This window comes from Pagrus pagrus (genome assembly GCF_965226575.1).
Source record: "Pagrus pagrus genome assembly, chromosome: 24".
In the NCBI taxonomy this organism is placed as follows: Eukaryota; Metazoa; Chordata; class Actinopteri; order Spariformes; family Sparidae; genus Pagrus; species Pagrus pagrus.
Genome location: NC_140206.1, coordinates 16,046,656 through 16,107,119, shown reverse-complemented (window position 1 = coordinate 16,107,119; position 60,464 = coordinate 16,046,656). Strand labels below are relative to the sequence as shown.

Sequence of the window (60,464 nt, the reverse complement as noted above, 5' to 3'; positions counted from 1 at the left end):
CTCTTCACCCATCATCCTCCCCCTACACAGCACCATGCTTTACCCATGGCAGGAGTTATGTCCTTGTCCTTGTTTTCTCCTCCTTTCATTACTTCACCCCTTACTGTGTTTTTGCTGAACAGCTGTCAGTGCTGGGTAAAGTTGTCTCTAGAGGGGCTGCCAGCAGCATATTGGTTTATAATTAATGAAATTAAGGCCACTGTCTGCCGAAAAGGTTTCAGTCCCAGTGTAGGGTATACTGCCTGCCAGGAAGACGGACGACTTGAGAGATTGAAGAGGACAGACATAGAGAGACGGATGTAGTTGGATCATTGTCAATCTACTGTAAGGCCATTGTGGATGACTGAATGCATTCAGGATTGTCATCTTCTTTACCATTTGTCCTTATGTAAGTGGGATCTGGTCCAGTTGTTCACAGGATCCCTTCTCGAGAAGCACCTTTGCCCTTGTCCACTAACCAGGAAATGCATTCTGATCCCATTGTTCGTGGAAATAAGTCATATTTGTGTATATTCTTTTGAATGCACTCTGTGCATCAGTATCATAGGTCACGTGTAGGTGACTAACATCGCATGTGACTAGTGGATGGCATCTTGAACAATAACTGTTGAAAACAGTGCAATAAATCAGAGTTAATCAGTGTTTATCCTGTCTGTCTTGTATTTGTAACCTTGAGTGTTTCAACCATACTTACATACAGTCTCAGGTATTTTTACACGCAGCTTGAACATGGTGTGTAGAGACCGCTGTATCAGGTGAGTACAGTGCACCCAGATAAACTTGTGATACAACATTTTACCATCAATCATCCCTAATAATCCACTCTCTTTCCAAACGGTCAATATTTGTTAATTTTATGTATATTGTATAGCTAAAATATATGTCCAATAATGCGAATCCAACAAGAAAAAGACGTAATTTAAACGTCTTGGTTAGATATAGCCTCATTACTCGACTGTCTGCAACCCACTTCTGGCCAAAAGGATCCTGAAATTGTCCAGTCAGTTTTTTCAACTGCAGCTTGCAATATGAATGACTTACATAAGAAAAGTCAACAGTGATTACAAGGTGAAATGCAGGCAAATAATGAACAGAAAAACGTCTTGGCTCTAGCCCTGATATGGACCGGCAGCAACCAGCTAAAATGGGTAAAACATATACATGTCACAAAACATACATTTGTGTCATTTTTATAATTTGTTCATTTGTAGGTTGAGAGACGTTAATGATTAGATTTAAGTGTTCCTCCAAAGTCACTGGTAAGTGAAATTTGATCTACACCATCAATTAATACAGTGTTTGTGAAGATCATGTCACGCGAGAGCTCAAGATGGCGAACCTGATCCTGTGGGAGATAACAGGCTGTCGAGTTGCAGACCAGGCAACTTTTTTCAGTGTGACTGTCCACGCACTGTTCTCTGTGTTGTCTTCCATACCGCTCTGCTAGCAGGATTCTGCTCAGTGCACTTCTGGACTCGAAGTCGCCGTTGTGTGTCGCACAGCTGGCACTTTGAAATCCGAGTTTAAGCAAGAATGTAAAGTTAAAGATATTAGAAACCACTGTTTGTGGTCTGAGCCTTGTCAGCTGCCTGATTGGTATTACCCATATACAACTCTCAACAGAGAAGGGAAAGAAGCAAGATGTCTCACTCCCTAACAACTTCCATTATCAGTACAGGAAAAAACAATCTGTCTATTTCAGAACATTGATTAAGACTCACTCACTAACAAGTTTAACTCCTTTCGGATGCAGTCTGATGAGGTATATGATTTGCTGCTTTCCACTGTTCTCTGTTTTTTTGGTGTGTTCATGATGGGGGATAAGGATAAGGAGAATAAGGAAACAAAAAACAGAAAGGTGAACTCGTCTCCTGTGAATGTGAAGAGTCAACCGCCTTTTTTTTTGTGGCAGTAGTAATGAGGTCATTTTTCATTCCTTGGTCACTCTTTGGTCATTTGCCATCCATATTTTTATAAGTTCAGTAGGTCAATTGGGATCATATTTGACCTTACAATACATGGCTTCCTCATCCAGTAGGCAGTGGTAGTGGGCTCTGGTCCAGGCTCTTGTCAATGTGCCTAAACTACTGAAACTAGCTCCAAGCTGGTTTGCCTGCTACCGGAACAATGCAGCAGCCTGGCTGCTCTTCAAGCTACGCAAGTTCTAACACACTACACTGGTCCTTTGCAATGGCTACCAGCTGGTGTCTGGTTGAATTCAGTTGAAATCAATGATACTTGCTACTGTGCTGCAAATGGCTCAGGCTCATCCAACATTCAGGGCATGGTCAAACCCAACAGGTTTGGTCCACTTGGTCAGTGGCCTTAAGCTTCAATCTTTGACGCTCAGTGCTCTATGTCTACTATACAACGTCCAGTTAGACTATCAAAATAAAACTTGCTGACAAACAATGAGGGCTGCCGCTACTGCTCAACCAAATCATGATTGTTTGCTCCACCATTGTGGAAGCAGCACAGCAGAACTGGCGTCTATACACATCTTCTGTTGCAGACTGAAAACTAATTTTCCAGACTTTGGTCTGTACCAAACTTCTTATTGTTTCGAAATAGAACAACACTTTCTAATAACTAAGTTCTTGGGTTCAATCTAAACCGCTTCATATTATGTTGAAGTGAAAATAAAGAGAGCACATGCAAATAATTAGTCTAACTTTGTATCATCTTTGTCTCTGCTATGCTAGCTAAAATAGGATAAATTGCTACAAACGTGTCAACAAGATGGCTTGTGTAGATAAAGATGTCAGTCATGAAATTGTGGAGTAAAATGTTGGCCAAAGCTACAGTCTCTAAAACATCACGCACACACACACATTGCAACGTGTTGGCTTCACTTATTACTGTGTGCCGTGTTCAATGGTGTGTAAAGTGCTGCCGCTGCGAATATTAGCCTGTTTATCAGAGTGTGTATTACGGTGCTGCACCGCAAAAGCTGGGGAACAGAGTATGTGTGTGGATGAGCGTGCTAGCAGGGGATCACAGGTGTGTTTGCAAGCTCCACAGAGAGGCTCCTTCCCCCCATAACCCTCATGATCCCACCCTGAGCGTCCTGGGTAATATCAACCCATAGAGCACCTGCGTCCTTATCCCACAACACACACACACCTCTAATGGCCCCATATCAGCGTGCCATACGGCTCTAATAGCCAGCTGTGTGAGCAGAAATCCAGTGGACCATACCAACACTCACTGATGCAGTTGTAATATTAATAGATGGGAATTAACTATGATGAACTCAGAAAAAACTAAAACACACTAAAAAAGGGCATTTCATGCTTTAGCTTTGATTTTCTGTAAACAGTCCCCCCAGCATCCTCATGTAAAATTCAGTTACTTTTCCATGCCTTTCCATGACAACGTCAACTGCTTCTCATCCTATTTTCCTCCCTGTGTTATGTCCATGAAATTAATCTCAGCTCACAGTTGATGTCTGTAAATGAGGAAAAAAGTATGAAGAGTATAAAAAACAAAGATAACACTACTGGCACCATATCGTGCACCTCAACACCTGCACAACTTGCTTTCTAGCCCACTCTGTTTTGGCATCTTGAAGAGAAACAGGAGACTGGTGTATACTGACAAGTCACACATCAACCTGCTACAGTATGACATGGCAATTCTACTGCTGTGTTTGGCAAGTTACTTTCAAAATGTAATGTATTACATATTACGATTTAGGCTGCTATCATTTGAAAGTAATAAGTTAATTGACAATATTACTGTCTGTGCAGAGTAATGCGTTATACTACTTTTGTGTAACGTTAACCAAAATAACTGCAGAAGTACAACTAAGCATTATAAAATGGAAGAACTCGGAAATGTTTCTCTATTGACTATAAAACCTTAACTGTCATTCTAAGTTAATGATCATAATATTTATTTTCTGCGTTCAGAAAATAACAGGAAGAAGATGTATTTCACTATAGCTTGGCTTTCATGCAACCCGACTACCCATCCATACACAGTTGGTAAAGGGGAAAATGACTGACTACAATTGTGGGTGATTGATTTGTTGATAGCCAATGTTAGGATGGCTGTGTGGCAGCTGGATATTTGAAGCAGGAGTCTGAGGCAGAGGTTCAATGCAGACCAAAAGCGGGTGTTTATTTTCACCAACATTTAACATCTATCAGAACACCATTATGACGAGCTAGAGTCCTGGCTGTGGCAGCGCTTGCTGGAAACTGGCTACCTTATATAGCCTGCCACTGCCATTAACTTCTACCCCTCCCACAGTATAGGGGAAATCTGCACCACACCTGACAGCAAACTAACACAACAAACACAAATACATCACAATACATCTAGATTATACTAAAATAAAGTATTCTACCTGATCTTATTTTATCTAACACCATACCAGTCAATCCTAGAAATCCTGACATACAAACTAAAGTCCCAGACACCCCTACACCAATCAACAGGTGGTATCTCCTGGAACCTTTAAATTTGTGCGTCGTTGCCCTTGGAACTCTTTTGCCCAGAACACCTTGAAGAGGAGACACAACAGGTGAGCGAACTTGCATTCAAACATTACACATAGTCAGCCACAAATCATTAAACTAACATGTTGTATGTAGTGCTTTATACCACTACTTCATCATGTTTAACTAACAGACAAACAATGTGTTTGTCTTTCAGGAAACTTTTCACCACTGAGGTATCTACTGAACAGCATCAGCAAAATGTAGTAATTTCAATAAAACAATTAAATCTTCTGGCTCAGTGTCTTCTATTAACTGTTAACATTGTGCTACACAAAGTGGTAATGAAAGGACCTTCAATACACCGTTGGTAAAGGGCAAAATGACTGACTACAATTGTGGGTGATTGATTTGTTGATAGCCAATAACAGCTTGTTCTACCATGGCAGCAAAGATGCATGAAAGAGCTGATTGGCCTTCCAACTGGGAGCGCTTGCTATGCTCCAGGGACTGTCCTGGGGTAAAAACCAAACAGAAAAAAGGTTGGGAAACTTTCATGTAGTCCGAAATATAATGAAAACAAACCTAACCAACAACATGGGGTAAGAAGAACAGAAAAGATGTTTCCTCTAAAAGAAGTAATTATTTTGTTTTACAAACAAAGTTGTCAGACCATAAGTAATGGACTTCACAGGACAATATTCACAACTTGGATTAAGTTTATGGAAAATTCTTTTTGATCCTTTTGATTAGTTGACCCTTACAAACAAAAGAAATATAATGTATTGAGGACTGGACATGGTTTATGTTAAATGAACTGAACCATGATTTGTGGAGAATCCTAGAGGTCTACCTGGGTATAACATACAAGGTAAATTTATTGTCATTTTTTTTTAAATCACAGGGGTTTAAAAAAAACGTACGAGTCCTTTGAGTCCTGCAACATCTATTTTGGAAAATGGTGTTGATGAAGAATTGAGGAGTCTCTCAGCCTGGGGAAAGAAGCTGCATTGTAATCTGGTGGTATGGCAGCAGATACTTCTGTAATCTTTTGCCAGATGGCAACAGGCTGAACAGAATGTGGTTGAGCAGGCGTTGTCTTTTAGTATCTTTTGGGCTCTGTGCAGACATCTCACTTCACCGATATCGCTGATGCTCTGTAGATGGTACTAGTGATGTTCTGGGTGGTTTTAATCACCCACTGTAGAGATTTCATGTCCGGGGACATGCACAAATCATGCCAGTTTGTGATGTCTCCAGTCAGGATGCTATTTATTGCTCCTCTGTGAAAGTTGACCAGAATCTAGCTCTGGGAGTTAACCTTGGTAAGTTTCCATCATAAGTAGAGCCTTTATCTGTGCTTTTTTAACAAGGGTAGTGATGTGTAGGTTCTCGTGATGGTAATTCCAAGGAACCTATAACTGTTCACCTGTAGGTTGTGTGTCTTTGCCTCCTTTGAGTAGTGTTGTACTCAAGCCAAGTGTTAAGTTGACCAATCAGTTTCATGGGTGAGATTGTGTTGAACGCTGAGCTAAAGTCAACAAACAGCATTCTGATGTAGCTGTTATTCTCCAGGTGCATGAAGACTGAGTGGAGGGCAGTAGATATGGCATTCTCTGTGGATGGTTTGTTCTGAAAGCATACTGGTGAGGGTCCAGGCTGGCAGGGATGCTGTCTTTTGCCGTTTTTTCCACCAGCACTTTTGGCCAGCAAATCTGCACAGCACACAATTCCTGTAGTGTTCCTTCATAATAAAAGCTTTGAAATGACTAAATGTGAGGCTTTTATTGTGAAGAAGTTATAGTAAATGAAACGTGTTTGTAACTGAATTAGTGGAGCCACTTTGTTAGTGATTTTTCGATAGTACTGTGGGGGATCAGGACAAGCACGTCAAGACACACCTTCAGGCAGGTAGCCCACTTGTGGTGGAAATTCAGGCAGTAGTCATTTATACTAGACGCAGCAGACTTTAAGTACAAGAACGATGATTGCTCATCATAATCAGTACTTTAAGTACACGGTCAGATATATTATCTTGACCAGCCGTCTTATTTATATTTGCTCTCAGTAGGATTTCTCACAGCTGCTGTGGTTACTGACAGTGGCTGGTCCTCTGGAGACGGAGTAGACTTCACAGCTGAGTCTTTGTTGAGGAGATCAAAGTGAGCATAAAATGCATTCAGCTTATCCGGCAACATGGTCTCACACATGATGCTCCTGCTTATATAGCCAGTGTCATTTTTAATCACCTGCCACGCATCTTTGGTGCTGTTGGTGTTGAGGTCCCTCTCCAGTCTCCGCTGCTACTCTCTGCCTCCTTGAATCCAGCTTTCAGTCTTGCTCTGGCAGTGCTCTATGCTTCCTTGCCACCTGACTGAAAAGCCAGTTGTAGCTACCAGGAATATTTGTATACACATGGTACAGGATATTTGGTGGAGATCTGAACATACTGGTGTAATTTAGGTAAGCGATTGTGAGGTACAGTTGCAATTTGTGCAGCGCATTTCTTGGGTTTGCATCTGGTGGAACCCACAAGGCAAAAAATAAAAAGACCAGTGAATTCTTTGGGCAGAAATATGGTTGACATCAGAAGAACATCTGGTGAACACTGTCCATCCAATTTAAAAGCCCTCCTTTCCAAGCTTGATCTGGTATGTTAGGGGTTGACCACATCTCTGTGAAGATGTGTGCACAATAGTCTCTGATTTGTTGTTGCTGAGTGAGCCTGAGTCGCACCTCATCCACTTTATTCTCCTGCGACCAGACAATAGCCAAAAGGCTTTGTAGAAGAACGGCTATTGGTCTAAGTCTGATCAGCTGATCATGTCGCCTCTCTCTTGTCTCTTCCTGGGGTGGTTGCAATTGCGATTTCTCTGATGATCTGTCCCCGCTGGTCTCTCGGCAGAGGCTGCTGGTGCAAATCCTCTTGCAGTCTACGGTGCTTAATCTGAACCACACATGTCCTTTTCTGATGTTGATAAGTGCATCACTATTGTAGGCAAATTGTGCTCTAGTAGAAGGGGCCATATACAGTATACCTCCTTGTATGTTTTCCCCTTTTATAAATGGAATCATGGTCAATAGAATTTGGCTTTTTTGGCAATCATAAGAGTAACACTGAGTGATCAAGGAGTTACATGCGTTCCTGGGTGAAGCATACAAATTGATTTACTTACAATTTATTAAAAGGTTACAGCACATAGCCGACAAACTAGCCCCCAGGAACTAAACTGTCAATGCCCAAACATGGGCTAAAAGTGGGTAAAAGTTCAATAAAAGTGAAGAGGAAAAGCTAAAACTCCACAATATAAAAGGCATAAGGCTGAAATTCATGGCTAAAAAGGAGAATCGAATGACTAGCACCAGCCTCCTGTGGCTGCAGGCTGTGCTGATCACAGTCCCATGTGGTTTACTGGAGCCTTTTCCCTTGTGACAGTGTGACGGTACAGTCACACACACACAACAAGAGCAGAACAATGCCAATGCCAGGTACAACACTTCAACACAAACTGCTGTCTCATGCCCAAAGGGTAATTCACACCGCCTGGCAGAGTGTCTCGCTCTGCTGCTGTGTGTATGCCACGTCTTAACACTGATTTCTTCTGCCGCTGGCTGGCGTCTCGTTATTGGGCTGCCACTGCTGTCTCTCGAGTCGTGAATGTTCCCCCCTTCCTCCCAGTCCTGTCTTCTATCAATCTGTTTCCTCTTGACTAAACATGCAGTTCCTCTTAACTATGTCTTGTGTCTCCAGCTCCTTCCATTCCTTGTGTGAACAGTTCAGGGGTCTCATTTATAAATATTGCATAGGATCAATACTACAAGTGTACGTGTGCCCAAAAGGCCCCAAAAAATGGCGTGTGCCAAAAAATATTCAGATTGAATAAATCTGGCATAAGCCTTACGGTCTGCAATTTCCTTTTACAAATCCCAAATCCACCTGGAAATGTGCGCACCTGGCTCCGCCTCCTATACCGCCCTCTCCACACCCACATTCATAAATGGTCAATGCAAAATGCCTCATTTTCTTATGAAACCAGCTCTGTTAAGAGAACCCAAGACACTCGGTTAAATTTGTGGCAGCAGTGTTTCTATTCCTGGGGGCCGCTGTTTCCCTCTTCCATTTCATGCCATTCAGATTATAAATATCAAGTGAGTAATACATCGTAATAGGAGGGTAGTATTGGAGATGATTTACTGCCAGTAAAGGCTAGTTTTACATAAAGCTCAGCTGATGCAAGGGTCCTCTTGAACGTATTTTTATATTACAGAAATTGATAGTAAAACAGACTTCAGTTTTGATGAAGTTTGGGTTGAAGTTACTGCCCTGAATACCTGTGTTTCCCAGGTGAATGCCATCCTCATGAAGTACTACTGCGAATTGGAATACAGTTTATCCTTGGTACCAATATAATTCCATCTCACCTTAACATTTCACCTCTGCTTAAATGAAGTTCCTTTCTGGCAGCAGCTCATCAATATGTTTGAATGTATTTATAATATTTGAGCAGAAAATTATGTGTGGTTTGGACAAAGTTTATTAATAAGCTTTAGCTGAATGAGTTTGCAGGGTAGGCAATAGACTGCAAACTGTAGTCTGGCATTTGTCCTCTCTGGCTTCATCCACATGTACAGGGGTGTTTTATGAAACACAACGTTTTAAAATGAAAACAATCTCTGCCCAGACAAGTGTTTTAGCACCGTTTATCACACCTGAAATTGCATACCACATGATCGTAAATGTACATTTGGAATGTATGTGCTGGTGTAAACAGGAAGCAGATTGTACACTCTTTGGTTTGTTGCCTGGTTACAAAAAATACTACAGTAAGACTGCTCTTCACAGAATCCTCCGAAACAGTGTTACTTTTATTAAAACATTGTCAGCAGTCGTTTTTGTCTCTCTTTCTATGACTGTATTATCATGGTCTGTTGTGTCTCTTTAAATATAGACAACTAACATCCATTCTTTCAATGTGCAAACTCAAAAACTCCAATTTGACATAACACAACCCCAGAGTTCATATTTGCCAGTGATGCTACATACACTGATGTGGCCAAATGAGAAGCAAATGTGGGTGTCTGCATCATCACCTGGAAGAATTTTCCAATTGGTCCATGTTAATGACATAAAACACAAAGGTCAAAATACATAGAAAAAGATATGTTTGAAGAAATACCCGTGTACGTGTCGACAGGTGTGAGCAACTCCACCAAATTTACAAATGTGTTTACACGTCTTGGGGAGTTCTACTCCAGTGGTGTCACAGAGTGGCTAAGTTGCATTGTGGGTAATGGAGGCGCCAGGTTTTGAAAAGAAAGAAGAATACAAGGTATGAAAACAGCAATATCTATGTTGCTGTATCGATTCTGGTCATTTGCTTTTAAACTGTCCATAATGAGTCCAACAATGTTAAAGAAGTGTTATGCTAGACCTGATGCCTAAACTACACACAAAGCCACTGAGGGACATGACTGGTTGCGGTTTATCACATTGCATGCATCTTCTTCTGGAGCCTTTAGTCTTGAGACTACTTTTCCCACATTTGTAGTAATTCTCTTCAAGACCTGTAAACACACTTCAACGTGGAAAACAGGTAGAGTTACGCTTTAATTGTTCCTCAAAAGTTTATGTTCTGTCTCTAAAAAAACAGAAACAAAAAAAACAAAGACACCCTGAAGCCAAAAGGCCTTACTGGAAGTATTTCTGTTCACAAACTCATCATTTTACATGTCAAATTCAACTAGAGTATTTGCATGTGTGATTGCGGCCATCCACTGCCGTTGCTCGATAATCGATGTCCTGTAAGTGGTAAATTTGTTTTGGGCTCATAGGTGAATGACATCACCTTTCACAGCAGTGTTGGTGATACATGACTGATGGTATCACCCAAAACTGGTGTTAATTGAGTCACCTGTAAAAAAAAAGAGATATAGCGGAAAATTTAATGGCTGCAAGGTGGCGATGTTGGTGCTACATTTTAACCTGTTGCACACTTGCTCATGCAGAACCCACGTGCTTATAAAGGACTTGTGTGGCAAGTTTTATTTTCTTAAAGAAAAGATATTTGCAGAAATATCATGTAATATTGTTTCTGTTGCATCCCCTCAGGGTAGAATTGTACATAATTTTACAGACTCATGTAGTGTGGCTCCCACATTTGGTCCTCATCAGATCAAGCATATAAAAGCGATGGCCTGTCAAGTGCATCAGGCCACACCCTCAAACTTTTGATAACCAATTACGGACAAACAGTGAGTCAAACCAAAATACGGGCACATACATTTTTTTTCTAGCTCATCTGTTATGGTATGGTATGCACCAAATTTGGTAAAGATTGGATAACATGTGTGCCATAGAGGCCATGAACAGGTTTACCACAAAATCGAACATTGTCGAAAATGTTGCCAGGTCCAAATGGGTGTGGCCTATATAAATTGACTTAGGCTCATCCAACTCTAAAATAATGTTTCTTTTACTCCAAATGGTTCATGAGTTATTAGCCAAAACACTTCTGGCTGCCCGCAATCACACAATTACATTTGGATTATATTGCCATCTTAACACCAGCCTACCTTAAAGGAAAACTGCCGAACACATTTGAATATCAAACACATGTAAAAATGTACACAAACAAACATAAACCCCTTGTTAGCTTAAAAAATGGCTGTGGTACCAAAAAAGCTGATTAAAATTTCTCAAAGCACTCCTGCAGCAGACTGACTTCCCCTCCATCCATGCATATGATCAGTATCTACTTGTCAAAATACTTTATAGCTTTTGGCTTATTATTTAGATGATGCCTGTGTAGGAAGTTGTGTTCTTGGTAATGCAGGACTGCAAAAGAATTGGATGGTGCTGCTAGAGTAGTTTAAGAACAACAGCAACCTGTAAAGCCTACAGAGGTAATTGTTTTGGAAAATTAAAAAATAGGAAACTCAACTTAAAGAATTTCGTGTTTCAGAATAGTATAGTGATGATCATCAGAAAATCTGAAAAAAAACCCAACAATAATCGAAATAATAGAAATAGAAATAATCTAATACAATGTTTTTTTTTCTTCAAGTAGTAATAAAAAGCTTCCCAGAGATTGTCTAAGGGCAGAGTCAAACCAATAACACTGGTAGTATCTAAAATTAATGGTAGTGCCTTTGGATGCATTTTCAGTCAAGCCTTACATAATGAAAATAATGATGATGTAAATGTCTGTTTCTTCACAGGTTATCTGTGTGTGGGCTTCTGTGTCTGATGGTGCCCTTTGCTTCCCTTGCATGTTTCCCTAGGATCTCTTTCTTTGCTGTTATCTCTGTTGCTCTGCAGAGTGGGGGCTGTCCACACTGCTGTTAGGGGACAGGGAAGAAGTTTCTTGTCCTGAGGCTTTCCCATCATCCCCTTCGTCTTTCTCTATCTCCATTTCCACACCTTCCTCTCCATCTCTTCCCTCTGTTCTGATCACCTCCACTGATCCTCTCCCATCCTCACTCCACTCCTCAGATGCAGAGAGACCCTCCTCCCCTCGACTCTCCACCATGCCGATGCATCCCTCACTGGGACAGGAGCTCTCTTGGTCGTCCTCCATGGGGACAGGCTCTCTGGCATTGCTGTGGTGCTTGACGTTGTAGCGCTGGTTCTGGAAGAACTTTACGATGGTGGGCTTTGGTAGATCCAGCTGGGCTGACAGAGTGTGGATGGCCTCTTGGTCTGGGTAAAGCCCCACATCACCAATGAAGCTCTGCAGTATTCCCATGGCCTCATGGGAAATCCGCGTCCGCGATCGGGCCTTCTTTGGTCCTCCCCCTCCAAGGCCAGGGCTCATCCCACGCTGTTGCCGATCTTCTGAGCCATGCACTGGGATAGGCTGTGGGTCTTCATGAATCAGAGATGGAGTTGTCAGAGGTGGCAGGGGCTGTCTGTGGATTGCCTGATGAGAAGGGGAAAGTAAAGAATTAAAGAAAAGTATGTGTAAAGATGTTACTTACATCATTTAAAACATCAATGAGTGTGAAATCCAAAATTAAAGCTGCATTGAGCAGGCCATAGCACTTTGGTGCAGAGTAGCTATTATGCCATTGTTTCTTTACTACTGTTTTATTTCTAGAATAAAGGAACTCAACATAAGGTAATGCTGTTTCTGTGTATATGAACATGAGTGGTGTGCAATAGCAATTGTCTAAGATGCAAGGCACCAAATGGGTTAGGGCTGGCTCAATTTGAAAAGTGACACGAGATGACTTTTGCTGTGAATTGGCACCATACAAATAACGTTTGATTGATTGATGGATTGATTGATTGATTGATTGATTGATTGATGGATACAGTTTATCTTTACTTGGGAATGCTTAAAGGTTATTGAGTGGACCCTCTTGTGACAAGTATACTCCGTGACATATTTTAAAAATGTTAATTGGTTTTATCTGATAGTAAACAACTTCCTCATCACCACAGGAATGGGTGAACCATTCAGCTTCTCTGCGTGCCCCTCTGCAGTGTCATGTAGACAAATGTAGTACAAGCAGAAGCGTAACCGACCAGCCTCCATCACCGCCTACATGCATGCTAAACTCTCAAACTACACACAGCTACAGTTTATTAACAGGGCGGGGTGGTCAGCACACCCAAACACAGCAATCCAACACCCTAAATCTGTGGCCCATCAAAATTGAAGGACCTAAGTAAGGATAATGACAATTCCTTTTTCTCGGCTTCAATAATTACAGGGTATGTTCTGAATAATTTTGAGGTTAGGGCCAGACTTGGGAACATTGTGGTTGTGGGGAAAGGGTGGGATGGAGGAGTTTTTAGCAGGAAATGTGTGGGCTAGTCATTTGCCACTTCTATTTTCAATTACTTATGGGACACATTTATGACGGAGGGGGGGTTGAGGAGCAGGTGGTGGATAAGACAGACGGGGGGAGACAAAAAACTTTACTAAACAGCAAACTAAGCAATCGCATTCTGTTTTCCACATTTTCTCACTCATAAAAACACTTTGATTTGTGTCTCTTGCTTGCTCATGGTTGCACTGTGGTTGAGTGGTTGTTTAAAAATCTAAAAATAATGATCCGTGACTACGTTTACCATTGTAGTGGGAGGAAAAACCCTGCCTGCTGGCTGCATGTTTGTACCTGCTGGTCTGAGATGTGCATGACGGTGTGAAGCCTTTCACTATGCTGCTGCCTCGACTCTTCTTCATAGACCTGGTCTCTGTTGGCCTGCGGTAGCCCCAGGAACCTCCTGATGGTGCACAGGTTCTCCCACAGTGTGCGGTTCTCAGGGCTCGGGCTCTCTTTCCACCTGAGTAGCTCACATAGCCAACCCTGGAGGAGAGACAGGGAGGAAAGAGTCGATTCTCTTCTCCAATGAGACACAGCTTTGACCTACTGTGCTGAAAAGACTTGGGTCCTATTAGCACCAGCAGCAGCACAGAAAGGTAGTCACACAGTACCAAAACTACTGTGTGACATTTCAAAGCCTTTAGGAGGTCATATGTTGGCTATCCCTGATTATATAGGATGGAACCTCTGTGAATGTGAGATGATTCGACTTTGAAACAGACTTGTGGATATGCCAGAACAGAAGCTTGCTTGCTTGGCTCAATATACAGATAGTGTTTCACAATTTACAACTTTTCTGAACTAATGTCTGAGATCATCATCTAGTAGCATTAGAACTAAGTGTACTAGGTGAATTAACATAAATATTTTGTCCAGACACAGGGAACAAGATGACATCATCAACAAACCAAGCCATTTCAAGCTGTAACTGGCAACTTTTCCTGAACCCAATGATAAACAGACTCTTTAGGTATCACAGATTGAACAGCTTGTATTCAACACAGTACAAATATCTACGAAAAAGTGAAAAATCGGAAAAAATAGCTTTAAAAATAACAATTCAAAATTAGGAATATGGGGTTATATATTTTGCCCAACAGTATATTTGTTGCTTCAGTAGTTTTGCTCATGGAGTCATGTGTATCTGAGTTATGAAAAACGGTTTTAATGAGTGTTTAATGAGTTTGATAATGAGTGAGTGTCCACTGTGGCCATTTGAAATAGTCATGGTCAACCGTCTTAAAGTGACTGAGCAGAAGCGCAACCTGGTTTTGGCCTGCATCCATGTAATTGATTTTGCTAATGAACTGAGGTGTCTCAGAGTGTCATTAGCAGACTGGTCTCTCGACTGGTCTCCCACCCAGCAGTGGTTGTAAGTGAGGTTGACTGATGAGAGCAGGATCAACCTGTATCGGAATGACGGGCAGCAACGCATTTTGAGGCGTAGGGGTGAACGCTACGCAGCCGTCAACATGGTGCAAAATCCTAGAGCTGGAGGAGGTGGTGCACAGTGTAGGCAGGAATGTCGATGGACAGAAAAACTTATCTGGTGTTTGTCAATGGAATAGTCAAGGTCACACCTGCAGGACATCATTCAGCCCATCATCATCTTCCCAGTGGCACCAGTATGCCCCAAATTTCATGTTCATGGCTGACAACATACCCCCACACGTGCTTGTGTGGTCAACACGCGTCTCAACACGCAGGTTGGTGTCCCTCACATGGAATGGTCAGCCACGTCACCCAACCTGAACCCCATAGAGCATCGTTGGGACTAGTGGAAGTGTCGCGTCTATGCCCGTGACCCACCACCTCTTTGCCCATTTTTGATTAGCAAAGTCAGGTACTACCAAGATGGTGACGGCCGGTTCCACCCACTTTGTGCTTCATTTTGCTCTTCAGAAGGCTATGAGTGACATCATGATGGCTCAGTCCACCATTTTTACAGTCAATGGATGGAACCTATGCCCTTGGGCAAGAGGCCACTCATGTTACATATGGTGCTCACTAATATCAAGTGCCAAGAGGAAGAGAAGGAGGGCATGGCAAACAATTTTTGACAAGTGATATCTCTAGTTCTGCTGTATTTATTTTAATTATTTGTTTATTTGTTACTGTTCAGCTGTCCATAATGAGCCCAGTAGTGTCATAGGAGTGTAATGCTGGACCAGTAAACAATGCCACTTGAGTGACACTGAGTGATATCAATAGAGGTAATATATCAGATTGCGTGCAACTTCCTCTAGAGCCACAAAAGGCTTTATACTACTTTTTTCACAGATGCAGGAGTACTCCCCAAGACCTGTGATCACACTGTGATAATGTATAAATTGGTGAAGTTACCCTTTAATATCAGTCAGCTTGTCCTAAAGATTTGTGTGTGTGCTACCTTTTCACCCTTGGGTATTGAGCAGTTGGCAGTTATGAATGTGATTTAGCACCACAAAACAAAAGTTCTGGGAAGGTGCATCTTTTGATTTTGATTAGCAAAGGGTTAAACAGATGGACAAACTGCCTTCATTCGGCCCTGCCGCCATGACAAAAAACAGTGGAGTAACATCATTAAGTTGGTTCTCATTGTATTGCGTTTGACTTGGATGATGTTAGTTCATGATTGTAGCCGTCGCTGGTTGTAGATTTGTTGCCCTGTAAGCAGTGAGTATTTAAACAGCTCGGACTTGACTTGATGCATGTGATTGTTGTGTACAGGTTTGGAGCGGCTGCCAGGCTGTGTTTGGCTGTGCTTTCCATCATGCAGGGCTTATAGCACTAATTACTGACAATATGTTCTAGGATCACCAAAATGTTGCTGATAAAGTTGGTTGGTTGATAAACAATGACTCAAATCATGCTCCTCTCAGCTGTTTGCAAAGGGTTAATGTGAAATATTAAATGAATTGGAGTTAACTGCTGTGTTCACCTATACCACATACTCAAATTCTAAAATTAGCATGCTATTTATTCCGGGAGTATTGAGGGTCTGCAATTGTGTGTGTGTGCGTGTATGTGTGAAGATTGGGTTATCTCTGCTAGGCTGCCACCAGCTGTTGTTTTTTTTAACCTATGTTTTTGAACTGTAGGACCTCTCAGTGGGAACTTTTTGCATTTTTTTTTGATCTCACCTGAAGAAAACTCAGATTTCTCCGCAGAATTACTATTAAATTGGCCTCGAACTCCTGTAGTCTTGAGCCCAGATGTAGCTTTTGCAAACTTATATTTCTTGTATCAAGAGGTCTGGTTCTTGTTTGTTTATGGGACCATAAAAATCTTGCCTAATGCAACTTTAATAGTGGTAAAAGCGTGATCATCTCATCTATCTTTTCCTCCGTCTGGAGTCCTTCTGTTCCTCCATTATCCACTGTGTTACCCGCTTTCTGTCTACGCTGGCAATTAATTAGTTTAGCATAAAGTTTGTAAGGCATTTAAAGTGGTTTTGAAACCATCGTTTTCCTCTTTGTCTCCCCATCTCGGGCAGGTTCTGATTTGATCTTGCCTTCAGTCACCCACATTGTTTATCTAAGAATAGAGACATGATGGTATGCCACAGCTATGCAACAGTATGCCTCGTTCAAAACATCATCAACTCAGCTCCAAGCTGAGTACACATCTACAATTATGTCTTACTATAGTGACCAACCTGACTTTTGTTGGCAGCCACCTTGGCAAACAGAGCCTGGGAGACCTTTGCCCTCTTCATCTCCTGTTGAATCTCCTCATAGATCCCTGATGTGATGTTCACCAGCAAGTCCATCTTCAGCGGCAGCTCCGCACCGGACACAATGCACTTTGTCTTCGCAGAGCAGGACACGGAGACACAGATAAAATAGTACATTTGTAAATTTTTTTGTCAAAAAAGCCAAATTATATTTGAAGGGCATGTCACACACATCATGTTTTGAATTAATATAGATTAATAATTTGTGAGCTCAGAACTTGTTTCTTGTTACTTGGTTGTCTTTAGGCAGGAGGGAACAGTCTTGTTTGAGAGTGAGATGTTAAAAATGTCAGTAATGACACGAGCTGCCTGATTGGCTCATGTTTTTAGTACACGGCCAGGTATATTATCTTATATACTTATACTTATATTCACTTTCAGTAATCACCGTGGATGTGAGAACATCCTGCTGACAGTGGTTGGTCCTCTGTATGCCGAGTAGACTTCACAGCTGAGTCTTTGTTGAGGAAATCAAAGCAGGCATGTGTTCAGCTCATGCAGCAGCGTGGCCTCACACATGATAGGAGCACTCCTTCTTTTCTAGCCAGTGACATTTTAAATCGCCCACCACATATCTTTAGTGCTTTCGGTGTTGTGGTTCCTCTCAAGTTTCTGCTGATGTCTCCTCTTTGCCTCCTTGATGCCAGCTTTCAGCAATTTGTTTGCTAAATTGCTTATTGTTTTAGCAATTGTCCACTTTAATATTTGAGGACATATACATGTTAAGATTTCTAATAAAGACCCAGAAAAAAATACAGAGGACACGCCCTTGGTACCCACAGGCCTGCTTGGACTTGTTTTTCAAGGGATGCCTTGGAGCCATTCTTTGTGACGGGGTACTGTCGTGGTTTTAAAATGTGTTTTTTGGTTATTTCCTGTTTTGTTTTTTAGTTTAGATCCTCATGGTTCATGTTTCACTTCCCACTTCCCTTTCTTTGTCTGTTTTCCTGCCTTTTTTCTGTGTACACCTGTATCTCATTAGTTAACCTCTCCCATGTATTAAAGCCTGTGTCGTTCCCTCACTCTTTGTTGGTTCATTTGTTTGGGGTAAGGTTAGAAACACGTTTTTCTTTTATTTGTATCTAATTTGCATGTACAATATGCTGTTTTTTTGGGAGAGCTTGGGTGGGAGATGGTGGACACTTATTTCATACCTCATGAAATAAAACTCATTTTTATGCTATTTTCTATACTCCAAAGACAGTTCTTATTTATACGTCTATCTGTGATTGTGTTAATGTTTGTGTCAGTGAAACTTTGTGCATTGCACTATAAAAGAATCTCCGTTTCTTGTTTATATTCATCTCAATGTCCACTTGCAGAGCTGATATTAAACGGTATAATTGTGTATGTGTGTGTGTACCTGTGTGTGCCTGTGTGTGTTAGTGTTGGAGATGAGGTTGTGGTTGGTGATAGAGCTCCTCTCTCTCTCCTCCTGGTAGATATGGTCTCGCTTGGCCTCTGACAGGTTGAGGAAGTTTTGCATGGCCTTCAGGTTAACCAGCAGTGACTGGGAGGCCGAGTGTGGATCCTCCTCCTTACGGAGGATCTCTGACAGCAACCCCTGCAACCACACAAACACACACACACACGATTACTCACAAGGGGTGAATATTATTGCATCATATCTGGTAAACTGTCAGATTCTTGTATTTTAGTTACCTGTGTGCGATTAAAAGCCACACGGGCAAACACGGCCTGGGAAATGCTGGCCCTCTTCAGCTCGTTCCTGACCTGCTGGTAAATGTCGAAGGAGACTTCGGCCCCTGAGCAGTTGAGGCTGGGCTCGGAAGTGGCCCTGGAGCCCTTGAAGGTCAGTGAGGTGGGCAGGTGGTTGAGGAACTGGTGGTTGATTCCCTGTGGGTGCTGGTGGGCGAGGAGGCGGCCGACGGCTAGCTGCTGGTTAATGAGGTGGGCCATGGCGAGCTGGTGATGCACAAGCTGAGGGGAGAGCCCGCTGTGGCCCTGGAGAGGTGGAGCCTGGGGACGAAGTGGAGGGCTTGGATGGTGCTGGCCGGCAGGGTGAGGCTGGGTTGAGGTCTCCATGTCCCCGAGGGCACTCTTGACAGACAGAGCTCGAGGGCTGCCTAAGGAGCCCAAATGGGTAGGAGAGGATAAGAAAGAGGGAGGAGGCTGGCTGAGGACGCTCTTGTCCAAATCCCTCTCCACTGTGTCAACACACACATGCATGCACACAAAGGTTTGTGTTAATAAAGATCTCCATTGTCTACATTTGTTTCCAAACCCAAATCTGAATCCTAGACCTCAACACAAATTAAACTAAAGCTAACCTTAATATTAACGCTTCAGTTATTTTTAAAGGACCAGTGTGTATGATTTAGTGGCATCCAGCAGTGAGGTTGTAGACTGCAACCAACTCAGCAACCCACGTATCACGCTCTCCTACCACGGCTGCCTTAAAAAACACAAAAATGCACAGGACCCCTTCCAAGGGCCAGTGTTGTATACAGTATAGAGGGCACAAAACATGTTGTTTTTGTAAGAAGACAGAAGCCTTAACATTGAGGTGTACAGAAAACCTACACACACAGATCAATGCTTGCTGTTCGACTCATAACCCACTGGAGCACAAGCTGGGGGTCATCAGAACCCTAAACCATCAGGCTGAGACCGTGCCCACAAAGACAGACGGGAAAAAGAAGGAACAGGAGCACATCAGGGGAGCACTTAAAACCTGTGGCTAACCAAACTGGACCTTTGTCAAAGCCTCTAAAAGATCCAGAGCAGACAGAGAGGAGGAGACAAGAAAACTTAACAATATCGTAATTCCCTACGTCGCTGGAACATCTGAGAAACTCAGGAGGATCTTCAATAAACATCACATCCCGGTTCACTTCAAAACTAGCAACACGCTGAGGCAGAAACGTTTCCATCTTAAGGACAGAACACCCAGGCATAAACAGAGTAATGTAGTATATGCTGTTCAATGCAGCCAGGACTGCACAGATCTGTACATTATACATTCAGACAAAACAACCTCTCCATAAATGAATGGCACAACACAGCAGGGCCAACTCCTCAGGTCAAGACTCTGCTGTCCACTTACATCTGAAGGAGACAAAACTTTCCTTTGAGGACAACAATGTACACATCTTGGCCAAAGAAGAAAGATGGCCCGAAAGAGGAGTAAAAGAATCCATCAATGTCAAACTGGAACGACCGTCTTTGAACAGAAGAGGTGGCCTATGACATTACTTATGAAGTCCGGTTGGGTCAACGACCCACAAGTGGCCCTAAGGACTCTAAACTCAGAGCTCACACGTGAACATCTCTGTAAGGACACGGAGTTTAAAAACCTGCGACTCCCCTCCAGTTAGTTAGAACTGAAGAAGCCTCTTGGATGAGAGGTGAAACGTCTTCAAGAAACTGAGACACGTCCAGTTGCCTACGATACAGCACTTAGAGTGACCATGACCTGGATGACTGAGAACCTTCATCAACATTTATCAATGTCTATGAGTTAGAAACTGAGCATCTCTAAGGATGTGTAGAAAAATTAGGAAACATGTTCTGATTGTTTCCTCATTATCACTGCATTTAACAACCTGCCTCTCTCCAGTCTCCACAGAAATCTGCTCCTTATTGTGCTTCTACTGGGTTTGGTTGAGAATCACATGCCTTGCCAGTGTGTGTCTGATTAGAGTAAGAAGAGCCCTCATTTCTGGATTTGGTGGTTTGTGAGTGTGTGTTGGGGGTTTGCTGCTGTTTTCCATTAGGAGTTAAGAGCATTTAGTTTTGCCATGTGTATTAAGGGTGACATTAATGCAAACCATGTGTGACAGTTCTTTCCTACTGAGAGCTGTCACAGACAGACGTCTCATGCAGCAGATTAGACACGTACAGGCGGACACGTGTGCGTACAGGGGGGGAACAGAAGAATGGAAAAACTTAGTCACAAAATCAAAAGGCAGCCAGGCAGGTTAGACACGTTAAGTAGAGTTGTGGTTAGCAGGACATGTCTGACAGCCCTGACAGCAGTCACCTTTAAGAGTTCTGAAAGCAACATGTGGTAAATAATGTATAAACAGATGAACAGCTGACAGTCGAGGAGCAGGAGAGTTGATCACTAAAAGTGTAAACTTTTAAGGTAGGAGAATTTAATAAATAAAGCTGCAAGCAGCACTGAGCATTGGAGACTGACTATGAATGAATCTTGTCCGCCAGATGTCCTCAGACTGGGACTTTTGTCATACATGCAAAGTTTGGGGCAGATTGGGTAATGTATATCTGACTTACAACAACTTCCTGTTTCATGAGGAAGCATCCAAATTAACGGCAGCGCAATGACGATGACCGCTTATTGGCATGCACATGGCCTCAGGTTTGGACTCGGCCTCGGGCAGACTGGACAATGTATAGTTGAGTTACAAACATTTACTTCTTTATAGTTGAACACAAAACGCGTCAAGGGGTTTAGCCACACGCTAATGACAAAAACTCAAAAGCTTTGCACTTTAGCATAGCATAGCTTTGCTCTTTAGCATAGCATAGCTTTGCACTTTAGCAAAGGTCTTTAGATCGCACTCACCAAGCTTGAGGTCAATCACGTTAATCCCTTAGGAAAAGGTTGTTAAAGTACGGGACGTGGAAATTTCACCAAATTTCAGAAGAAATTCAAAATGGACCCATGAAACACTTTTGTTACATATGCCTGCCAAATTTCATAGTAGAAAGCTTGCCTCACCTGTGCCTGACACCTATATCAGATGTAAATTCACACAAAGTTTAACAAGTATCATGAGAAAAAGAATATAAAAAAAATAATATTCCTTTGGAATACAATAGGGTCCTCACACCAATTTGGTGCTTGGGCCCTAATGAAATGCATTTCAGCAAACTGCATCAACTCACAGACACTGAACAACATAAAGCAACCACTAACGTGAAGTAGCACCTGTGACAAAGCTGTGTTTACGTGACAGATTTCTGTGATTAATGGGGTTTACATGCGGCACAAAAGTCTGATTACATCAAACAGTTTATCGTCCCTGAGTGCATGTGTCTGAGATACGGTCATCAATTATTTTTCGACTTCTCACTCTAAGCCAGAAACAAATAGTTTAGCTCTAGACAGCCTTGAGGTTTTGAGATATCAGTCACGTTTAGATATTTTTGTTTCCAGCTGAATACAATGGAGGTGACTGTTAGGGCCATCACTGAGCATCTGTGGCCCCAGTTTTTGCAATGAGTCCCTCACCAGTGGCACTAGTCAGCCCTTGTCAGCAGCTTTTTTGCCGACTGAGCATGCTGACTCGGCGGCGGAGCACATCGGTGAGAGAAATCACTTCAATTTGGCTGTTGAGGTGAACCAACAAGATCACCAGACGGGAGATGAGAAAAGAAAGGGAATGCCCCATGACCCCGAATCTGTGGTATCCATGGCTTCACCCAATACGGTTTCTCCTTTTTTCCGCCTCTGCAACTTCTCATCAGATATGTTCTCAGTTAGAGGCAGCTGTATAAGCGCGAGTAGTGTTTAAAAACACTGCTTTATCATTACAACGGTTTGTCTATCTGCAGTCCTGAGTCTTGCGGTTTGTTTGCATGGTGTGTCTGGGCCCTTCTGATCACACAACCTGCAGATACTGAGTCAAACTGTTGTCTGATTAATCTGTGCATACTACTTTATTCTCGATTTATCTGTCCAGGCAGAGGGTGACCAACCAATCCGTGAATACATGCTCAATGGTAGTCTTCAGAAAAGGGAAAGTATTACTGATTCAGTTCAGGAAAATGTGCGAGTGAGGTGTAAGAGTTACCTTTGATGCGCTTGTACCTCTTGTACCAGCGTCCAAACTCCTGGCATTTTAAGACGGAAACGTTGGCGTAGTTGGAACTATTCACTATCGATGAGATCGTACTCTGACAGAAAAAAAAGAGAAAAAGTTTGAGAAATTATACATTAAAAAAGAGAACAGGGCAAAAAATACAATCGGACAAAAGCGATGTTGTAGCTAACATAAAGATCTATGAACCATCTTATTGTATTAATAATTAGATAGTTTAAGAATGAAGTCAACATTTTTATTCTCAGAATTCTGACTTTAGATTTTAATCTTAAAAACTCAACTTTCAAACGATTGACCCTGTTTAGTCGTGGGACTTTCCCAACGTGTGCTATGGCCACCTCTAAAGAGCAGGAGGTGGACAGACTCTAAATAAGCGGTGATAACTCAACATGGGAAAAACTCACATGAGTCAGGCTGCAAACACACACCACCCACACACTCCCCCAATCACTAATTACATCTTGACTAAGTCCTGTGTGTAAATCACAAGTCCAAATGACACACTCAAGTCTAATGACTGCAGGGTGTGTGTGAGCAGGATAATTGTGGTGTGCGTGTCTGCATCATTTCCCATGAGATGGTATCCATACTTTTGAGTGTGTGTGTGAGTGAGTGAGCTAAAGAGGTATTACAAGTGCACTAAGTGTGTGGCGAACTGATAGTGAAACCACATGTGTTTAGAGAAAATACTTTGCAGGATCTTTGCTAACTGTGTAAGTTTATCATCAATCTCTAGAAAGGAGCAACATCTTCTTACCTGCCACCTGCACACATACTTAATAGAAAAGAGGTCATCCATTGCCTGAATTGAATGAACTAGAGGCAGGAGGTCATATTTAAAAAGACAGCAGTGATATGACGCTATATGGTGTGTTGCCGTGCTATTGGATAGATGTGTCTAGCTGATGTGAGCAACTGATATCAAATGACGGCCCCAAATAATGACAGGCAATTATGAGTGAGAGGAATGAATGAAAGGATGGTATGAAAAACACCAGGACTGAGGATGCTAAAGAGTAGTCTTCCTGTCTGAACTTTTGCTAGAGCTTCATTTGTATATAAATAACTGTGTATGCTCTGTAATTTATGCAGCATGAAGGACTTGCATTTCATTCTGCAACCTTGTGTTGTCACTGTTAATTATGACTGGTGGAGTCTCATGTTTCTTATTCTTTTGTTTGAAGGATCAGTGCAATACTGTGAAACAATTAGTGTAAATTTGCTGTTTGTTGAAGTGTCATGTTTTTATCCTGTTTTGTTTTTTCAGGCCAGATAAATGAATTCCACCAGAAAGAGTTTCCTTTTCGGGATAACATAGCAACCTAACATGATTGCTCTTTGCAGCCTTTTTCAGAAAGCTTAAAAGTCTCCAAAATAATTTAGAAACAAAACCTGACACACTGACTGGTGGCAGGATGCTTCCAGTAGAGGACCCTTCAGAAAGGTAAGATGTATGGAGTGGAAACTCTGTGCTGTAGTGCTGTAATTACCTGGGAGAGAGGACAGTCCTTGGCCAACATGCTCTGGTTGGTCTCTCGTAGCAGCTCTTTGAGGGCGTCCCTCACTGTGCTGTGGGTCCACCGCTTTGACGGCAGCTCCTCAAGCTGCGCAAAGCTGCACATGTGAAAAAACACAGTCATTAGACACTGAATCACACTTTAATTCACTTGAGCAGAGTTGTAGGAGGCTGCATATTGAAAATGAAAAGTCCCTGACAAATCTTCAAGAATAAAAATAGCAAAACCATGCATTCACCAAACCAGGGGCTTTTGGGGTTTAGCATGGAGAAATGATCATAACTCTAAATGATATTAAAAGTAACAAGTAGAAGCTTGGCTGAGCCCATATCATTTGAACTTATTAAATGTCAAATGAAGCTAATAAACGTGCAACACACACACACGGGTGACCTGTGCAGCAGGATCCGCAGTGTAACCATGTGGTAAACGTCCAGTAGCATGTCAGCCACTGTTGCCTCCGGAGCGTCTGTTAGGTAATGGATTGGCATCGGGTTCCACCGGCCCACTTTAATGATTCCTGGTATAAAAACAACCAGAGGACAACAAATACACAATTGAAGCGTTCATTCACTTTCTGTTTAAAGGTCTTGACTTAAAAGTGAAAATATTGCATTAGTTGATAGAAATCGATTTTTCATGTTCTTGTTTTTTGTTATTCAAATCCATGTCAACCGAACATGTTCCTGTTGTGTTGTATGTGTTGTGTGTTGGAGAGCTCTCCTGGTCTTGGAGCATCATCCTGACCCTCCTGGGGTACACCCCATTTCCGTTATTTTACATTTCCTTGCACCTGGATCCTCGCTTGAACCGAACGCTGTTCTTGTATGCCATCTCGCAGGCCATCCAAAAGCTCTTATTCGTTAGTTAGTTCAAATAAATTAGGATTTCCTTGCTTTAACTTTTTGTGTCATCTCCCATTATGTGTCATGGTTTTGAGCCGGCCGCAACGATAGTCTTATACCAGAGTGAAGACAGATAACATCAAGTTTTATATTTATTTTTTATGTTTGTTTTCTGATTCCCCATCGAGTTAAAATGTGTAACCAGTAACACTTTACATTACATAGATTACGGTGTAATCTTTTGTACTATCGGTGACAGTAGTACCAATACACATACTAGATACTGTAGATACTGAGGGACAAGATGTAAAAATAAACAGGTAACTTTTCAGGATTTTACAAATAATTACTCTGAGGAAATAGATGTGAAAATAAGATTTTACTAGGTACACATTCTATTATTACAAGATATGTATGTCTAGTGAGCAATAATCTGGATGTTTGGGATGAATTTAAAGAGAATTTACTCTGTAGTTAGTTTTTAACTGGAGTATCTGGACATTTCAAGGAAGAACTTAGACACTCACTTTGGCAAACTTCATTACTGGATGCTCATTTATGGCCACCCACCCCGCGAGTGACACCCCATATGTCACTCGTGTTTCAGTGTCTCCACATGTTGACAGTTCTGAAGTTTCATGTAAGTCTTCTCACTGGCAATCTTGTTCGACAAGCAGGACAGCAAAAAGAGCAAGTAAGTCCCCCCTTGTTACATTTAGTTACATGGTAACTACAGGATATGCAGGCCATAATCTAAATCACTGTTACTAAAGTTATTTAAGAATGTGGTCATTGATGTTATGGTCATGCTTTACCCTGCAATAATAACATAGAAACCAGTGGTAACACTTTACAATAAGGTACACAAAAATGTGAACTGGGTTATCACCAACCTTAAATGTCATCAAAGTTCTGGGTAACCTGATGTAGCAGGGAGGACTATAATTCATGACAGTCAAAAGACGCATGAGCTGTGTAGCTGCAAAATCAGACAGCTTTTGTGCAGGTGGGGGTGCTGTGATGCTTCTCTTGGTAAAGCTAGTCCGTTAAAAAGTAATTTAATCTGTTTTAAAACGAAAATGTAAGAACAGATCGGTGCCAACATGCTCATGTGGTTTTTGGTTCTGGTTGCCAAAAACAGCTGTTACTTTGGTTAAATCTGTTGGAGATTTCCCTCATTTACATATTTAATAACCCGCTGCAGCTGACTAGGAGAGACCCCTGCTCCTCTGAAGGGTGAGTGAAAGGGTGAGACATGTAGTGAAAACATACAGTTTTGCTTCATTGGAAATACATTTTACTCACTGATTTTTTTAGTTCTTGCTTTTACTCTAACTACTGATTTCAAATATTTAGATTTATAAGCACTGTAGAGGCATACATTATTTTGATGTGCACACAGTTTATTAATTTAACTGTAGCCTTTTTTGTTATACAGGAGCAGGCGATGGTCCAAATCAATGTAAGCAGGATGGTCAGTCCAGTATGGTAGCCCAGCCAACCTCTTAGCGAAGTGTTACGACTGATTCCTATGCCTTTATTACAGAGTACAGAATGATGATAACATAAATTACCACATTCTTAAATAACTTTGGTAATGGTGCTTTAGATTGTAGCCAGCATATCCATTAGTTACCATGTAACTAAACCTAACAAGGGGAGAACCAAGAGTACTTTAGATTACAGCCTGAATATCCTGTAGGTACAATGTAACTAAATGTAACAAGGGGAGAAATAAGCGGCCTCTTTCTCTGTAACTGCAGAGAACAGTATGGGAACATTTTATTTTGATTTGACATGCCCCAAAACATGGAGAACAAACTAAATTAAATGCACAGATGGCTGTCAGAAGAATATGATAACCATACATAAGAGTTGTCATTCATATCTAGAGTTTTGTCTTGTGCTGTATTTGTATTTACTTCCTTGGAGGAACAGAGGCCAGGTGAAATGTCCAGAATATGAAATCGGTACCTAGCAGTTAAAAAATAACTACAGTGTAAATTCTCTGTACATTAATACAAACCATACAAACGTTCAGGTTATTGCTCAGTTGACATACATACCCTGTATTAATTGAATATGTATCCAGTAGTTACAAAAAGTAGTTAGAAAACTATAGTATATAGTATAAATCTTTTGTAAAATCCCAAATTGTTACTCCCTTATTTTCACATCTTATTACCCAGTACTCAGTACCTTAGTACTTAGTAATTATTATTATTATTATTATTTTCTTTAACCTTTATTTATTCAAGGACTTCACTGAGAGCGATGCTGTCTTTTTCTTTCACATTCACACCTGGAAGCTGCCCAGTTAAACCACAGTAAACCACAGTCTAATCTGCTGGCTACTGAGCAGCTCCACTGGAGCAGTCTAGGTTAAATGCCTTGCTCAAGGGCACCTCAGTGGTGGTATTTAAGATGGAGCGCTGCCTTTCTCTTTCCCCTGCAGGTGAACAAAAGGCCCACAAACAACTTTCGTCTGTTCTACACATGTGATGTTGATCATTCCTTTATGGGTTATCCAATGATTATTTCACAATCAGAATATCAATCAATAGCTTGTTCTTCATGTGCAAGTGCTTGTTAAACGGGTAACAGGGGGAAAATCACAGGAACAGTTTAAGGTTGTAGGTTCACGGAAATTAATACTCAGGGTGTCAGCAGGTGCATCATATCCTGACATATATGTCCAATGAGTGATTCAAATTGCGAGAATGAAATAGGAACAGAACTCGCACAAACCGCAAAACCAGTCAGAAAAGCTGATGCAGATCACAGCTTTTACAGTTTCTCCAGAGATAAGCTTTTGAAATAAAAAGTTATCATCCAGTAAAACTGTTTGCCATCTGCTTTAAATATATTTCAAGTGCTAAAAAGCACAGGATTGTTTATAATCACGGGCACAGACAGCAGGTGAAATATTGCAGAGTCGTGAGGATATCTGCAAAAGAAATATCTTTATTTTCAATCCAAGTTAATTATAGTCTAATTTCCAATTGTAGGCCTTAACTTTGTTTCCCATAACTTTAATCATGTAAATGTCACACGTTTGTTTCTACCATGGTAGCAGATCAAAATTAAATTCCTGGACACTGCAGAAAGTCCATGGATGGGAATACCAGGTCATAAAAATAAACATTGTGATTAATATCAGATAGGTTGCTAGTAGGTGAAATTATACATCTCAATAATTAGGAAAACATTACCTCACCTGCACTACCAGCAGCAGAAACAATATAAGGGCATCTCTCTATTAACAGACCTGTTTGCAGTTAAGCATGAGGTACATCAATTTAACTTTATTGATTATTTAAATCACTAAGTCTTAGTTCTATGTTATTATTATTATTATATATAGATAATGTTATATTCCCTACATGCATTTTTGGCAAGGGGCTGCATGCAGTCTAAATTCATCAAAAGTCTCTCCAGCTGTTAAAGCCAAATTGACAGCTGATTCAACTGTGATCAGCTGTCAGGCGTCATCAGAACCAGACATTGCGGCGACCTGTTAGCTCAGTTGGTAGAGTGCACGTCCCATGTACGGAGGCTTTGTCCTCGCCGCAGCAGCCTATGGTTTGAGTCTGACCTGTGGTCCTTTGCTGTATGTCATTCCCCCTTTCTCTCATCCTATTTCCTGTCACCTGTCTGAACCATCCTGTCAATAAAGCTATAAAAGGCACTTCAGAGGAGAGTATGTCTCATTTTTCTTAAACATGTTTCCTTGTTTCCTCTTCACTATCATGGTTTCCTTGTGCCTCTCCACAAATCCTCGGTGGGAGGGACAAAGACAAAGACGCAACTGAGGAAAACATGGATGCAATTTAGGTGAAATGGGATGTATCCCTGGCATTCCTGCAACCATGACTGGAAGTGCAAATCTAAACAGGCTTGATCACATTAGGATCTGCCAAATCAAACACAGGTCCAGCCTAGCCTTGGCTGCCAGCCTCAATCGTGTGTGTTCATTGCACGAGGATAGTGGTGATAGGGGCAAAATAATAAAAGCTGTTCTCTTGGGACTCTGCAGTTGATAAATGTATGTAAGGAATGTAAAATCAGCCCCGAAGTTAAAGAGCAAAGCAGGCTGTGAACTAGAGCAGCATTCAATTTGATGTACTGAGTAAACACTGGGAGGTCAATGTTCTCCTGTTTGACAGAACAATATTTATCCTAATTTAGTAACATTAGGTATTGTGCACCCTGCTGCTTTATACGATGGTTAATACTTCTTTCTTTAATACTTTGTATCTTTGGGTCATTCAATTTTCTTTTCAGAAACGGGTATTAAGAAACAAAAAAAAAGTGTTTTTGCTTTTCATTTTAAAATACAAAAATCAAAAATGTAGAACAACGTATTTTTCTTTTTCATGGTCAAAAGGGATAAGTGAAATTATAAAAATGGTTTCGTTTAATTTTTGTTCTCTATTTCCCTCAAATAGCGGCAGAGCCAGTGAAGTGGATAATGAGCCAGTTTCTCTGCCACAGCAGTCAACAGGCCAGATGGCGGAGGTGGGCTGCCCTGCCGCTGCACAGCCATCCGGCTTGTCTGCTCTGCCTCATGAGCCCAGAGACACTACAGTTGCAGTGAAGAGCGGTTATCAAGGATGATTGATCCTGAGAGGAGCAGCAGAAGTCTGGGAGAAGGGCTAAAAAGCCAAGCTACAGCTCATAAACTGCTGGAACAGAGCAGTTTATGAGCCAGACCTGCTGTGTGAGTAACTAAAGCCATAATAAATAACTTCTGGGGCTTTACGTGTAATATTTTGTATCACTCCAACAGTGGATTGGATCAAATTACTAAGTAAGATCCGACTCGGTGGTAGAGCAGGGTATCAATCATTCACAGCTAGTTAACAAACTCAAACCTTGATCTGTTTCAGGTTTAAACTTTATCTGTCAGTCTCTTACAGACACATGCACCTTTCTGTCTGTCTCACACTTTGTCCTATTCCCTGATTTTCCTCCCCCTCCTCCCACTGCCAGCTGACTTCCAGCTGGTTCCCAGTCAATTTCCCCCAGAGAGAGATATACATACATACACACACATATAAATGCAAGTTTCAGAAAAAAAAAGGCCATAAGTAAAAAATGTACTTTGCAAAAATGCAAAGTAAAATGCAATTCACCTCAGCCGGAGCAGTAACCATACTCTAAATAAGATATCACCGTTTTTCATGAGCCATAATGTGCAAGTTAATTAAAGAAAAATCCCTATGCCAGTTAAGGGTTAAAAGTACTCGTCCAGCAGAGTTATACAAGATGCAATTCAAACGCTGAAGAAAATAGAAGAGTCTCTGTATAATTTTGGTTGTGACCACACTGGGAGAAAAAATGCATGACTCCAGCCAAAAATTATTTATTTGAAAAGAAAAGGCTTATTTCTCAGAACAAAACCTAGCCATTTGGGAGAGGCGAGGGGGGTCGCAGGGCGTCGGCTACATGGTTACATTGCCCTGTGTTTACGGGATACACCAGGAATGTCAAACTGCCCTAGTCTCTCTCTCTCTCTCTCTCTCTCTCTCAGTGTGTGTGTGTGTGTGTGTGTGAATGCTTTTGTTTCATGGTTGACTGAACGTTCTCCGCATACTTGTTTTGATCCCAAAATTATGAGAAAAAATGTTATTGCCGGTCTAAGACACACAGATATAGACTTAGTGTTTGGTTTAACCTCCATGCTGCCAGGTGGGTGTAACGAGTCACATCATGAGATGAGTATTGGAGAAAGCAGAGGGATTTATCTTTAAAATACCTCCTTGGTAAATACCTTTAATGTGATCGTCTTGAACTTTTTGGTACTCATTGTATCCATGTGGCAAACCCAGCCCATCTGAAACCAGTTATGCTTTATTCATCTACTGCTGGAAATCAATTACTAAACAGTAAGTGGTAAGAGCGATTTAAAGATTTTCCCATTAGCCTGTAATAATGGAAAATATTTCCCAGAAGTGAAAAACTGATGTTTTTTCCCCAACAACTGAGGATAAATAATAATATTCTTAATTTGTGTTTAATTTGTGGTTGTTGGTGAAGGTTCTCAGTCATCCAGGTCATGGTAATTTTAAGTGCTGTATCGTAGGGAACTGGACTTGAAGACATTTCACCTCTCGTCCAAAATGTTTCTTCAGTTCTAACTAACTGGAGGGGAGTTGCAGGCTTTTAGTTCCAGTTAGTTAGAACTGAAGAAACCTCTTGGATGAGAGGTGAACGCCTTCAAGAAACTAAAACACGTCCAGTTGCCTACGATACAGCACTTAGAATACATTTGTAGTTCAATATCTGTGACCTCTGGGAAAGTTGAAGTTTGTAGTCCACGAAACATTTCTGGAGCCTCACAGCAAAACAGTGTAGCAGTATTCTCCCGCACAAGACTTAGGAGTATATGGCCAAGGTGTGGCGATGTGGCCAAGTTTGCCAAAAACCTAAGCCACTATGTTGTAATGCTGGTCCTACTTGTAATCGTTTGTCCTCATCGACAGATTAAATATAACAGTAAATAACCAGGATACCAGGCAGATCATTACTGTGTGTTTTAAATTGGGGCACAAGACCAAACCCAGTGATCACAAGTGATCATCACGATCATCAAGCATTACGCTATATAGAGAAATGTCTGTTGCGTTCCCTCTGCAGCATTTAACCATGCTAAATAACATGCCCAGCTGCTGTCCCGTTCTGCTCTGCCGCTGAGCTTCAGGAATATGGTTAACATAGTTACAATAAGGAGTACTTGTGCATATGCACTATTTTTTCACTTTATTTCAGTCAACTGTGTTCACTGCTCAGACAATGAACATATGATGTTTACAGTGTGTTCAGGGTCACGATAAGAATACTTAATGCACTTTATTTTCATGTTTTAAGTTTCAGTGTGTCCAGTTAAAGTGAATATGAATATTGAATTAAATAGTTTTGACTCAATTTGACCACTGAATTATCAATATAATGTGATGTGATGTACATGTATTAAGATATAATCGTGATATAATCGTATCGTGCCCCATGTATCTTGATGCGTATCATATTGTGAAGTCCTTGCAAATACCCAGTCCTAATGTGCAGGATGTTAAGCTGTGCCTGGTGATGTTCTAGAGAAGACAATTTATGCTAATAAATAATAATGATAAAAGTGAATAATCATAACGTGGATCTATGATAAACGTTTGATATTAAGTGGATTAAATATGTGAGGCATCATTTTACAATTTGGCTACATTCACCACCTCCCCGTCTGTGTTGTCAATTCCCCTTGCCTCCAAAATGTTCGTATGCATGGGTCAGACTGTACTTACAGGTGCGCACATTCTGCCGTCAAGTTTGTTTTTATAGATCACAACTTTTGCATGGGAAGTGGAGTACACACATTTCAAGCCCTTTTTGTGCACACACAAACTTTATAAATGAGGCCCCTGGGGTCATAACAGGACTAAATCGTACTGTTTCCTGCAGATCCAGACATTAACCATCTAATTAAATTTCATTTCATTTTTGGGTACAGTCCACTTGGTTGCAAAGGTTTCAATCAAAAAGAATCTTAGATGAACAAAAAAGTGATAAAGACTTGTGTGAACACACACCTGCACACACCAGAGCCTACTTACCACTTGCCTGTACAGCTGAGCTGTGGGAGTATCCCAGAGCAACCAGCGCCGTCTCTACCAGCTGTGTGAAGAGGACATCTTTACGAACCAACACAAACTCAGCATGACGGTTGCCGTGGCCCTCACAGTCAGCAATTGTGCCAAAATCTTCATGCTCCACCACACAGTAGACCGGGATCATCAAACCTGGTGGACAAACACAGAGAGATTTATAGGAAAGGAGAGTTGAGCCCCATTGGAAGTAGCGTCTTTCCAGGTCCTTGGAGTATAGAGTCATGTCATGTTACCGTCGGCATTTGGTAGAAAATGCTCACCATATTGGATGGTGATCAAACCTACACTATTAGGATGCTCTACATAGCCTCTCCTAACTGCAGCCTTTATTATTTATGTCGGATATCACAGACAGCAAATATTTCACAGTCCATGACCGAATATAACATGCATAAGCACATGCGAATACAAGGAGGAAATGATAAACAATATGCTTGACAAGTAAAAAGAGCTACCTGATTTTGTGTGTGGTTATAATGAAGAGACACAATTCCAGTTGTTGACAAGAAGAGGCACACAACAGAACAACATACGCTGGAAGCAGTAGAGGCTGAGTGAGGCAGCACACAGTCCGGACAGTCTCCAAGAGGGAGAAAACAACATCATGCTTTCAGAGAGACCAGTAAAATGAGGCTCAACCATCACTTTTTACATCACCTTAACTTTATCTTTAAACAGGATGAAAGATTTTAGTCACCAGACATCTGGATATTAAGTTATGGTTTGGCAACTCACAGATGAAGCATCTGTTTCCTGTTCTGGTCCATAAAAGTCAGAAAAAGTCCAACTCAAACGGTGTTCTATTCCCAAAGGCCCAGTAGATCAAAACCCGTAAAATATTTAGTCCAAAACAAAGTAATGCATCAGTAATTCCCAAAGTGTGGGCCGCGAAGATACTGCAGGTGGGCCGCAGAGCTCATCTACAATAAATACATAAAATATAGGAATATAGGAATATAGGAAATAAAGCATTATAGTATGTTAATGCATTTTTGCTTGCTGCTAATTCCTGGAAACTACTCTGCAAGAGAGGCCAAGGTCACATCGTACTTCTCTGCAGAGGCAGCTGTGCCATGGCAAGACAACATGTACTGTAGTGCACAAACACACCCACACACTTCTATTGAGCAATCTTCCTGTAATTTTAGAATACACTGAGTGCATGCCAGTTCATCAAGTCATATTTATGTTACTGAACACATTGTGTCTGCTTTCATTTGTATCCATGGTGGTATCATGAGGTAATGCAACCTTAATTTGGCACATCTACACGGCATCACAGCACAAAAATAATAAGAGCAGACCTTATGAAGCAGGTCTTTTACATTAAACAGCAATGTACATAAATGTAAAATGGTGCTATCTGGTATCACTGATATCAGAAACATGATGCTTTTCAAGACCTTTTTAAGATCAATTTTATCCAAATTGAAGACGGATCTTTTTGGGCAAAACATAAAACATCTTTTTGCTTATTCAAGCACTGAAGGTTAGTTATCAAGTAAGTAGCATGTGGTCATGTGCAAGGCTAAGTTTTATGTGGGAATATGGTGCTCGGTTAACGTACATTTTGGTACAACAGGTAAAAACGAGTACAAAGTAAAAAGCACACATTTCAGTTTCACCGTGTATTTGAGTGTCGATTCTCTCTGAGTTGAGATCCCCATAATAGGACCTTCCCTTTTTGAAGGAAAAACTGAACAGCAGAGTGGTGAGAAGTTTACAGGAAACCAATCTATATGTGGATGGTGTCATTTTTACAGCCATTACACTGTGTAATCAGTATTTACTTGAGAGGGATAAGTACAAGCAAAAAAGTTGTTTATTGGCCATTTTATTTTCGTTTTCTTTCAGTGTATGTATCTTAGGGGACTGCAAACAGAAAAAGGCATAATAAAATCTTGTATTGCTTAATGAATATTACATGAATTCTTAATTTTTACAACAAATCTTGGAGAAGGAACTTTGTTGGAGGATTTTTTTGGCCTCCTTCTTTTCATCCATGTTTCAGCATTGTGAATAGGATCTGTGTTACAGGGACTCCAGTGTTTCAGTGTTGCTACAGCTTTCTTGGTGGTCTCCCTGCAACATTTTGGGCAGCTGTCAGTGTAAATGGAAGTCCATGTAAGATTGCACAATTGAATTTGTGTTTGCACCACATATTAAAACCCACAAGGATTAAGACTTCCAGAGCTCTTTGGGGCTTTTAGCCGCTGTTGGACATAATATCTATATCATTTCACACTCAGGAGCAATGCCATAATTCCAGCAGCTTGCTGTTTGTTGGTCTACACTCATATTGGGCAAGAACCTCCTCCAAGCCTGGAACCATTCACACCCATCTAGTCCACTGCTTAGTCCCACGGGAACTGTTAATGAACAAGCTATCAATTCTACTGAAGCGACAGATCAGCCAGAGCCAAACCGCAGCAGCATCAGGCACGCTATCAGCCAATAAGCCAACCACTCAGTGCAGGGGTGGAGGGAGGCAACCCAGCCAAATAACTGTGTTAGTGTGTGTGTGTGTACTCTTACAATGTTTGTGTGATGATGCATGATGATGTTTTCAACTGCATGAGAGAATAATAGGCATCTGTGCGTGAGTGGTCGGTTGTTAGTGTACATGCTACTCTGTGATACTGTACCAATGCAAAATGTGTGGTGTATGAGTGTGTGTGTGTTTGTGTGTGTGACATCAACATTACCCATTTGGCCTAGGTTGACTTTATTTTGGTGCCCTATGCTAACACGTTATGCTAACATTTTATCAGATTTTGTGTGTAAAATTTTAGTGTATTTTGGCATTTCCATGATATTTCATATAGTCCTTTAGCCACACTGTTAGCCAAACATTATTTGACAAACAAATAGATTTTGTTCCTAAGCTAAGCTAAAGTTTTTTCTGAAATTGAACAATGACATATTACTATAGTCGAATTTGCAAGTTATCGGTTATCCTCCAAGCTTGGTTGATGGGTTAAAAGCGTATGGCTTTGATGCTTCTTATTTGGCATGGGATTTGAGAGATTGGCTTGAGGTAGATGAGAGTGTGTTGTACCCTGTATCACATTAATATATAACCAAAAATGTAAAATTATATTAATATTGCCTTACTATGTCATACTATTCCAGTATTAAGGTACAATTACATTCATAATATTCCACAGACATGCTAACCTAAAAACATGTTGTTGGGAATATTGAAGATATGCATGAATGGGAAAAAAAGACTGTAAAATACATTTGTGGATATTTCTTACATTTCCCCTGTTGATCTGAATGACTCGCAGTGCACTGTGCTGCTCTGTCTTGTCTGTCTGTGCACTGTCAGTGACCTAGTCACACCGTGACAGAAAATAGACGTGTGGCTTGTCAAAGTACTAGTTGCATGAGTCTCATGGCCAATCCATGAGAGTTGGCAGCCTTGAAAGTTGTCATTTCCTTTCATTTAACCTAGCTAAACAGTGATATGTTGTGTGTTGTTTGTTCATTGTGCATGTTGTTCAGATTAATTATGTTTTGAAACGTGACAATGCATGAGTGTGTGTAAGATCTGGCTATGTTTTGGGACAATAAAACAAAAAACCCACATCTGGAGTTCGCTTCTTGACAACCGCTATACAGCCAAGGAACACAAGGTGTAATATAAGCTTAACTCACTATAACTCACTTGTGTCAGCACTCATATTTAACAATGTCACAGTAGGTTTAGCCTTTTGTAAAATTAAGTCGCATTGTCACCAAAATGGTCATCAAAAAACGTCCCAAAATGAGACTAAATGGTCACAGTCTGGAGCCCTGTTTTATCAATCATAAACAGGTGTGAGCCTTTTATGCTTTTATAATGTAATTGTGACCCAGAGTGACCCAGAAAAACAATGGCGCATAGTCATGTGAGTAATTGTATGGAGAAAAGAGTGACTGGGAGAGAATGTACTGTTCCTCTCAAGCTCAAGGGGCTTTATGATCTGTACATTATATGACAAAACACAAACATGTTCTTTTTACTCTGCATGAAGTCTATGGCCTACTGTCATTCACATATATATGTAACTACATGCCAAATCTTATGGAGAATGTACCAACAGCAAAAAAGTTTATTCAGCTTGGAGAACATTGGTACACTATGATTCTCCTCTCCTCTCCCCAACAACAAGTTTAATAACCAATTATGGTAAGTCCCTAATCAAGCCTGAATGCCAACCATTTTCTCCTTCTACCTTCTCAGCATGAAGCTGACAATTTTCTCTGTTACATGTCACTGTTGGTCAGACAAGTATGAAATATGAAGACTCACTCTGGGCTCAAGGAAATTGTGATGGTACATTTTTTTAACAAGACAGAAAAAACAACGTTTGTGTCATCTCATGAACTTGCACATGAATATATTGATTTGATTTGTTGGAGCTAAAAAATTTTTTTTTATCAGTTTCACTGCTAGTTAGTAGAATTTTTGTACTGTTGTGACAATGTTGAATAAAGTGGATTATTTTGCAACTGTTCTTGGCACAGATATCCACTAAAATTGCATATCTAATGTATTAGTTAAAGGTCCTATTTGAAAGAAAAGTAGATTTTTGAGTGTCATTCCCAACTTGTCAAATACTGGCATTTCGGGATGGTGGACAGCCCGATATACAATCCCAAAGCATCAGTATTCAATGGGTTGGGAACCCGAAGCATCAGTATTTCACTTCTGTATCAAGCAGTACTTGTGTGTGCTAATGGCCCACCTCCAACTCGTGTGCCATTCTGCCTGGTTCGCAGAGCCGCTGGGCTGCCATTGACTTCCATGCGGCTTAACTTGCAAGGTGGCGGGCCACTGGAGGCGGGACTCTCCCCTCTCTTCTCTGGACTGGCACTGTCCCAGAGGCTGGGGCTCTCTCTTCCCCCGCCTGCACCTCTGCACTGCTCCATACCCCCGAAAACTCCAGGAAGAGCACCCAGCACGGTGGGTGAAGCTGGGAGAACACAGAAGAACTCGCATTAGTGCTTAAGAAACACAGCCAGGTCACATCAAGCAACTGAAAATAGATGATCACCTGTATTTTAAAAGGTGTTATTGCCTACAATCAGCTTCTGTATGTGGCACTTCATCTTCCCCCTTCCATTGCATTCATCAACATTAATTTAACATTATCAGTGGTAATCCTAGGATGGAGACGGAGCAGATGGCTTCCCACCCGCTAAGCTGACGTCCTGTTGCATTTCTATAGGGTGCATCATCAGGGAATCAAAAATCTGCGATGCCAAATGTCTGGGCCAGGAGCTGGCAGGCAGGAAAAGGAAAGCAAAAGTATGAGACAAAAAGAATCACCCCAAGTGTATCAAAGATTTCATTCTTTTACAAATTTCAGTTCCTTTAAGGACTTTTTGTAGTTGTAGCCATCCACAGGCTTCTGGCGGGATTTTTAACCACTCCTCTTGACAGAATTGGTGAAGGTCAACTAAATTTGTTGGCTTCCTGGCACAGACTTGTTTCTGCAGTACAGTCCACATGTTCTTGATGGGGTTCAAGTCAGGACTTTGGCATTCCAGACTTGCTTTTTGGTGGTTTTTGGTTGACTCTTGACCATCCTGACCAGTTTTCTCTCAGCAACAGCTGATAATTTGTGTTTCCTTCCTGATGTGGCACAACTGTGCCATGCACTTTATACTAACAGTTGTTTGTACAGTTGATCTTGGGACCTGTAATTGCTTTAAAATGGCTCCAAGTGACTTTGACAAGTGAAAGATTTGGCACTGTTTGATTTAACGATAACTCAGTAGTAACGACATAATTCGGTTGGTTCCCTGGAAAGTAAAAAGTCAAGTTCAGGGCCAAATCTACCTGACTGTAGCGTCATATTAAGTGCACAGATATGAGACTGGTATCAGTTCTGTGCTTAGCAAGAAAGGGAATAAGTCTATTTCCCAAGATGTCACACTATTCCTCTAAAAGAAGATATTATTACACAAGATAACTTGACAGTGATCACTATGTCACTAGAAGCAATGCAAGAAGGCACACAAAACACCTGACTCTAAGAGGATATTAATTTATAGTGGCTTAAACTGTATACAACTTCTGAGTTTCTCATCGTACACACAAGACTCATATCCTGTAAACTAATACAGCTCATGAGCCCAAAGTATAGGCATTTAAACATTTTATAAGTGAACACTGCTGAGTTAAATGTTTACATCTCAGCTCTCCATCAGTTCTAAAGAAAAAAAACACTTCACTTTACAGTAAAAATAGAAAAAAAAACAATTAAAAACAACATTGGTTTGGTTTATTTCCAATGGCTACTGATAGGGAAAGTTTCAAAACTACATTTGTTCTACATTTTAAAGTCCACAAAGCTTTGCTTTGTGTTTTTCCCTGACACTGTGTATGACTAGTATGACTATAAAGCAGTCAGGGACACATGATTATAATAAAATACACAGGCAAAATTAGAAGCTACTGGGACATAATATTCCAACTTACCCAAAATCCTGAACTTTTCCTAGTTTATGTCATGTTGTCAGTTTGGCTCTCTGAGCTTTTTCAGCATTTCAGTGATTCTTTGTGTGTGTATCTGAAGCCTCACCAATCGCTTATTTTTTCTGGACTGGGTTGACTTCAAGGTTTTCTATCTGTCTGATACCTATTGAGCCTGTTTTTCATTGGGCTCTGGAAATTGTTAAGTTACAGCTTGTAATGGCCTAGTTAGTTGCATACTGGATGATGTCATCTTGTTCTTTGTTACTTGACAAAATAATGATAATTTTAGCTCCCTATTGCAATACACATACAGTACACCATTACAAAAAAGAACAGTGGGGCTCCATGATCTCACTATCATATCAAAATGCTTGACAATTAAATAAATTGTGATTGCACTTTAAATAATTCTGGTTTTATTGCAATCCATGTTGCAGTAATCCACCCAAACCAAACCATTACAAGCTGTAACCTGCAAATTTCCATAACATTGTGGGACTCATTATGGACAGTTAAAAACAAATAATCAAAAGTGGCTGAAATCTCCCAATGGGACAATCCTTCAATACCCTCACAAGCTACTGAGACATCAGCAAACTAGTAGCACATTTTTTACATTTTTATACTCATAAAAAAAGTTCCATAACACATTGAAACAGCAGAGAGTTCTTATAAACTCCGGTTTGAAGTTTGCCTCTAAAAATCTCCTTTTAGAGGGCCATGCAGCCCTAACACTTTGCCCTACCCCTCTATCCCAAAAAGAAACTGTGTTATTGGTGGTCACACACATTTCTGTTTGTGTCAAATGACAAAATCACAACTAATGTTCCAGTTATTTCAGGTTTTGTTCTTACTTTGGTTACATTCAGGAAGCAGAGCCACATAAATATAAATTCTAATTTACATTTTTTCAGGAAACAGCTATTTCCAAAGTGTGGACCATGTAGGTACTTGCAGATGGGCTGCACATGTCATTTACAATAAATAAATTAAAATGAATTTAAAGTTTTTCATTTTAATTTGTCATGAAGTTTGAAGTTTAAAATATTTATGATTAAATAATTACAATTAAGAAATAAATCAGAACTGATAAAACAAGGGAGTTAAATTACATGTTATTCTTCATTTATCTGACACGTTTTTTTGGTGTTGTGTTGAAGTCTGTTGATATGTGGGCCATCTACCAACCTTAACCTGCACCACTCGGTGGCAACGCAGGAGGGCCACATTAATTGACCCGGGAACAGACTCTGACAACATCAGAACGTATCTTATACCGTGTCAATGATAGAGAATTACACCTGCATGTGTTTGCATGTGTTGAAAGATATGCAAGTTTACAAATTGTTATGTGTATGTGGATGGGTTATTAATTTGCACTCCATTGCCTTAGGCGCATGTTCACATAGAATTGTTCTTGTTGTTTATGAAATACAATTTCTTTTAGGCAAATATTTCATTGTATTGTAAAATTTTGGGAGAGCCACAGAAGATTTTCCAATTAAAAATGTGTCATGTCATTCTTAAATTTGTGAATGGTTGATCTAAAAAAGATATCTGCTGTGTCATGTGTGAGACAACAGCTTTTTGAACGTCTGTTTCTGTCCATGATAACAAAACAGTATGATTCTTGCCTCAAAACTTTTAGATTTCAGATAATGATCTTTTAAAAAAACAGGTTTTTATTATGATTCAATCAGGAAATTGTCAACTCTGAAAACTGGTCTCATATCACAAGAGCAAAGTTTTTGTATTCTACTTTCAAAATGTCCTTTTACATGAAAAATTTGTGCACACAGACAAATGTACATTTCTGCTCTAGTGTATATTCAGATGCATTCTGTGTTTTCATGTCTTACTGTACAGTAACAAAAGAGACTGAAAAAATGTCATCTGAATCATTCTAGGCTACCATTTTTATAGTAAATGCTATTTTATGTATAGTTTTATTTAAACTAGCCTGAATGTAATTTAAAAAGAGCACATTCCATATCATATTAGGCCTATCACAACTTTTTTTTTGTAGCTGAAACCTATTTAACCCATTTTTTGATGTTATATTTTTATGTTATAGTTTATCATTGAATGGCTTCACTGCTGAGCTTTACAACTTGTTTCAACAGAGATGTAGTCCACACTTGGTCTTGCAGGAAAACAGAACCACCCAAATAATCATGTGTCCATTATGTATCCCTCATTAACATCATGTGCTCATCTTAAATAATGACTTAATCTTTAGGACATTATGGTGTCATGTTAGGAGAACCAACTTGGAGGCTAATGGCTGCTGGAAGCTTAATTCAGCTCAACTCCTTTTTTTCAACTTCACACCGAGTTCTTATGCTTGGGGACCTTTTTCAAATGGTCTGGTTTCATCATAATTTCAAATGTTTCTGACAAGAGGATTAGCTGTAATTGATTAAAGTGCCCAAGACGTTCCCAATCTGCCGTCCTCCTGTGTATGCTGTCAAAGGCCTCTTCAGACCAATTAGTTAAAAAAATTTATGACACTTTTTTGCTCTTATCATAGTCTATGAATTACCTTTAGGGAGAATGTTTCTTTATATGTTTAAAATAGTTTTGTATCTTATTAAAAGAGCTTTGTAGGCTATCTTCAATACATCTTTAATATACACACATACACATATATATACATATATATATTATTTCCATTCCAGCTTTTTTATTTTTCACTCACTTTTTATATTTTCTACATCACACGTAGACCTACAGTACATTTAGCATCAGTTATCAGGCTTTAGTAGCCTAGTAATCAGTGGCTGTGAACATCTGTCTGAACATGAAAGACTTACTTTCCATTGCAAAATTCAGAAGCTAATTAGAAAATTATATTCCCTTCCCCTTCCCTTCCCTTCCCTATCACTTCCAGTCCCAGGACTGTTTCAACGGAAAGGATGAACAGATTGTTCACAAGTTAAAATTAAGCCTCCATCACACAAGGAAAAAAGTAAGCAACATAACATAAAAACTGTTTTTATTAAATCAAAAAAAGACACTTTAAGAGCTGCAATGCGAAACAAAGTCAAAGTCTGACTTCCTAAAGATTAGATAAGCTACATATCTGTTCTATAAAGCTGTTAACTAGCATATTTGATTAAATAAAAAAATCAATTCAAACATAAATCAGAATAATAAAAAAAAATTCCAAAGCATCACCTTTAGATGAAGCAACCATGTAGCTTTACTCAGATCCTCTACATTATGTGCACTAAGTTGAGTTTTCAGTGAATGATCACTCACTTTTTAAGAAGTCACTGTGCTTGATGGGGAATAAACTCCATCCGCCGGCAAAAAAACAAGTAAATCCAACCTGAATGCTCCGACGTATCCCTTTGTGACAAAAAAACAGGAGGCCAGTAGAACGAGCGAGGAGATATAAAGACAAGGAGAGTGATGAGGGCAGATTGCTGCTGCCTGCTGGGTAAAGAGCAGTAACATGTCTGTGGAGAGAGGGGGAGGAGGGAGGAGGGAGGGAGGGAACCCAGAGTCAGACTGACATATGTTGAAATATAGATACATGTATTACTATCTTCTAAATACTCATCTTTAACATAAAAGCTGAGTACATTGAGCTCTGTATTCTAGAAAGCTCTACTAAATGAATAATGTGATCACAGGTTTAGAAAGGATAATTAATTTCCCATATGGTGTGACTAAATATGCTCCAAGATCCTTCCTCCCTCCCTGCATTTTAACTATAGCATGTATGTAAATATATGTAACATGTTGTGGGTAAGACGAAACCAGTTTACTGTTTTGCTTAGACTGCAGCAGGATTTCAAATTGGATCTGTGGATGATTAAGTCTTTATATCGGTCCCAGTGGTGAGATATGAGTGAGTGTACCTTTCATTTTTAAGGTTAACCCTACCTTTATCTCATATTCTTGTATACATTCTGGTTTGATGTCTTTCTTTATGTCCATCTTTTGCCATCTTTAACTTTTATCCCCAGTTTTGCTTGTGTGATCGTTCTGTACTCAAGGAGCTCTTGCAAAAGAGAGCAAACCACACACATTGAAGCACCCGTTAAATAAAGGTTGAATGGATGAATAACAGCATATTTTTTTGCGTGGGTATTCAAGCATGACAATGGTTATTTGGACAGAGAAAACAAGTTCTTTTTTATGAACATGAAGAAGAATCCCCTTTAATTCAATCAAGCCTAAATCCAAAAGATCCAAGAATCCAAGATCGAGATTTTTATTTGGATAGGCATTAAATTGTATACACTCATAGATACCAACCACCTATATACGGCAATTTATTATTTTTTTCTTATCAGATTCATGCTATGAACAGCAATTCTGGAAAACACCTTATCTTGCAATATTAAAGAAAGTCAGAAAAAAAATCCTGGATGTCCCTTTATCAGGATTTCCACCAAGAGTTAATCTATTCTGGGCTGAGACCCATCCTCCATTCAAGTTTTGTGGAGATCTGTTCAGTAGTTTTTGTGTAATCCTGCTGAAAAACAACCAACTAACCAATCACCGACAGATACAGGTGAAAGCATAACGTTTATCAGTGTATAATAACAGCTTTCCTTTAAAGATTGTATTTTGTCTTTGCTCTTCATTAAAATTACAATTACATTTTGAGTCACTTATGTCCTGGAGTATGCAAGTAAATCCAATATTTTCATGGTTTCATGGTAAGAAACTAAGAATATGTTACTAAAAAGTCCTATTTGTAAGAAAAGTTGAATTTTGAGTGTCACTCCCAACTCGTCAAACACTGACGCTTTAGGATTGTAGGTCTGGTTGGCTGCCATCCCAAAGCATCAGGTTTTGACGGGTTGGGAATGAGACTCAAAAATCGACTCTTTTTTACAAATAGGACCTTTAAGATTATGCTGCCCTCACCTGTCTGGATGCCTTTAGCATTCACAAAGCAGATAATAACAACCCAGCTTTACAGATCTGGGTTTACCATGAGAACATGATAGGTCAGATAACAATCAGTTTACTCTACAATATATAACTGTTGACTGAAAGCTGGTGAAGACAGGAGTTCTAATTATTTTCAGGCCAGCTGAGTATTTTAGTGTTGCTTTCAATGTTTAATGGAGAAGAAGATTAAGGCAAAAGGCAAAAAAATCTCTGTTTGTGATTGCAGGTATTTGGACCTGTGGTATAAATCATGATTGCTGATGTTAAATCAATTCTGCTTTTTTTTTACAACACCTCTATCTTTTGGCCTTTCATGGCTTTATTCAATAAGGCAGGAAACAGGGAGCGCGAGGGGACAACATACAGCACAAGGGCCACAGGTTGGAATCATACTGGGGCTGCTGCAGTGAGGTCACAGCCTCTGTATGTGGAGTACATGCTTTACCAACTGAGCTGCCCTGTGATGCTGAAAATCCTCTGACTAAACCCAAAACTCAGGGTTTTTCACATTTTTTTTTAAATGTAATTTACCAGAATTGTGTTCCTCAGTTGGTGGGATTCAGACTGACTGATCTCTGTATGTCAAATTCATCACTGTTATATAAAAAAAGAGAGAGATAACAGTTTGGACTTTCCAGAGAATTTATTTCACGCCCATCACTTATATGTCTCTTAGTGTGTCCAAATAGCAGGGCTGGTGTTCAGCAGCTTGATTTATTGTCTATGGAGAATAGTCACCTATCATTACCAGGCAGCCTGTCTGCATTACTGTCGCTCCTCCTCTGTGGTTTGTGTGTGTGTGTGTGTGTGTATGTGTGTGTGTGTGTGCATGTCTGTGTAAACTGCTAACACATCTTAAGGATCTTATACAGATGTATGCACCAATTCAACTTAAGGCTGCAACCAAGGGATTCTTTTCATGATCAGTCCACTGACTATTTTCCAGATGAGTCGATTAATTTTGGTCAATGAAATGTGGAGAGAATTGAAAAAAAAAAAACAAAAAAAAAACAAAACACAAGGTGTTTTTTTCACCCAAAGTCTTGTACGACTGACAATCCAAAACCCAAACAAATTCAATTTATTATGATGATTATGACAATCACAAGAATAAAAACTACTATACTATACTATAGGCCTTATTTTAACTTGGTGTAGTGACACAAAGTTCTACTTTGCTTTCACCTATCACAGCGAACTGTGGAAAACCTTTGAAGAGGGGAAACCTTGTTATCTTTCCAGTGTTGAAATGCTGCCCTCGTGTGGTGCCTATGATAATGACATGCAGTTATTGGCCTGACACCAATTGTCCTCACATCTCACCTACAGTGTAGACAGTTACATAACTATTTATTTATGTATTAATTATTAGGGCCTGAGCACCAACCTAAATTTACATCTGGTATGGGTTTGGGACTCATGTATAAGGGGTCTTTTTCGGTACTTCACTCTTCAGAATAACAAAAAAATTTAATATCAGCTGGAGAAACTGTTTTCACTCTGCACACTAACTCAAACTGCACCCTGAAAAGTAATTCAGGGGATGTGTTAGCACTACTTAATTAAAAGCATGGTTACAAGATAAAAGTTCTAATGTATCGATTTCGATAATCCTCGTTTGTTGCAAACATTATTTTAAAAAGTTGTGTTGGTAATTACATCAACTTAATATGATGTGACATTTAAACTCAAATCCCTGTGTTAACTGGATTCAAACAAAATCAAAGTTGGAGTAACTTAATGAAATTGGCTTGAATTGAAGTTCCCACCCCCTGTCTACATCGCATGCCTGGACTAATTCAAACAGTTCAGACTGTTACAGACCTGTAGGCTGAACAAATGCAGAAGAAAGGGCATTTAATGATGAGTTTCATTTCATTAACTAATAAATACTACAAAAGCAATGAAGCTGAGCGTGTTCTCAATTGTTGTATGACCAGTGTGGTCTCATGTACAGCTGTTAGTCTACAGCCACTGATACAGCTGAAGGAATATGTTGTTCTTTTCATAGCTAGCTCAAGTTATATTCAGCAGTGTAGTCTGGCCATTCCATCCTTCAGTTCATTTTAGCAGTGGATAAGAATGATATAGTTTCATTTGACAAATTTATCAGCTGGAGAGGTCTTTTCACTTGTGCTATGTTGAGGAAAAGCATATATATTTTTCTTATTCATGTAACCGTCAACTACATCTACTGTTTTCACTTGCGGACACATTTTATTCATTTTTTTTGTAAAAGGCAAATTGCTATTTTACCAAAATTAGCCTTTAGACTGTGGATAGTTCTGTAAGATATATTATAGTTGTAGAAACAGAGTCATTCTTTTTGAATGTCTTGCTCATTTTCATGCAGTCTTGCCTTTATGTCTGTAAAGCCTGCAGGTATGGTATGGTTTTGTATATGATTCTGAATCTTGGTTAGCCTCGGTTAACGTTACATTTACTTCTTTTTACAGATAAATGAAGAATTCAGGAGGATAACCACTGTATGCCGGGAGTCTACCTTCATGGCCAAACTTGACCTTTGCACCCCTGAGTTGACGGAGCTACAGTGTTGAACATCCGGCAGATTAATGGCAATTAAAGGTATGATCATTATTGAGACTTAGTGTATATTTTACTGTACTGTATATTGTTGGCAATCACCTATTTAGACTATATTCATTTAATTCATTATTTCAAACACACAAACATGTTTTCATTCACTTTACAACTACAAAGAAGAGATTGAGGCTGGCCTTAATAGGCAACTGATGAAATCGGCCCTTATCGTTGACCCATCCATCCAGGATCTGACCACAAAATGCCAACTGTTGTGGTCAAGGGAACAATCCTGAAGGGAAAAGATGGTGTGTTTCGCTGATGAATATGAATATAAGCTCATAATCTGAGCTGTTACAAGAAACTTATATGCACTTCTGAAATGTTTCTCAAGCTGCTCCTTGGACTCAACAAACAACAACCAGAAGCGTCAGGCACAACACAGGAGTTAGGCAAGTTGTCTAATGACACAACAACAAAGGAACTGTAGAATGTCACTGTCTTTAATAGTAAAAAAAAGGTAAAGAATAATAAAAGAAAAAAACTCTGTAAACCTTATTGCTTTTATACATTGTGGTTGTTTGACTCATTCAGCTTCGAGAAATTCTGTTTAACTTAATATCATCGATTTTTTGAAGGAGAAAATACAAATATATCAAGATTTCTGTCATGAGCATGAACACAGTTGTGATGCACATTCTTACGGGAACAGAGTTGTTGTCAAAACCAGAACTGCTTTCACATATCTTGGGGAAAGACGAATTAGAGTCCATTCGATCAACAGAAAACTCCTCATTCCCCAGAGTCCTCTGCGTCTTGTGAGTCAGGTTTGGGCTTGGCAACGTTGGCCCGGACTCGAGCCTGGTCCACAGCATCCAGTAGGTTCTTGGAGTCCAGTGCCAGAGTGTGAGCGGCCGCCAACATCTGCCGCTGACACTCCTCTTTCAGCGACGTTATGGCATTTTGCTGGGCCAGTCGCATCTTATTGATCAGCTCCCCTAAATCCTTGTTCAGCAGTTTCTTGGTGCCCTCGATCTGAGACGGGGAGGAGAGAAGATTACATGATAAATGAAATACTGATGTCATGTTAATAATTCATATACAATAATATTACGTAAATAATCCAGGGACTGTCTTGTTATTTTCTTTTTTTCTGGTTTGTTATGGTAGGTGGTGGTGCTGCACCTTAACGCTGGTTGCCATAAAACAGAAAAATTAAGAGGAAGAAGAGAACGCAGTTACTAGCTAGCTAGCTACTACCACATTGCTCACCTGTGTAAATACATTTGACTTATTGCATTATTGTTGTTCTAATGTTCTACAGACTAATATCGTTTTTGTCATCTCATCTTATATCGTGACAGCCCGAGCACATTTTCTAATTTCTCCAGGTTAATTAGAGTTGCATGGCAAAGTCGTGCAAATACATGTATATACTGCAATAGTAATTATGTATTTTTTTATTGGGCTCAAATTATAATAATAATACATTTATTTTATATAACACTTTTCAGGGTACACAATAATATTAAAAATAACACACTAAAAAACATAAAAAGAGACAGGAGTTATACATTAAAAGCAGTTTAAAAAAACAAGTGATTATACATACTGCACAGAGAGATTTTAATGCACTAATGTATAAGATTTAGTTTTTTAAATGATTTTCATCGAACAACTGGATTTTGTCACAGACAGAATAGTTTAAACGTATTTTTGCTTGGATTTTGTTCAAAACATCCAGATGTATTCCTGCTGAAATAACACGCTATACCATAATTTACCTGAATTTATCTGAAAAATCAAATTTTGGGTGCATGAACTGTCATGTGTCTAACAAGAATTTCTTAAAAATGCATTATGTGTTTCATTTGACTGTCCTGGGATGCTGTATATGAAGAATTGGCAGAATTTAACAGCATTTATCTTTTCCGTCCGTGTCCTGATTCTATGCACACCAGGTACCATCTATAATCATACAATCAAGCGATTTCCATCATGTTCACTGCATGCGTGTTCACTGTCACAAAAAACTAAGGGACAATCATAAATGCAGAGACTGAAGTGGAGCCTACCTCTGTTGTGACAGAGCAGTGCAGAGAAGGCAGGATCTCATCCACACTCTGAATCAGGTTGCGGAGAGTGATACCTGTCGCCTGAGAGAATGAGGGAGAGACAGGTGTGACAGCTGAAGGTCGGATTTGTTATGACACAACAGTGCCCTCCCCTGTTCAGTAATATATTTGACATATTACATGACATACTTTATGTCAATCAGAGCTCAAGTTTACTGTGGTAAGAATTTGTTCTAAATGTGACCTTTAAACAGGAAAACAAATCTCCATTTAATGAACAGGTTTCAATTGATTCATGCTCCCCAGAGGATAAAGACGTCTGAACCTACTTTGACAGCATTGAGATACTCGGAGGGGGGCAGCCTGTTGACATCATTCTTCAGCTGGACCACCTGCTTCACCATCGCCATGACGCCGGTGTAAACATGATCACCTGATCGGTCGAGCTCAGCTGTGGGCTACGACGACACAAAACGTACTTCATGATCCTCAAATTTAATACATGGCTCTACATTTCAATAATAAAAACGTCATCCGCACAGAACTTTTCAACTTTTCTAGTCATATTTAGAGCTTCAGTTGTTCTTTTCTTAAGGAAGTAACATATTTTCCACCACATTTATACCAGAAGGGTGTTTATTTTTACCTGTGTGACTGCGGTTGGCATTGGAGGCTTTTCTGGAGGACCTGACAAAGACCAAAAACAGAGATGCATATCTGCAGTTTTTTCTGCACATATTTTTATTCTATAGAATATTCTGCATGTTCAACCTGTTTTACATGTGTTACTGTAATTAATATGTTAATATTATTAACACTTTAAGCAGAGTATTCCTACGTATATACTTAGTCAGTTCTTGTTCATGTGCTGCATCACTCCAGTATCAGATATAAAACGATCCTTTGCAGCTTAAACTTAATGAGTGCACAAGGTTGAAAACAGTAAGGCTTGACTGAGAAAGTTACCAGCTGAAAGGCCATTCAGTTTTGACTCACCATTTTCTGTTTTTTTTTCAGGAAGCTGTAAACAAAATAGAAAGAAAGGCGCAACAAAAGAGGATGTGAATTTTAATAGGGTTGAGTTCAAAACTGCAAGTCAGGTCAGCAGTCAGGTTATTAATCTATTTTGCCTTTTCACTCTGAATTTTTTATTCTTCTCCTCCACTGTGTGAGGAGGAGTTGAGTGAATCGAGTTAGTGTCTCAGTCAGACAGGACAACTTTATGTAGCCTAAACATCTTAGCAATGTGAATTAAATGTTGATTAAAACTTTAATGCTGCCAGCAAACCAATGTAAACAGATGTCTTGTGATTTCTTGTGATTTTCAACAAAAGCCGGTTGACCTAACTTCATCTAACAAGACAAGGTCAAAACGTAGAATAAGGCCGGACCGTGTCTGGACCGTGTCTGGACCGTGTCTGGTCAAGGTGTGAAAATATGGCTATATATATAGATATATATATATACACACACATTTCACAATTTAAGCTTAACTCACCCAGTTACATGTTTCATGTTTCCCTTCTTTTATTTTAATTACCAAATTTTACTTTATTTATATAGACTTATATATTTTACATTTTAAGTTAGCTGTAATATACAGCTGAGATTTGCACAGGAGGAAATAAGAGCAATCATCATGAAAAAAAAAGATCATGTACCTTCTTCTTCTGTGAATCCTTTCGCACAACAGGATCCTACAGAAATAGAAGCAGACCTCAGCGAATTCAGCAATGATCAATGCTCGTGCATTTATACATGTTAGTGAGGTGGAAACTATAGTAATGTATGTGGAGTCCCCTTGCCACGCTACTGAAGGCAGTTTTAGTCACATGGCATGTGCTTGCCAAAGATCTTCCACTGGTGCGACACATCACTGGCATCATTTCGCCACTCTCCCAACACCACAAACTACTCTCTGTGCTTCTTTTACTTAGCAGTCCAGAGCATACTCCGCTATGATGCCTCATGCAGTGTGTGTGTGTGTGTGTGTGTGTGGTCTCTCACCAGTTGTCTCTCCTCCTGCTCCAGCCACTCTTTGTCCATGAGCATCTCCCTTCTTTGTCGATGTAAAGTGTCCTCCACCTGTGCTCTCTCCTGCTCCCATAACGGCCTGCTATCTCTGGCTGATCCCTGCACACACAAACACACACACACAAACACACACACTTTATGTACGTATTTTTCAAACCGGCACAGTCGAGACAAAAGTTCAGTCATTTTATTTCCATATTGTTGCTAAGTCATCCAGTTGTCACACTCTGGTCTGAAGAGTTGATCAACAGTTGTCAATGGTGTGTGTGTGTGTGTGTGTTAGAGAGAGGGAGAGAGAGAGAGAGCTAGGGAGTATGTCACCTGTCTTTGCATGACCCGAGGAAGGGTGTTGCCTTGTATTCTGGATGGCTGGTGAAAAAGAGAGAGAGAGGACATACATGCTGTTAAAGGGCAGTCCAGGTGAAAACCCTGCCCTCTAGTGGTAATATAGGAGCTCATCAGCTCTTTATTATTTATTTGTAACTTAAACTTAAAGTTTGCCAGTGTTCCCTTGGTCCAGGCCTGTCACAACCTGACAAACAATATCATTATTATTGTATCGACCATTTTATTCCACTGATATAATGTTAATATAATAGCATAGCAAGGCAAGTACATGCTTTCAATGGGCAATGAACCTTTAATTCTTCATTTTCAGACATTTGAAGATTTGAAAGACAATCTGGAATGTGAAAGAAATGATAAAATATCCCAAATAAATGAAGCATAAAGAAATTAAACCACACAACCTAAAACAATGAAGAACACATTGAAAACATTAAGAGATGTTTTAAAATCAGACATAAAATAAACCATGACACACAAAATGTTTAACATTCTGTTTACTGTATCCCAATCCTAAAGACAAGTTTTGTGTTGTTAGTTAATTAGGTTATCAAAAACCAACAGTCCCTCCGTTAAGAGAGAAGTAGTGGGTTTTCCCATTCACTTCAAGAGCAGTTTTCTTGGGACCTGCATCTACTGTATTAGCAATTAGGGAGCTACATCTTAAGCTGTGGTAGCTGCAGGTTCCTTGATGTGTGTGTGTTTGTGTGTGTGTGTGTGTGTGTGTGTGTGTGTGTATGTGTGTGTGTGTGTGTGTGTGTGTGTGTGTGTGTGTGTGTGTGACGTACCTTGGGTGGAGGCTCTGTCTGGGTAGGGCTAAATGCTGATGAAACCGGTCGTGGCTTGTCTTGCCTCACACCTGTCTCTAGCTCCATCTCCATCTTGTGGATCTCACTATCAAACACACAAACACAAACATCAGCTGATCACACTGAGACATGCTGACACAGCATTCACACTATTGTTCTTCTGTTCTTTATTATGTGTGGCTGATGTGCAAAGCACATGGCAATGTAATTTAGATATGGATTTTTTACTATATGTACTAAAGTCATATTTGGTACACAGGTACACTATGGAAATATGCAAAATGTATGAGGGAAAATAACATAGAAAGTTCATACAATGATATCTTTGTATTATCATACAATGATTTTATGTTTGTTCTTAAAGGTAAACTTCTCTCTGACCAATAAAAACACATTTCGTTAAGTATTTTGCCGCTGACTGGTCATACAAAATATACAGTATGATTATGCAACATATGATTGGTGTACTTTTATATATCAGGCAGGTTTGGGGTATAATTATTTTTTTGTGTCAGTTGTTTGACCAGAAATCCCAACAGGCAAATCTGAAAGAGCAGATTTGAATTCCTCGACTGATTTGATTACAGCTCATTTTCTAACATTAAAATCCTGTTTTTCCTTTTTGAATCAACAGTTTCACTATTCAAACATTTTCAAGACTTTCAGAACTGTGATCTCATACAAAAGTCCTCACAGGGGTTGAAAGATGAGGAAAAAACAACGCAAGTTAAGTATAACAGCAACAGAAGAGAAGAAACACCTGTGTGTGTGTGCAGGTGAGTGTGTACCTCAGGGAGCAGACGAGTTGGCTGAAGCCAGGCCGGCCATGTGGCTCGTAGGCCCAGCAGCGGGTGAGCAAGGAGTAGATGGTGGGCGGGCAGAGTTGCGGTTTGGGGAGTCGAACTCCCGACTCCAACTGGTTGACCACCTGACCATTCTCCAACCAGAAGAACGGCTGCTGGGCCATGGAGAAGATCTCCCACACGCAAACACCTGGTTGAACACACACATGACCAGTTGTAAATGCAATTAAATTGCATCCTTCCCAATTTTCCTTTAGTCTAACCACTGCAACTAATTGTTAAAAAATAATATAGACTCTGATTTCTGATCTATGGTTATTCTGGTGGCACAATTCAAACTTCATGTTGGCATACATGTAAGAGAAAAAAAAATTAATTAAACTTATGTTCAAACACTAGAAAAGACACACTAGGATGTACATGTGCATGCAGACGAGTGAGTTTCTCACCGAACATCCATACGTCACTAGCTGTGGTGAAGCGTCTGAAGTTGATGGACTCAGGTGCCATCCATTTGATCGGTAACCGACTAACTGAGGCTGCACACAGAAGGAAAATATTTGAAGGGATATTGACAAAAATGCAGATCGGACATGTATCTTGATTTTCTACAAAAACCGAAATAATGTGAGTGTGTGTGTGTGTGTGTGTGTGTGTGTGCGCGCGCGTTTACCTTTATAATATTCTTGTTCGTCAACGTAGCGAGAGAGGCCAAAGTCACCGAGCTTGACACAATCAGGAGACGCCACCAGGACATTTCTCACCGCAATATCTCTGCAGCACACAGACGGAACAAAAACCAGACGATAATCAAAAGATAAGATGTAGAGTCAAAAGTAAAGAGACATACCAAAATAAACACTGTATCTCTGAATGTAAACACAGTAAAGCAAAAAAACAATAATGCTGTACTCTGCTCTTAAGATGGCAGAAGGCTTGTTTTTAGGTTTTCTTTAACGAGAAGTGTCACTAATACATGAGGCTGTGTACCTGTGCACCATATTGAGTCCCTCCAGGTAAGCCAGTGCTTTGCAGATTTGTACACAGTACAGTATTAACACTGCAGTGGTCAAGATGTACTGCTGCTCCACGAGATAGTTCCCCAGCTGTCAGGGGAGCAAAAACATGTGTTTTACAAGATACAGTATAGTTTGCATTCACGATCATCTCATATTACTCGACACAATACTAAACATGCCAGTGTATTAACTTCAGACAGTGTTTACTTATCTACTATCCACAAATTTCAGATCAGTTTCCCAGTTTCCTCAATAAATTGTTTGGAAAGCTCCATTTCACTTGTGGCTGTTGAGTTAAAGTTAAGACATGTTCCCAATTTACAAAATAAAAGTGAGCTTAAAAATGTCCAGATGGACACAATAATTCATGATCCAGATAATGAGGAGCAAACAGCAATTCAAACCTACACATTCAAACACAAAAACACACACCTCTCCATGTTCATAGAGCTCCATGACTATCCAGACAGGATCAACCTCAATGACTCCGATTAGACGCACAATGTGGGGATGATCCAAGTTTTTCATCAAGCCTGCAACACATGAAGCAACACCCATAAGGTGATCAATAAAAAATCATATTATATAAATTATGATATAATAAGAACCCTAACCCTTACCATCAGAGTGAAGAAGAGTAAACATTTAACCATTTAAAGTGTTAACCTTGAGAAGACAAATAGAACAGAAAGGAAACATGGGTGTGTTGAAGAGAGGAGAATGAAACGTAACCCTCAGCCAATCCACCGAGAGAAATAGTGATTACTGTTTATGGTATGACTCTTATCTGTGAGACAACGTGGACACCCAAAACTTCCATTTATACAAGAAAACCACAATCAAACAATACAATCTAACCACTGTGTTTGTGTGGCAGATCTGGCACAAGTGATTCATTATTATCTTTTTCTTCAGACTTGCCAGTTTCTCAAATTTTCATAAGCCAAGAGCAGTTCACTGCCGTTGACCAGAGTAGTGTCACAGAAGTAGTAATAATGAATGAATTACATGAGTTAACATACTAACAAGTGTACAAAAAAAATAGTACATTTGTTTACAAAAACAAAATTTGATGTATAAATAGATTGACTAAATTACAAAGTAATTCATAACTTGATGTTTTATTGGGCCATGAAATAGGTATTATAAAAGGAATGATTACAATTCTTACAGTAACTCCCAAGAAATCTTTTCACAATCTAACTTAAGTCCATAATTACACCTCTTGCCAAATACATCTAAGAATTGTATATGTCACTAAGTGAGATGGGGCAACGTCAAGTGATGCTAACATTAGCTGTGTATATGTAGTAAATGACAGTGTAGTATGACGGTGTTATGAAGTTGAGTTAATCATTAAGTCGTCAAAGTCTCTCTTTGATACTGTTGGGTAAATTAACATGACAATATTGAGACTCCTCTATCAGGGGAGTCTGTATGTCTGTATGTATTCTATTATTAGCAAACTTAGCAAGAATTACTCATTCTCTGTCTAATCCTACACTTTCTTTTCTGTCAGCAGAGGAGCAAAAATAAGTTGGCTTGTCTCACCCCCAGTATTACCGCAGCCTCCGGTTCATAAAGCCACAACCAGGCAACAGGAAGTCGACTACAGCAAACTTTTCACTGACGACATACGCAAGTCCCTGAAATCTCCACTCATCTGTCACCACATTTTAATTTGAAATTGCTTTTCTCTATCCTCTGCTTACTGTGATTAAAATCATATTGGTCACATTTTCACGTGAGAATAATTCTGCCACCAAAACTTATTTACCATATAATAATTAGTATGGCAAATTTTACATTTCCTGTTCTGACCAACTGTCATGCCCTGCAGTTGCGTCACAAACATATGCACAAAGCCTGTGAGGTGAGGTGCAATTGCAAGTGTTTTGAAAGGAAATAATCACTGCAGCAGCTACAGTACATACTGTACTCACTGGCTTCACTGAGAAACTTCTCCTTTACGTCAGCTGAACAGTCCTTACATGTTTTGATGGCCACACAGATCCTTTCTCCTGTCTGAAAACACACACATGCATACATCACTTTTACCATGACTGTGTATTCAATGTATTCTCAGAGAGGTTTTAGCATTCGTTTGACTATCCACCAGGGGACTGTACTACGAAGCAAGATTAGCGGGTTAGCGAGGTATGTTAAGTCTAAGGGTACATTCAGACCAAATGAGGTGGTGTGGTGAAACACTGAAGGCTTGCTTAGGAGTGTCACTCCATCGTCCATGTGTGTGACGTGTTGGGAACCCCCACTGATCAGTTTGCCGAAAGGTGAAGCTGCTATGTTGTTATGCTACTAGCATGCTGGTCCTACTAGAGATCGTTTGTCCGCATCAACAGATTCAAAATAACAGTAAGCAACCAGGATGCCAGGTAGACCAAACTGAGTGATCACAAGTGGAACATAGCGCTGCACAAAGAAATGTCCGTTGTGCTCCCTCTGTAGCATTTAGCCATGCTAAATAACATGCCAGTCCTACAGTGATCATCAGCATTCAGGGATGTCTTTTCACTGGTGAACAATGCCAAACTGAGTTAATTCACATGACGTTCCACTCCACCCATTCATGCTGCAACTCTGATCACCAGCTATTGTGATTGGCCTCTGCAACGTGAAGTTAAGTTGGTTTCAACTCTTTTGGAACCCCTTGCGGTGAGCTTTGTCAAAGCCATTTAAAATAAATGGGAAGACCTGTGTTTTTGCCGCACCACCTGATTTGGCCTGAATCCAGCCTAAGGCAAGAGTTTTCCGTTTCACAAACGTGACTGTCTTTTAACCTAGCTAGATCACCGTGGTAACTTTTGCTGCAGACCTGATCTGTTGGCTAAAATCAATAGATACCAGCCATATTTATTTTGAGCTGAGAGAAGATGTTATACATACTGTATATGCAAACTTGACCTGTAACGTTACATTAATGCTGCAGAATGAAGTACAGTAGTGGTCTGTTTTACACTGCTGGTATATTAGCTAATGAAACACAGATAAAAAATGACTATAGTCTGTTGATATTCATCACAGATAATATTCAATCAATAAAAATAATTTCACTTTCATTTGGCCAAGTCATTGCCACGTGCCATTTATCACAGTGTCATACCTAAATGCAAATCTGTAATCTTAAATATTCTGTATCACGTTTACAGTTTAAGAGCTCGAGATGTTGCTGTTGTCACATTAGAAATAAACGGTACGAACTGAGAGCCCACTTAGTGGTAGAATAAATATAATGACTAGTGAATCTACACAGTATGTAATTGTCTGCAAGCATTCCTTCTTTATCTGAGGTAGAGGTAGTTTCCTTGCATTTTGTGAGTCAAATGATGCAGTCTGTGTCTGAAGACGAAAGTCAGGGTTAACAGGTCAAATTGATAACCATCATCGTGGTACTCATTATTTCTGATTGAGGTTTTAGCTTTTGTTGAGCGAGCTCATACACAGGAAGCCCTGGCTCTGTCAAACTTGCTTTGCAGTACACCCCTCAGGTTGTGCACCAGTTCAACACTCACATGTTTTCATCACATTACGGATACTGTAATTTGGCCAACAGAATTTATTTAGACCTATTATGATGTTTGGGTGTGAAGTGTGATGATAATTGGACATTAGATTTACTCACTGGGCTTTTGTAAACTCCGTTCTGAACCTCTCCGAAGAATCCTTCACCCAGGATCCGACCCACAACAATGTCATCTCTGGAGATTCTGTGCTTCTCTAAACAGATAATCATTAAGAAACACACAGATAGGACCGTTCATCATCAGTGCAGCAAAAAACCTGCTGCTTTACAAAACTATCAGTAGGTTTACTTTAACGAAGGAAAGCTGCATTTATATGAAATCATCCTTACATCTTTGATACCACTTTGATACCAACTTTTCTACATCTTTCTTGAATGTGTCACACTGTCACAAGGTTTTTTGCATGTAGTTCTGACTGTTTTGACCTTCCATCACTATTCATTTCGAATATTTGAACTTTGTCTCAAGTTTATTGGATGTTGCAATGTCAATTCCAACACTTGTCTTTCCTAAGGAGGAAGAGAGAGACCTGAAGGAAATGATTCTGTTGGTTTAATGGTTAATTTTTGGTTAAAATAACATAAACCTTGACATTTCTTGATTGATTGCCAAGTTTTTTTTTAACATAACAGTGTTTTATGCTGAGGGGTGTCAGTCAAGCTCTAGAATGTGCAGTTCTTTAGAAATTGTAAGTGTGACCACTGCAAGCTAAATCAAGATCTTGCACTGGAGAAGCCAGGGCTCGAACCGTCAACCTTGTGGATAATACATAGTCAGCCTGCTCTACCAGTGAGTTACTACCACCATAAAGGATGTTTATCATGTTTTTGGTTGCTTCCTGCCACAGCACTGTCTTTCTCAGTAATTTGATCCTTTCCACTGATGGAGTGATACTAAATATTACAGGTAAAGCCAATTAAAAAAAACAGCATGTGACTACTCTTAAGACATATTGATGTCCATGTGGACATGGATTGAATTTAGAAAGTCAGAAAATATATATATTTATTTCAGGACAGATACCGTTATGTAATTGAAGAAGCTGTAAATCCCTTCACTTTCACTTCACAAACATTTTTAGCAAGTGAAAGTGAAAGAACAACATTGAAAGATCAAATGTTTTTGAGTAGTTTAAAGCTTAAAGGGAGTATGTAGCGGCGCGTATGTCACCTCGTAAGATTGTAAAATTGACTGGGTTCATAGAAAGTTAAGTTTCTACTCCAATAGGAACCCATTTATTTTACAATTCATTAAAAAAAATCATATGAAATAAATCCTTACATATTCAAGCACTAAAAGTAAGTACACATTTCCTAAACATGCTTAACATTTAAGCTTTGGAACTATGTTTCTAGCTGCAAGTGTGTAGGATTACTTACGCCAGACAAAGAGAAGAAGGTAGTGGAATAGTAAAGATTTAGGAGAATAATAGTGTGATTGCTTGTCAGCTATTAACTCACCAGGTTCTTTGCCCTCTGGGATCTCTGCATAAATATCCGAATCTGATGTGAAGGAAACATGTTGAAATTAAAAGTTTTTGCTTTGCACACATATAAACTATTAACTAGTTGCTTATAAGAATGCATATTAGCAGTATATTAGCTCTTGGTCGTCATAAAACACTTTTTAAGGCCTTCTTCCGCATAATTGATGGTAGTACAGTCCAAATTACTGTAAGTAAAGTATTTCTAACTTGAAATATGGTTATCTATGCTAAACTGTAACTGATTCACCAGCAGAACCTCCATCCATCATCTGTAACCGCTTATCCTTTACAGGGGGCTGGAGCCGATCCCAGCTGACGCTGGGTGAGCGGTGGGGTGCAAGGTGTACTTTGTGGACAAGCTGACAGTTTAGCCTCACTTGGGTATCTTTGGACTGTGAGAGGAAGCTGGAGTGCCATGAGAGAAACTACGCAGGCAAGTGGAGAACATGCAACTCCGCACAGAAAAGCCCTGCCCCAACTGGGTCTGGAAACCAGGACCTTCTTGCTGTGAGGCAACAGCATTTGGACATTTATTAACCCTGTGTGACTTATTAAATGCCAAACTATGAGTAAATTAGTCACGAGTAATCCAGGAATTCCACTGGTTGCATGTACATTGCGGAATGGCTCCGTTACGTATTTGCTCTGTCATCCATCAACCGCCACCGGCTGCATTTTCAGCGCAGCACGGCCAGCTGGAGTTGTGAGATCGAGGAGTTCCGGCGATAATTACAGAATCACGCGACCGCAGATAAACAACAAACAGATAAAAAGGTTAGTGTTCCCAACCGAAGGATTAGAAGAAGTGCTTGGATTTGTCTCTTTTTTTTTTCGATTTTTGTGCTGGCGTAAGCACGGAGTATTTTATTATGAAAATTAACTGGATGTTATGATGTTGTTTTGGTGTGTGACTTCCTGTCTGCTCTGTGCTGAATTCGGCTGAATTGATGCGCTGTGCTCAGGCATCCAGCAGAAATAGAAGCCTTGCTATCTGCTACAGAAAGTTCCGGATTGCCGGAGCTGCAACGGAGTAGATGCTGTGGTGGATCAGAGACAGACCGAACACGGATCTGGTGGAATTTAGGGGTAAGAGCTCACTTTAGAATGGGGCGCATATTCTGAGTTAATATAATTAAAGTTATTTGGACAATAATAACACTTAAGAATAAGAATAGATCATATTTATGTGAGTGTTAAGTGTTAATAATTACTATTGTGGTACTACTAACTTGTATGGCTCATATTCATGTACAACAACCTCCTTACTTACTATCAACAATCAGGTGGTTATTGACCTTATTTAACCTCTTAGTGGCCTCGTAGTCGTAGAACATAGTCATTCAGAATAAGGCATTAATAAATGCTTTATAATGGCTAATAAAAAGCTAAGACTCTACTAATATGCATGCTAATAAACAACTAGTTATGTTAATATGTGTTACCATTCATTGTATATACAAACCAAACAGAAAAAGTCTAAATCATTGTTGTGTAAATTATTACTTAGCAGGAACCAAAATCACATCTGATCTATCAGTCTTTACACTTACTCATCCCTCTATCAGAACCACTTGGACCACCACTGGAAGAAAGAGAGACATTTTTGTT

At 40.0% G+C, this 60,464-nt stretch overlaps 2 protein-coding genes across 2 annotated transcripts in view; both read right to left on the bottom strand.

The window, feature by feature from the left end:
- Positions 1 to 10,899: 10,899 nt before the first annotated feature.
- Positions 10,900 to 37,739, bottom strand: LOC311253100 (DNA-binding protein SATB2-like; the record flags this gene model as incomplete). The annotated part of the gene is made up of 10 exons (XM_084346833.1): positions 10,900 to 12,361; positions 13,566 to 13,757; positions 16,912 to 17,064; positions 18,353 to 18,553; positions 18,652 to 19,076; positions 22,770 to 22,872; positions 24,290 to 24,413; positions 24,710 to 24,836; positions 32,769 to 32,954; positions 37,535 to 37,739. 10 exons carry the CDS (start codon positions 37,737 to 37,739, stop codon positions 11,741 to 11,743), a joined length of 2,337 nt encoding a protein of 778 aa, XP_084202959.1. The 3' UTR covers positions 10,900 to 11,740.
- A 9,489-nt stretch (positions 37,740 to 47,228) lies between these two features.
- LOC311253161 (protein-tyrosine kinase 2-beta-like) overlaps positions 47,229 to 60,464 on the bottom strand; it is a 23,711-nt gene continuing 10,475 nt past the window's right edge. Inside the window, exons 13-30 of the mRNA XM_084346947.1 lie at positions 60,407 to 60,438; positions 58,831 to 58,872; positions 57,469 to 57,563; positions 55,772 to 55,853; positions 54,261 to 54,361; positions 53,800 to 53,915; positions 53,483 to 53,583; positions 53,259 to 53,348; positions 52,795 to 52,999; positions 51,986 to 52,091; positions 51,174 to 51,221; positions 50,826 to 50,951; positions 50,480 to 50,515; positions 49,815 to 49,839; positions 49,465 to 49,505; positions 49,148 to 49,276; positions 48,819 to 48,899; positions 47,229 to 47,778 (exon numbers count right to left, since the gene is read on the bottom strand). Of these exons, the coding sequence (XP_084203073.1) occupies positions 47,536 to 47,778; positions 48,819 to 48,899; positions 49,148 to 49,276; positions 49,465 to 49,505; positions 49,815 to 49,839; positions 50,480 to 50,515; positions 50,826 to 50,951; positions 51,174 to 51,221; positions 51,986 to 52,091; positions 52,795 to 52,999; positions 53,259 to 53,348; positions 53,483 to 53,583; positions 53,800 to 53,915; positions 54,261 to 54,361; positions 55,772 to 55,853; positions 57,469 to 57,563; positions 58,831 to 58,872; positions 60,407 to 60,438 (1,699 nt within the window). The 3' untranslated portion in view covers positions 47,229 to 47,535. The remainder of the gene's footprint in view (positions 47,779 to 48,818; positions 48,900 to 49,147; positions 49,277 to 49,464; positions 49,506 to 49,814; positions 49,840 to 50,479; positions 50,516 to 50,825; positions 50,952 to 51,173; positions 51,222 to 51,985; positions 52,092 to 52,794; positions 53,000 to 53,258; positions 53,349 to 53,482; positions 53,584 to 53,799; positions 53,916 to 54,260; positions 54,362 to 55,771; positions 55,854 to 57,468; positions 57,564 to 58,830; positions 58,873 to 60,406; positions 60,439 to 60,464) is intronic.